The sequence below is a fragment of the Passer domesticus genome, chromosome Z, assembly GCF_036417665.1.
Source record: "Passer domesticus isolate bPasDom1 chromosome Z, bPasDom1.hap1, whole genome shotgun sequence".
Lineage (NCBI taxonomy): Eukaryota > Metazoa > Chordata > Aves > Passeriformes > Passeridae > Passer > Passer domesticus.
Window position 1 is genome coordinate 64,494,553 of NC_087512.1, and position 72,089 is coordinate 64,566,641.

Here is a 72,089-nt window from a genome sequence, read left to right on the forward strand (position 1 = left end):
CAAGTGGCCTGTAGTTAACATGATGAGTAACTTCTAGGGTAAATTCTATTTCAGGAACTATACAACACTATTTAAAATGTGACATTTTAATATTTTTTCTATCATTCTCTATCTTCCTTGAAGAAAGACAAACATTTAACTAAAATGCTGGATTGCTTGATTTGAAGTTCTTTGAATCAGTAAATATGACAGATGTGTAAGGGGACTAGAGCCAGAATGGCTTTAAATATTTTTTTATTTCATCATATAACATCTAGTTCTCCAATGTAGATGCTTTTCTTGCCTCATAGAGTTCTCAGTGCCTGTTGCAAAACTCTTAATCTGTACCTCACAAATAGTTTATCTGACCTTTTCTGTAGAAAGATTTTCCTGAAAGACTATTAAAATTCAATGGATAAATGTGTCCTCTGAAAGGTACGCTGGTGGTCATGCACATAGTCTAATATCCCTTAATGATAAATTATGATGAATGGAATGGCAATAATCCCAGAGGCTAATTTTAGCCCATCTGACTATTTCTGGCTCAGAACAATCTTCTGAAAGGTATTTCTTCTGCTGAGACGAAGGGGTGCTGTGGAGAATAACCATGATGGTAAGTACACATTTTGGTAAACACCTTCTTCTACCCCAGCTTGTGTAGCCAATGGCTCAGCAAATAGTTTTGCAGGAGCAATACCTTTCTTTTCAGAAGTCTTAATTATCTAAAGAGAAAGAAGAAATCTTGTTTTTACCCTCACACCTACAAGTTTCATGCTTTTTCCATATATTTAAGCTGTGACTTGTCTCTTGGACTCTGCCATAAGTTCATAGCTGTGAGTTCTCCATGTATTTGATGATTTGCAAGAGTTGTTTCCCAAAGTTTTTGTCTAGGTTGCATTGATATGGAGTTTAAGCTATGTAGTCTAAGGCTGGCAATGGAGTTAAGTCTCTGTCAACTATGCTGGTCCCAGAATAATTTAGAGGTCTGATTCATCATAGGTCTTATCTTTCATCTCAAAGCAGGAAATTGGACCATAACTATGACAAGAAAATTCTCACTTAGAAAGATATATTGTGTTAATTTTTAAAGTATAGTATTATCTCCAATACTCTATTCGATATGTAACCAGCAGTTTCCACTTCCCTCTTTCACTACCATTGCCCTTGTTAGTTTTTATGACCAAACCAAACATAAGTAAACCAGTAAATTTACACCAGGGACAAGAAACTTCCAGAAAGTGGGTAATATTGATGGACAAGCTTCAAATTCTTTCTGGTTGATCTTTACATGGTTGTGCATTCTGAACAATGTAAACATTTCAGGAAATATTTCTAAGACATCTTACTTCCACCTACTCCTTCAGTGTTTCCTTTCATCTGCTTTAACTCATCTTTTCTAATTCTAGGAAACAGGAGAAGTTGGAGAGGCTCACTCTCATAGGTGCTCAATTCCTGATCCTTCTTCTCCCTGCCCACTTTTTTACCATTTTCTACTTCATCGATTTATGGCCTTCTTTTTTCTCCCCTTTTTCTATCCCTCAGCTGTTGATGGCTCTGATGCCGCTCTACCCATTTCCTGATGGATTTTCCTGCTGTAGCTTTACCGGTTAGATTTATGTTTAGCAAAAGGGAAGAGTGAAAATTGGGGATTTCAACAATCCAAGCATTTCCAAAGGCTTTACATGGCACACAATGTCACTGCAGCAAGGTCTTCTGGGGACAAGTGAGGAGTGAACTAGGCATGGTGAAACACACGCTTGTGGCTGTCAGACCACGCTATACCTCTGCCTGGAACATTGTGTTAAAGTAAAACTACTGCTGGGATTTCAGGGCTTGTGAGCCATCAGGCTACCTTAAGCCAGGCTCAGGGCTTTGATCCAAGGTCTTGGGACAATTCTGCTGTGGAGCTCTCTGCAGAAAGTAGTCCTTGCTCCTTCTGTTCCCTCTCACTTTTCCTCTGTAGTTGATTGTGAAAACAATAGTGAAGTCAGGTATTTGAATTTTGAGGGTTTTAGAACTAAAATTTTGTGTGTTTTTGATGTAATTAGATGGTTTACAATTAAATAGTATTTTTAAATTCAAATTATTTATAGCACTGTTAATTAAAATTTTAATTTCTTCAGAGCAAAAACTCCTAAAATTTTTGCTGGATGCAAAACCTGTTGAACTCTGTAGAAAGACTAACAAACTTAAGCATCATTTAGAAAAAATAAAGTTTTTTTAGTTAGAATGACTGACAAAGTGTTATTAATTTCTTTATGTTCATGTTTCCTCTCTGTGAGTAAAGTAGTGAGCTTGATTTTTTAGCAAGAACAGTAAGATTTTAAGAAAATAGTGCATCATTTTAATGGAAAGATTATTTTCAATTACTGTTTTGAAGTATTCACAGTGGAAAAATGGGAAAAAAAATCCTCATATGGTTTAAGTTTATCCCAGCCTTTCCACAAACTTTAGCATAATTAAGGTTATGTTACAGATTCTTGAGAGGTTACATTTAATCTCTCAAGGTACAGTCATAGGAACACACTACCGGGTCTTAAAAAAAATTATAATTATTTTTCTTCAGTCACCTGCAGTGCAGCTTTTAGAAGATGTACAGACAGATGTTAGATAGTCTAAGGTAACTAAAAAACTTAGGATACAATAGAAATTTAATGATGAATTATAATATTAACGATACAGGAAAAATAATTACACAGAATGTACAGGGGAACAAGACCCCAGTTCACAGGAAATATCAATCCCTAACACTTGAACTCTGATTAAGCAGATAAAACAATGCATCGGTAGTATGGCATCTGAAGAAAATGACAATTTATAAAATTGTATTTTAATTTAAAAGAAAAAATCTTACCAGAGCTGCCATTTGTGCGTAGTGTGGAATTCCAGCCTCAAAGGAAAAAAAGAGTATTGTCTGGTTAGAGTCAGTGATGTGGTTGTGGGTTTCTAGATTTTCAGGTAAAATCTTTTCTGCTAGCACCCCTGGAATCTCCCTTTGACCTTTTTCTCCTTAATGGCTTGGTCTAGAATAAAACTACTAATCTTTTTTAAATAACAGAATTCTTGTTTTTCTGTCAGAATTTATGGAGGAAATTCAAGGGTCCTTTTATTCCAGACTGGATTGAAGCATATGAAAGGAAACAATTCAACTTTGTTATATAAGTTATAACATGGCTTAGTTATACGTCATGTCCTTGATCTGTTAAATGAAAAAAACTGACAGAACACAATCTTCAGCAAAATATGTCCTAGAGCTCCTCAGATAAACAAAGATCCCAGTTACTGCAGCATCCATGCACCTTCAGTACAATTTTCATCCCCATTCAAGAATTTAGACCTTTAAGCCTTCCTGCCTGGCAAAGTGCAAGGTTGTTTTGAAGCATTTTCAAAGCTTTGAACAAGCATTTACTGTGATACAGAGTTGGAACATGCAGACAAGTGCCTGGTGTCACATGCAAGTTTCCTACTTTATGGTCATAGATAACTTGTGCTATATTTCAGTATTTTCATATTAAAAGTGTGGCTATTATAAATGGACCTGGAGAGTCATGATGGGAAACAGAATATTAAAACATTATACTTCCCATCTAGATAATGCTTTTTTTTGAGATTTAACTTGTGTGAAAAGCACTTACTGCAGTACATGTACTGAAAGGAAGGCACAGCGACAGTTTTCAGCACCTTTCAGTCATCACTTTGATTCCAGGATTATGCTGATAAACAGAGAGAATTCTCCTTGACCTTGAGGCTCTCATGGGATTTTGGGGAAAATGAGGAAAAGGCAAAAGAGAGAATTCCCTTTTGTGTGCTAAAGTGAAGAGGTAGTGACACAAGCTACAACTGGCCTTTCAAAGGTGCATGCATCTAAACAGATTTAGAATTTCTGTATAGCTGTAAGCCTCATTAGAACAGCATTCATAATAGTGTTTTCCACTTTCTTAATACTAGCAGAATCAGGAATCTAGAGAGAATAGAGAGAAATCTTTTGATCCTTTTGTCCTTTAGGCTCAAGTGAAACCAGAAGTGTAAGGAACTAATAAAGGCAAAAGAAAGAAATGTCAGTTTCTTAACACTGGTTCAGTTATGGATTAGTTGCATCACATTCCCTGGCTGCTCCTTAAAAATTAAGTACACTAATTCCCTCTCATCTTCCTTCTTAATTTGAATGGTTCATTTAAAACTTTCAGTGAATGACACATTTCTGTTTACTGCTGTCAACACAGTTACTGCATTTTAGAACATCTCATTCTATTTGATACTATGCCATTTTTTGGTGAGGTTTTTATTTTTGGTAGCTATTTGAGCTCATAAATATCTCAAGTACAGCTTTTGTTCCACTTCACTCTTGTTCACCCTCTTTTCCCATTCCTTTATGGAATGCATTCATGTTTATCTTCCTTGTGTAGCCAGATCATAATTTCATCCCCATTTGCCTCAGTTTTCACCTGTGTGGAAAGCTGCATTAGGTTTGAGTACAAAGCAGTGCACTGAAGCAGCAGAGGACTGTAAATGGGAAGTTAGCAGAGCTGAGTAGGAGCAAGATGTCTGAGGAAACAAAGGAACAAAGTTCAAGGAAGTCAACTGGATTGGAAATCCTGAGGGAAGAAAATAATTACTAAGAAGCAGATGCTTGGAGAGAAGAGGGAAAGAGTGGGAAAATGTGAGGCCAGAGCAGCTGTCATCCTTCAAGCCCTTTTTTTCTGCCACAGTCAACCCAGCCAGAATTTTTCACCATCTCTCTGACCTCCTGGTGCTCCTGAGTCCCTTGCTCGGCTCTGTATGAATCTGCTTTGGGCAGAACCCTGGCTCATAAAACAGAGAAAATTGCAGAATCGTAAGGAAAGGCTGCCAGTAAATCTGTAGAACAGACACACACATGATAAGGAAAGTCAAATCACAGCACTGGGACTGTGTGGTAAAGAGCTTGTTAAATCAAGGGCTAAGGACAAACCAGCAGAATTGAAAGGTGCAAGGTTTTTATACACTATTGGGATGAAATTTTGGTGTGTAAGAAAACGAGGAGGAAGCCACAGTCGTGTCAAATGGTGCAGCATGAATAGAGTGATTGATGTTTTCTTTTTTAATTGGATTTCAAAATATGCAGATAACAACACGTGCAGTGAGAAAGGACAGGATACAGTAAGAACTGCGTACGGATCTCCCTCTCATTCAATATGTTGGAGTGATCAGGGTTATCAATGCCTCCTGAGCAGGGACAGAAGCAAACCTCATCAGTCTTTGAGGTCTTTGGGAAGGCTTGCCTCATGGAGGACAGTGCAAAGTCCCAAGGAACAGCTATCTGGAGCCAGATATCTTCTTTTAAGATAGAGTAGATGAAGTACGTAGCTCAACAAAAGGCAAACAACATATTTTGAACCTAAAGCAAGGAACAAGTAACTTTGAAGGAAGCAGAAAACAAATTTACTAATATCATATATCTCTGCAACATGCGTGGAAATACAATGGGAGGTCTTCTAGGAGTACTCTTTATCAAGAGATTTGTTCCATGAGCTGTGTATAAGGTAATCTTATAAGGTAATCTTGCAAAAATGAAACTGGATATATAAACTTTCATAAATCACATGAAATAAAGTTTTTCTTCTTCTCAGAATCATTATATTAGATATTAACTGGCCATAATCTGAATGATTCTTGTTCTTTTTCCAACCCCTAATAGTGTATGTGACAAGTACTGTTGCTCTTTTTAAAGAAATTTAGTATCAAAGTACAATCTTCTAAGGAGCAAAGCTCAAGACCTCTATTTGGCATGTCTTCAGAGTTCATCTGTAAATTTTACATTGAGATTGATTTCCCTTGGATACTACTGTGGCAGAATTCTGCATAAAATCATTCTAAATCTAAATAGAAAAAAATAAACCTTCTACAAGTACTAAGAATGGAACAGGAAGCATTCAAAATTTCAGTCTCAAAAAGGTTTTGTGTAGTCTGTGAATGGGGAATAAAATTGAGAGTGGGGAATAAAATGGTGCAATACCATAAAATGCCTAGTGTTTCTAGCAGCTGGAGGCAAATTCATTCATGAAAAATGAGCCCATTCCCAGGAAACTGAGTCAAGTAAGCTTCTTGGCTTCTTTTGAGAAGCGAAGTTGCTTACATCATAATTACTTCAAAGGTTTGAAGATAGAGGAAACTCTATGACAGAAGAAGGAAGTTAATAATTAAGGGAAAGTTGAAAATACTTGTACAAAAATACTTATTAAGAAAAGTTCCTTACTTCTTTAAGTGTCTTGGCAATAGTTCTAGCCTAAATACCCCTAATGGATGGGTTACCAATTAAGAGCTGCACATTAGGTTCAATCTGCTCCTTTGTCCTTTTGCTGCAGAATTTTTTGCTTGCTGTTCACTGCTGCCAGATCTAACCAGTGTTGCTCTCCCATTCCTGCCAGTGCTGTCTTCACAGATGCCATGAGGTGATGCCTACCTGGTGGACTTAGGATTGGACTCCTCAAGCCATTGCAGTGCTTAAAAACAGATTTAAGATTTCATTAGCTTCCTTGGAGCAGATGGCAATAGGTCTTCCTTTCTGGAGTCCCAACGATCTCAAGCATTACTTACCTCCTTTCTTCAACCACTTTCCACAGTAAACGTGTTCCCAAAGACTGTAAAGTACATTGATCTCAGGTTTAACAGAACTGAGAGTTTTCCAGGAGGAGAACAAAAAGGAAGAATTATATTGTGCTAGTAATAGGATTTTTAAATTTTGATCATGATAAATGTTTTAGATTTGGGAATATATGTGGTGTACAGGAAGAAAGCCCATAATTTGAATTGACAACACTTTCTAAGTAGCCCTCAGAGAAAGTGGCATTACTTATCCCCTGAGAAAAATAAAAGCATGATCACAGGATCAGAGAATTTTCTGAGCTGGAAGGGATACAGTAAGGTCATCAAAGTTTAACTCCTAGCCCTGAACAGGACAGCCCCAGGAATGATACCATGTTCCTGAGAGTTTTTTCCAAATTCTCCTCAGACTCTGTCAGGTTTAGGGCTGTGACCACCTCCCTGGGGAGCCTGTTTCAGTGTCCAGCCACCTCTGGGTGAAGAACGTTTTCCTGATGTACAATTTAAACTTCCACTGACACAACTTCAGGCCATTCCCTCTGTCCTGTCAGTGGTGACCAAGGAGGAGATCAGTGTCTGTCTTTCCTCTAGCCCTGATGAGGAAGTTGTCACTGTGGTGAGGTGTCCCCTCAGTCTCCTCTTCTCCAGGCTGAGCAGACCAAGTTACTGCAGCTCTTATCACTTTCCCTCCATGCCCTTCACCATATTCATTGCCTTCCTCTGGATGCTCTCCAATAGATTTATATCCCAACCCTGTGGCACACAAAACTGCTTCAAGTTGATGTGGCCCCAGAGCAGAGCAGATCAGGACAATCCCCTTCCTTGCCCAGCTGGTGATGCTGTCTCTGATGCTCCCCAGGACATGCTTGGCCCTCCTGGATGCCCGGGCACTGCTGGCTCACATTCAACATGTTATTAACCCCCACATCACTTTTCACAGAACTTTCATCCAGCATCTCATTCACCAGTCTGCCCGTACATCCAAGGTTGCCTCAATCCAGGTGCAGAACCCAGCACTTTCCCTCATGGAATTTCATAATGATGGTGACTGCCCAGCCCTCTCATTTGTCAAGGTCTCTCTGCAGGGCCTCTCTGCTTCTGAGGGAGCCAAGATCTCCTTCCAATTTAGAACCATTTGCCAGCTTTCGAAGTATCCCTTCCAGTCTTGTGCCCAGGCCATTTGTGGAGATCCTGAAGAGCACAGGGCTGAGGATGGAGCCCTGTAAGATCCCACCAGTGACAGGTCCCCTGTCCGATGCCACTCCATTCACTGATGTCATCTTTTGTTCCTCACCCATGAGCCAGCTGCTCACCCACCCCTAGCTGTGTGAGCTGGATGTTTTATCCAGGAGGATACTGGGATAGACAGTATTGGAAGCTTCACTGAAATCCAAAAAGATTGCACTTACTGCCTTCCCTTGATCAACTAGGTGGTTTGCCCTGTTGTAAGAGTAATTTAGGTTTGACAAGCAAGACCTTTCTCTCATGAAGCTGTGCTGGCTGTGACCAATGACTGCATTGTCCTTCAGATGGTTTTCAATGCCACCCACAATAACATTCTCCACAAGTATAAATAGCAGTATCATATGTGAATTGTATTAGCAGAATTAGCAGTTTACAGTATGAATAACATTCCTGTTGAATATCAAAAGCGTGGGTCTAAGGATTTTCATTACAAAAATGTGATAAAGGAACTTCAAGTCCTTGATTCTTACAAGCATCCACATTTTGAACTAGGTTTGAGGAAACCATTTAATTAACTTCAATGTACTGTACATATTAACAAAGTCAACCATAAGAATAAATATCTGCTGCATTAGTACTGTCTAAATATCCATGAGAAAATAAAAACTAATAAAAATCAAGTGTTCCTTTCATATCTGGAAGGCAGCAACTGTTTGGGAAAGACAAAGCTTAGGAACAATCAAATGACATAGTATTCTATAAAATCAATATTGTGCCCAGTGATATTTGACAGTAAAACTTTTCTGTTGGTATATTATACCAAGTGTGCTGAAACTTTCCAAAAGAATAAAAGTTCTATGATGAGACCAAACAATATCTTGCTGGGTTATTTCTATTTGTAATGTTGTCAGAGTCAGCTTTGAGAACATGAATAAATGTCAGCCACCAGCAGATTAATAAAAACAAAATGCACTCAAAACAAAGGAAGAATTAAAATATTATGCATAAATATTTAAAATGCAAAGGCAAAGGACAAGTAGATAAAATATTCTATTAGGAATCTGTTTTATTATAATTTACAAAAAATTTAATTACTCTTTCTTCTTCCAGATAACATTTACCCAGAAACATAAGGAACTCAGATTAAAAAAACAAAAACAAAACAAAAAAAACCCAAAAACAACAACAACAACAAAAACAAACAAAAACCCAAAAACAACAACAACAAAAAAAACAAACAAAAAACCCCAAACAAACAAACAAACAAAAAAAACCCCAAAAAACAAACAACAAAAAAACCCTATATAGCAATTTAGCTAGGAGCATACACCCAAAGACATCACTGGCTTCAAGGGGTCTTCTCATATCTTTAAAGTCAAGTTGATAGGCTTCCTTGCTCTTCTGAGGTATTCCATGAATTCTTCTGCTCGAGAAAAGAAAAGAAAAGAAAAGAAAAGAAAAGAAAAGAAAAGAAAAGAAAAGAAAAGAAAAGAAAAGAAAAGAAAAGAAAAGAAAAGAAAAGAAAAGAAAAGAAAAGAAAAGAAAAGAAAAGAAAAGAAAAGAAAAGAAGCTTAGATTTTTGTGTAATGGTGAAAGGAAAAATCACTTAAAATGTAAAACCTGTGTTTTGAATGGTGAATATGTGTTTCTGATGATATGAATTATCAGTTCCAAATGACAAAAAAAGACTAATTTTAATTTTCAGTCCTACAAAACACATATATCTCATAGGTTTTTCCCTTATATCTTCAGGGCAGATAGTGACAGTGACTTTAGGAACTTATTTTTTTCAAGGTCATACTTGAGATTCTTAAAAAGAGGCTCTATTTTAGAAAATATTTGACTCTCTTGTCTTTCTTGTGATTTATTGTTTTTAAAGTGGGTCAGGATGAAAGAGAAGCACAATTTAAAAAAAAATTTCTCCTTTCTCAAAGTACATTCCCAAATGTTGACATTGAACTGTTTGGTATTCTAGCTTTAGTCTATTCAAATGTGCTTTAGTCAGACCACCAGACTGCCCTCATGCTTTTATAAGACATTGCTCAAATATTAAAAATCAGCTCAAGTAATTTAAATGATTTTCAGTAAATCTAGGCAAACTACAGCATCTGGGCCAAAACCACCATGGATATTCTAACCTCTGTTAATGTGTGATAAGAGTCTGCAGATCCTTTTATTGATTAAAATGCATTGATTATGTTGTTTTGAGAGGAAAGCTCCACTAATGCTTCGTGGATGTTCTCATCACTTCTGCAGCTAGGATATGAATATGTAAATATTTTCTGGAAAGAAAATAAAAAGTAACAATAATTTGAAGTTATATTATGCAGAGTTTGAAGAAGCAAAATAAATAAAGTGAAGAAAGATTTTTCCATTAAAAAGGAAATCACAATATCTAATTCTTTTCCGCTGGTCTCATCTAATCTTGCTGGTCCTGTCCTGGTTCGCTACTAGCTTTACAAGGCACTAGAGTGCAAAAGTTTGCTCACTGTTATTTGGAGTAGCAAGAAAATAAATTGTAGCATTATTTGGTATTTTACATATAACTGGAGCCAAGTTTTACTTCCAGCAGAGAAGTATTAGGATCTGTGTCTAGCTCTCTGCTTTTGCCATTTGTGACAATTTAGAGCAAGTTTAATGCTGTTGTAATGGATGACATTATACATTTTCTTCTGAACTTGTATTACAAGACTTATGTTATAAAAGGATTTGATCTAGGCATTTATACAGCACCATCAGAGAGTTCCTTGTCTGCACTTCATTGTGGTTACAAGGAGGGAAGGAAAACAGTTATTAACACTGTACCATCACAGACAATCTCTGTAGACATAACATGTGATCAGATGTAAGATTGGAACACAAATTAGTGCTTTTCAAGCCATCACACAACATATCTCGAGCTCAGACGCTTAAAAGAAAACCAGACCAGATGGAGGCTTGTACATGTATCTTAAGACAGAGCAAGTTACCCTGTGGAAGTATGATCACTGCTTAAAGACCAAAAGTCACTAAATATGCTTCTTCATTAGAATATGCTGCATTCATGTTCTGTATTAATATAATGAGTCTCTACTTTCCCGTCTCTGTTCTTTGCACCTAAAATTGGGTGCAGACTCAGTCACTTTTCCACCATTCCCATCACCTACAGAGGAAAAATAAACTTTTCCCAAGTGCTCTCCAGAAGAATATTCTCTTGTATGCCTTTCAAATTTATTATCGTCAATCAGAAAAATCTGTCCTCTGGGTTCTAGTGGTTACAAAAGAAGTTTTTATTCCCCAGCTAATTCCAAACAGTCAGTTTCATAGATGTTTCCAAATAGGTGGAGGATCTCTATGATAACTAGGCTATTTATTTTAAGGACTGAAGACTGCTTCAACCAGAATTTCTGTATTGCTTTTCTTTCAATATTTTTTGAAAGAGCTGGTCCAAATTATATTGTTGATTCCCTGTATCTGGAGTGCACGAGCACCATAAAGAGGAATTTTGATAATACTGTATTTTTTTGCAAGCATTTATTCACAGTGTTCACAGGAAAGGAATTAACCCTCATGACAGGAAAACAAATGATAACATAAGCTTGAGTCAAACTGTTTGTTGGTACTGAACATGCCACAGCAATAACTTGTGTGGTTTAGGGTGTGAGTGCAGACTGTATCATGTACACTAGAAAAAACGATTTTAAGAGATCCTGAGAGGCAAATCAACTTTGATTTCATTTTTTTTCAGAACAGAGGAAAGAAAATGAAACAGAATACTAGTTTAAGAGGTTCCATCTTGAAAGATTCCCAAGGGTCAGATTTTATGCAAATGCAGGTTTTTCACTCTTCTGCTTCAGTGTCCAGAGGTTATCAAAATTTACACCCATGAGCTGGAATCAAATTATGATTCTGTATATTTCTGTAAGTGGTATTCAACATAATATCACCCAGGTTTGCTGGTAGTTCATAAAGAAGCATCTGCTATTTATTGTCATAAAGTCATGAAAGTTTGTGTAAGTGGAAAGGCTGGTAAGACCTTTTACTCCTAAAAGACACAGCAGTCTCTTTCAGGAAACACTTCAAAGAGCTTCACTCCTGTAATCAATATGTTTCTATATTAGTACACTTTATCAGAGCACATCTGCTTCTCAGTTGTTCAATAAGAGAGACATAGAATCAGTGTCACTAACTTTATTACATTGATTACTTTTATTTTGCATTTTACTCAGATTGCAAAATTAAATATTTTTACTTCAGTAACTAAAACTTGACACAAAATCATCCCTTTAGAAAACATTTTTCTCTCTCAAGACAACATCTTAAACTGCAGCCACTGCAATTCATCATTTTAGCTATGAGAATACAACGATTTTGTAGGTTTTTTTCCTAAGTGCTTTCCTCACTAAGCCTGACATCTGTTACCCCATATCTATACAGGAAAGCATGTTGCAGATGCTTGCTAACAAGATGTTGAAAGAATCTGATGATGTGGCATAGGATTCAATTTTTTCTCTCCCTAAAATAATACAGATTTATTGAAGTAGTAAAGTCTTGCAGAGTGAGTTGCACTGGACTTTCAGAAAGCATTCTAATCAAAGAAACAGTTCAAAGAAGTAAAGGATTTAAACAGTTTACTGTAGAATTTGCTGTGAATTACATAAAAAAGCCCCTTAAGACCAACCCTTTGGAGATCAACAGAAAGGCTTCAACCTGGCAGGTCTTCAGCCAAGAGCAGAGACAATGCACTTGTTGCTGCAGGATGTGGTTTCACCACAGGGCTGTTAAACCCATGCCAGGAGAAACACCACTTCTCCCCAGATTCAGTAACCATGGAGGGGCAACCACCTGCGCCTCTGCCCGGCAAACATAACAGGAATGAAAAACTCCAGCTGGACAAATGCAGCTTAGGCTTTGTCCAAGAGAGATTTTGGAAGCCAAAGATTCTGTCTGGAGTTGATGGGAAGCAAAGAAAGTCTTGTGCCCCAACATCTGGTGTCCAGTGGGATACTGCCTACCTTCCCAGGTTGTTGAGAGGATATCTAAAGCTAAGATATCTGATTAAACTATCATTGATCTGCTAGCTGCTCTCTTCCACAAATTAATTGTTTTCATCTTTGCACCCCTAAGAAAGTTTTTTTGGTGCTCAGTTCTAAATTTCTCTCTAAATTAAAGATTTGCCCCAGCAAGAGCCTTTCATAAGGTGATTTGTTTGGGGAATGAGCCAATATTTATGAACTGTTTGAAGGGGCCCACAGGCAGATTGACTTGTCTCTTTTTGCTGCCAGTACCTGGCAGAAGGTTGAACAAGAATGAACAAACTTTCTGTAATGAAACTTAAATAGTGAGGTTATTTTCAGGTTTTTCTCTCAGCCCAGTTCTTGCATTAATAATGCCATTTAAATTTCAGTGGAAGGAAAATCTGAGTAAAAGTCTTCCCATCATATCTGAGTTCTTAGTTCAAAAACCTGATTTTTGATTATAGATAAAAAAACCCTGTTTTATAATCTCAAGTGAAGAAATAAAATAGTGCGTATTTGAAGGTTTAAGATTAAAAAAAAAAAAATCACCTTTTTTTCTCCCATGATTACTGATTTTTCCAGAGTGTTGCACAGCTGATGAGTAATAATACCACAAAATAGATTGTAATAGAGCTATCTAGAATATATTGGTTTTTTTCTTACATTTTGTTCAGCACAGAAGGTGTAACCTTCTGCCAAAAAGTGTTTTCAAAAGTGTATTCATTCTGGTGGATGCTTTGATCACATTATTTGAGAGATATTGTCCCTGGCCAAAGGGAGTTTTTCCAATGTGGAGAACTCCAAATGGCCACGGAATTTCATGGAATCATAGAAACGTTGACTGGATCTCTGTCATCTAGTCCAACCCCTGTCTTGAAGCAGGATGGTAGCCAAAACTAAACCAGGTGTGGTGTAGCCTGGCCTCACTGTATCAGTGGAAATCTTCCAGAGATGGTGAGTCTGCAATCATTCTGCGCAACCTGTTCCAGAGATGGACACTCTGCCATGAAGGATCCTTTGGCATGAGCTGATAGGAAGGGGATCAATAGGTTTTGGAAGGGAGAAGTGTTACCAGTGAAAAGCAGGCCAAGGTAAGGGAACAGAACGTTCAATGAGGGAAGCACACAGGAATGTCCCAAGGAATGATGGCAATCTGTTTGCCTTTACATTTCCTTGTTCGTCTGGTACTCAAGATGTAAGTGTAGCTTAACAGTTACAAGTTCTTTTATTTTTTTAAACCAATGTTTTTAAGGGATATTTCTTGTGCTTGAATTAGCAATACCCCTATTGTATTAAACACATTTCTGCTGTTATTTAAAATCCCAATAGTGTACTGGCTTACAGAGTATTATGTGAAATCATACACACTTCTTTAGAGAAAATGAAATTGAAAACAAAAACATTTCCCAGCAAAATTGCTGAGGTCCTTCAAATGGCTTGAGAGCCTAAAACATTTTCTGTCTTTCCCAAATATGTTACTCATCCTTTCAGAGATTACTTTCTTTCCTTAGGAGACAGAGAATGCTTTCTCTGATGCAATCTCATTAACTGGTGCAACAAATATGGGGAACATATTCAGTGATGGATGAAGAAATGGAGCTATGATTAGTAACATCAAATTTAGGTGCTTTCCTATTGTGTAGTGACAATAGGATGGGATGGAAAGGATTAAAGAAATTCTAGAACTGACCTAGACTACATCCTACACATCAGTTTCTGTGCTTATGCTTTACTTGTTTTCTGCATATTCCTGTTCCTAAAGGCAAATAACAGTACTCCTCTGTAGACATTTCACCAACATTTCTCTTTCCCTGCCTTCCACCTCTGTACCAACATGGAGATTTCTTTGGAAATGTCACTATTACAATATATTATCCAAATATGAGGAATCATTGGAAATTTCAGAAAAGAGAAGGAAAGCTTATAAAGTCAAAAATCTTTCTCCCAGTATTTAGTTATTTTTTCTAACATTGATAGGAAACATTTGCAGAAATCTTAAATAAACCTTAAAACAATGGTCTTCCTAAGAAGTACAATAAATCTTAAGAAGGATTTGAGCCACACTTGGCATCCTGCAGTCCTGATCTTCCCCCAGGCATGACTGACAGTTTTGCTGGTAGGAATCTGTGTTGACTTCAATATTTGAATTTTTTTTTGGGTCCAGTCACTTCAACGGCTGATGAAGTTTTCTCTATATACAGCCTGGAGCTTAATGCCTTTGGGTGTTTAATATGTACTCCTTACTCCAGAGAAACTCTGAGGGGTATAAACAATAGTTTATTGTCAGAATAAAAGTCTTTGAATTTCTTGCACCCACCCATAGGATATGACATCTCAGAGGAAGTTACTTAAAAGGCTGATAAAGTAGTTTGTAGTAGACAGTGAGTATCACTTCCTGCTTGGGAAGTGAAATGAAGAAATGTGTTTCCTGGGTTGTTGGGGTGCACTCCATCTAGCCATAGACCCTTGCCCACACGATACTTCATAGACGATGGTAAAAGATTGAGAAGCACTCTCCTCCATGTGGGAAACGTTGTCCCTTATTCCAAGACACACATCAGGTGGACTAACCCATGGGAGAGAAGAGAGCGTTCCCAGGCACCAGGGAGGCCCGGGATGGGGACAGAGAGAGAGGTTCACAGCCAATGGGACACCAGTGAGGAGTGGCGAGGGGAGGGGTAACCCAGAGGAGAGACCACCAGGTGGTACCAGGATAGGTGAGGGAAAGACCATGTGATGGGGAAATGGGGTAATAAACCACATGATATAACATAAACTACACAGTGCAATGTAAAAACTACTCTGTGCAAATTCCCAATCACCCAGTGCAAGAGAACTAAACTGGTGCACCACAACAGTGAAAGATAAATCTAAATGTAAATTTTCTTTCAGACAATTTAGTTTTTAACATCAGACATGCTAACTGGTTTTGGCTACTCTATCCTCTGCTTCTGTGTATTGATAGAATATAGATACAACATGAATCCTCCATATATGTCACAGTAACAGAGAAGACCCTGCTGTGTTTTCCTCACTGACAAAGATCTTTGCATTGAAATCCTGTGTACCTGATATGCACAGCTGCTGTAATCTCTCCTCAATATATATCTGTGGCTTTGCCCTGGGAAAACTGGGCAAGGTTGTTTTGGTCAGAGTGAATGGCCATGCTGTGCTGATGGGGATTTTCTCTCTTGCTTCTCTCATTTTATCCCTTCTCATGTTTCCTTTTCTTGGCATGCATGTGGGCTTGTATGCAGGCCTGCAAGCAGAACAGTGGCAGTTGTGTTGATGAATGCTAACTAAGCAAAAGCTGGTGCAGCTCCAAGCAATCATTTTGCAAGTAATTCATTTGGATACTGAATACCCAGCCTGCAGTTTTTATGTATCTACCCAAGGGATAGTTCTTCACATTAATTTAACACTCCTTCCAGCAGGACATTATAATCCCTTTCTACACTTTCTTTTCCTTGCTTTCTTTCCTATTTGTATGATGCAGTAAGGCTGGGTCTGTACCTAAAAACAATCTCTAGCATGATTCCTTCTAAACACATAAGTCTGCAGGCTCACATGTCATGTTGGCCAGGCTGTTATTCATAAGAGAAGTCCCACTGTCAGCATGTACCCCTGCACTCACATGTGTTTTAAACTGCTGTAGTTTAAGAATCTTCTAGTTCAGGAAGCAGGAAGTGAATGCAGCAATTTTTTTTCTTAGGAAAAGATATCCGTCTTTAAAAAGATAAAAGGATCTGGTAGCCCTGTTAGAAGGTGTTTTCTTCTGCTTTTGTGAATTAGGTCATGCTGTCTCTCTCCTCTCTCTGTAGAAAAGATGATAGATAGATAGATAGATAGATAGATAGATAGATAGATAGATAGACAGGCATATATACAGAATGTTTATGTATTAATTGTTTGGGCAATTGACCTGACTGTCAGGAGGCTGACACCTTATGGAGAGAGTGATGTGGAGCCTTTCATGGGCCAAGATGAGGACAGAAATCAATGTGATCTGTCTCTAGACAGCCAGAAAGATAAGACAAGCCCAAAACCTTCCTGAAATAAGATCACATTACTTAAATAGCTGTCTAAGTAGGATACTTATGACCATGTAAGGTAACTCTGTTATCTGGAGACCCTCATCTTGGATAGTGTTTTACCTTGAAGACAGCATCTGTCAGATATCAGCTTCCCAGGAAATACTGTGAGGCGTGCACCTTAGCATCCAGTGGGTATAGATGGTCCCAAACAAGAAATTGTGGGGCAGGAGCCTAAAATAGATAGTAGAAACTGTTGTGTCCAGAAAACTATCTTATCAACCTATGGGGAATCTGGTTCAAGTATACAAAATCCTTGCCTCTAAAATCTGGTCATTGATATGCGTCCCTAACAATTTACTTTTCAGGTGTACTTACTAAGGACAAAGCCAATACAGCACAGGAAAACTGTAATTTCTAGGAAATGTTTCTCTGGGATAGAACACAATGTCATGGGACCCAGGCTTTATGTGAATACCATAGCTATTGCTCACGTCTGTGTCCATTACTGTTTTGGTACTTGTTTTACAGACACAGTATGATCACTGCAATTGTTCTTAAAAGTCTGTATCGAATGGAATGCTTCAAGAGTTAGAACAAAGCAGTACACAAAGTTGCTCATGTAATTTTAATTATGCAATTTCGATTACCATATTTAATATGTCTCTCAATATCTATTAGTTTTCTAACTATTAAAAATACCCACACCATTTTCTGGACATTGAGAAAATGTGAACAGATGCAAATACTTTCCAGAATACTTATTTTAGTGTTTAGAGATTAAAGTCTAGTTTCTGCGGGAACGTAGATTCCCTGTACATTTAAACAGTTGTATTCATGAATGTTTTGTAGCTGCCGTACATATTAGTAGCAGTTCTTGTATTTCACATAATTTAGCTTCAAGATCCAACATTTCTTTCAGATATGTGTCCTACTGAAAAAAATCATCTTTCTCCATGCTATTTTTCACACAAGCATCATATTTTGTTTGGGATTACCCATCCCATGGTGACACAAAATTTGAAGAGCTCTTTCTAAATCTTTCCACACTCAAGACCAAGTAAGAAAATAAGAATAGAATGAGATGGTGTGGATCACCTCCTTCTCTTGTCCCAACAGAAATGTCACTAAGGGTTTTAGACCATGTGCATTGGTCTGTAACTGAAGATGCTTCTCAATTTTTAGTTGCAAACAAGGTTCAAGGACAAAATATCAATTTCTTGCACACAGGGTTTTTTTCTTATCTTGGAATTGTAACAGCAGTAATCAAAACAAGTAATGCAAAATATTTTATATTACATATATAAACTAATAAACTATAAATTAATACTGTAAAGTTAAGTCTTTGACTTCAACAGTTAATACAATTTCACCACTGATTCAGCAGCTGATCAGGATCTCACCTTATTTTTATTACAAATCACAGAGTCATAGGATAACCAGAGTTTGAAAGGACCCAGTAGGATCAGTGAAATTCTGCACAGGACAGATCAAGGAGTCACACTATGTGCCTGAGAGCTTTGCTCCAATGCTTCTTGAACTCTGTCAGGCTTGGTCCTGAGACAGCTTCTCTGGGGAGCCTCTTCCAGTCCCTGAACACCCTCTGAGGGAAGAACTTTGTTCTAATATCCAACCTAAACCTCCCCTGACACAATTTCATGCCATTCCCTTGGGTCCTGTCACTGGTCACCTGACAAAAGAGATCACTGTCCCTTTGGTTCCCCTCATTAAGAAGTTGTCACTGCAATGAAGTCTCACCTCAGCCTCCTCTCCAGGCTGAACAGACCGACTGACCTCAGCTGCAGCTCATATCACATTCCCCCAAGGCCCTTCACCATCTTCATTGCTCTCCTTTGGACACTTGCTTACAGTTTAGTGTCTTTTTTGTGTTTTGACACTCAACACTGCCCCCAGCACTCGAGGTGAGGCTGTCCCAGAGCAGGTCAGGACAATCCCCTCCCTTGCCCGGCTGTTGATGCTGTGCCTGATGCCCCCAGGACACGCTTGGCCCTCCTGGTTGCCAGGGCACTGCTGGCTCATGTCCAACCCACCAAGACTTCCAGATCCCTTTCCATAGTGCTGCTCCTTAGCATCTTGTTCCCCAAGAACAAGATAAATATGCAAATAGTTAATTCTCTAATAATACATTCTTTAAAATATTTATCTGTGTATAGGTTAATTCCATTATAGTGCCATTCTTCTGCTCTATTTCTATTTGTCCTTTCAGAGATTTCTGGTCATCCAAGAGATGCTGTGCTGCCTCCTGTGTCAGTGTAGCCATGCTGCATTGTGAAGCCCCCAGAATGATAATGCCTGAGGTGTGGCTCAGGTTTTTGAGCCACACAGAAGCCTGTGCTTTGCTACATCCTATCACCATTCACCTGTTGCTAAAGGATGATGTGATATGAATTTTCTAGACAGTGCAGTCTTAATAAAACTGAAAAAGTAAAAACAGAGGATAAAGTGATAAAACACATAAAAACACACACACAACCTAATTACATTTCATTTTCTTCTTAATTTCAATCAGTTTCATGAGAGTTTCTTTGTAAACAGAAGAGAATATTAAGAACAGCAAGGATTTTCTTTCCACTCAGTCACTGTGATTTTCTTCTATCTATCTATCTATCTATCTATCTATCTATCTATCTATCTATCTATCTATCTATCTATCTATCTATCCGTCCATCCACCCATCCATCCATTTCACCTTCCAGTCTTCACTCATGGCTTATAAAATATTTATTTCATCTACTGTCTTGCTTCTTGTTCCTTGCCCCAGAAGCCTCAGTTGCTTTTCTTGATTTACCTGCCATTTGTCACAGTCTCTCCATTTTCAAAACATAATTACCACATTAGAAAACATTCAGTACCACAAAAATATCTAGCAGAGATACCTGCACGTGAGAGAAAAGCAAGATGGGACAAAGAAAAAACTAAGGGAAAACACAACCTTTTCTTTACAGACATGTGAAAGTGTTGGTTGTGGTTGTGTTAAATATTTTCCATCCCAACTTACCCTGAGTAGGAAAATCCCAGAAAATACCCAGATCTTTAATTTTACACTTTTCCCTCCCCTTTTCTTTTTTTTTTTTCCTTTTTTTTTTTAGCACACTTAAAGCATCCCAATCACCTCTATTTTCACTGAAGGGAACACATCCTGTTTTATATAAACCTCAGGCCTCTTCTGTTCTTGAGAACCTTTTTAAACTTATAGTATTGCAGTTTATAAAGAAGATGCCTTAGGAAAGTTCTCTTAGGCTTAAAAAAGATTATCTGGTATTCTACTGACAAAGAATACCAGTCTTCCGCTCAGTAAAAGGTGCTGAGAACAAACAAAAGCTGCAAGAAATAGAACAGATGGCTGATTGTTAAAAAAAAAGACTGTCGACTATATTTTGGAGAGCAGGGGGTATATGATAAAGTCAGAATAACCAAGAAAATCAAACCACATTAAGCCTTGCTAAGGAAAATCAAAAATGTACACACAGTAGAGAAAGAGATTTTCTTGTTGCAGAAATAGAAAAAAAGGACAGGAAAAACATTCATGGTCCAGGATCTGGTGTAGAAGAGATTCAGATATGGGACAAACATGATGCGATATTTGTTTCATTTTCTAGTAAGAAGGATGTTGCAAAATCGCCATCAGAATTATATTTAAGACTAGAAATAGACATGTCTACCTGTCAAAAGCCAGCATACACAGATTGAAGTGGCAGATTAAGTCTCTGGAATATGTTCTGGTCTATAGAGTCAGGTCCAGTAGAAAGATTTTATGGTTGATCTGCTTGAAGTGATGCTGACTTGACTGTAGAACAGTAAAGGTATTCAAGACCAAACATAATACAGTCTGTCCAACACAAACCTTGTGAATAAATTTTAGAAGAATGACACAGGAATATAAAAAAATATAGTTTGCATTAAACACATTGGCAAAAATCATAATAAAAATAAAAGGATTTCCAAGGATGATTTTAGTCATATTAAATAGCCCCTTTGATAACTTGTATTTTTTGAACAAATAGTGAACGATGGACTTATTTCACTTGATTTCAAGAAAACACACCATAGAATGGTAGCTCATAGCCTGGCTAAGATGATGGAAATGATCATTACTACAGAAATCATTAGAAAGGAAGAAATTGTGAAAGGAAATGGTAATAGACACTACTAACAGGACTGGGCAGAAGCCACTGGTGGAATCCTCAGAGGCTTGACAGATTTATCTTAGACAGTAATGACTTGGGAACAAGAAATGAGAATGTAATAATTAAATTTACTGATAGAGCAGATTTGAGAGGCATCATCAATACACAGGACAATCAGAGTAACGTACAGGAAGAGCTAAATGACCTGGTCAAGGGAACTAACTGAGAAGGGACAAAATTTAATCATGCAAAGTGGCATCTCATACATTTGGCAAGATCCACTAATATAAACAGAGAACTCATCAACTGAAAGTGACAGAGAAAAAGAAAGATTTAGTATTTTAATCAATCACAGGATGTCTGTGACCCTCAAATGTTGCTGTTGTAATTAAAATAAAGTATCAAGTGAGGTATTCCCTCTCAAGACGGGGAACTTATAAGTCCCTCTGAATAAAGCTCTTGATAAGCTTCTGCATGGTCACACACACGCAAGAAACATTACTTCAGGCTGCAGAAAGTGGCAATTAGTACTACTAAGATGATCAGAGGAATGCCAAACCTATCTTACACAAGAGTAAAGGCACTTGGCTTGTTTAGTCTTGCCACACAAGGGAAGAAAACAGGGTATAATTGCCCTCTCTAAAAAATACCAGGGAAAAGAAGAGCTGTTAAAGCCAAAGGATGGTGCTGGCACAAGAACAAATGAGTGTAAGCAGTCATGAGTAAGTATGGGCTAAAATTAAATGAAGGTTTGTGTGAAAGGAATGAGGTACTGGGACTGCAGCTACTGGATTGAATCAGAGGGGCAAAATTTAATTAGGTTTGAAATGAAAGCTTTACACATCTCTGAATGAGATTATGTGGTGTGTTTTTTGGTGTTAAAAATGGACCAGACTCAGAAGCTCTCTTCCATTGCTGCTATTTTCAACAATAAGAACATATGGCGGATGCTACAGTCATTCAAGTTTTTAAGGGCCTCTTTACATGTAATAGGAGTGCACAGAAGATTTTTATATACTGTAGATTTCTTGAATGTGTTCATGGAGAAACAGAAAAAGCTTATGAGGGAAATTAACATGGTCCACCTGTTCAGTTCATCTCATCACCACTGCCATATCCTTAAATCTTCTTCAGAGTTATAGTTACATATTTAAGGCTTCAGTCACTTTTCTTGAGAGACTTTTTAAGGGTCCAGTTGATCCTTCTTCAATTCTTCAATTCTAAAATTACACTTTCCTGAGAACAATTTGAAATTTACACTTTCCTTTGAAGTCATTGCCCTATTCTTAAATATTTGCTGAAGATGTAAAACATTTTGGCTGCTTCATGTTGAATGAGCATTTAGTACATTTCCCTCATAATTTGTCTTTAATCCATCATTACAACAGCTCTTGCTATAGTTTTTTGTAATTCTGTTGTCAAAGAAATTAATTATGTTCTTCTCAATAGTCCTCACAGGGTAGGAGAATATATTTGTCTAACATTTCACTTTGAAAATTTTATACTATTTTAAAAAATTTAATAGTGGGACTTTTGCTTTTTCCACTCAAAGAAAAACCCTGGTGAGTTCTGAGAGCAACACCCGCACCATTAATGAGAATTTTCTTCCACAATGACCTATGTGACTTCACTGATGGAAGCCCTCGTCCGATATTGCCAGCATCATTTTCCTGAAATAGCTGGTGTTGACCTGAAAGCACACCTTTCTCACAGACACTATGCTGGAACAAGTCAAAAAACTGTTTCTTCTTATGATAACACTCTGAAAGAAAAAAGAAAAAAAGAGAGACTGTTATATGTTTTGAGTTCTTATATTTTTACCCATTTTTAAAAAATATATCAACACTGAACATGGCCATTCAAGGGCACTGGGAAAAGGGAAGAGGAGCAATTCTTTCTCCCTTTATCTGGGCCATTGCAGAAGCCAGCACTGGGCTCACCTTCCACTTTAAGGGACTGAAGCAGCAATGGCAGCAGCCACCAAAACCAAGACACCCTCAAAAGGATCTCAAGTGTATCTGCTAATTTTTTTTCCCAGAAAACAGCTTTAGATGCTGTTTTACGAAGTGGATATTAATGAGTAAGAATGCAAGGACATTTTTTTACATCATCATCTGAGTTTTATAAAGCACAATAGCTAACTTTTTTTTTAGCATTCTCCTTAGAACTGTTTAAAATAGCTACAAAAATTTATTTTCTCAGTGTATTCAAGAGTATCAGATAAATTTGTTTTACATGAAAAAAACATATGCTATCTCATCTTCATTTGCTACACAGAATGCAGGCTTTTATGTTTATATTTTCCTTCCTAGCTCCCTAGTAGGAACTTACTGCAAGCAAACATGTAAACGACACTTTTTCAGAAAAAATTTGCTGTACTTTCAGGTACAAGTCAATGAATGATAGTTCCACCTATAAGAAAATAGATTTTGCAACATCTGTTTATTTTTTCTAACCCCAAACCTGAAAAAACCATGTTGTGTATAGAATGATGGTAAAGTATCAACATTATCAATTAAGTTGCAAAATATAGAACTAGAGAAATATGAACTATGTTTATTTTTTGTTTAGACAACAGTTGATCTTCACATAAGACTGATAATGAGTTTTGTGCCATCTTTGAGGGATTAGCAGTGTTTACATTTTCTGCTAAATTTGTTGCTTTTTTGTTTATTGATAGCACAATGGGAGAGGTGTCTCTGACAATCAGTGAGTCTCTAAGTTTTATGTATTAAGCACATAAACCTGACTGCATGTTTTATTTTTCTGGAAATAAATAGATGTGCAATGAATCAAGCCAGGAGTGTTGTGACCTAATTTTTTCAAAGGAGTATGTTAGACCTAGATTTTCAGTCTAGAGAACATCTTGGAAAAAACTGCTTTACAGCAAGCCATCTTGATTGCTTCAGTAAGGAGAAATTATTTATGCATATGTAGATCAGAAAGTAACTGCTTAATGGTTTTTGTTTCTGCACTGTTGGTTGAGATCCAACAAGCCATCCATGAGATTTAAACATCACTAATTTTTGCTGAGGTTTGTGGTGGCTTCCTGGATTCTGATACCAAAAACCTGAAGTGTGTCATTGCTGTTCTATCCTAAGCAAAAGATAGCTGGTCTGCAGTAGTCTGATAACATACAGTATCCAGAGGAACAGCAGACTTCAAAAGATGTATATCTCCAAGTTAGAGACTACATTTCCTCTTAAGAAGTCCAGGAATTCATTTAAGGTAGTTTAGTGCTTTATTGGGTGCCTATGCATACACTTCAATCACTCCTAATTATTCATTCAGAAAAATAATAAGGAACTACTCTTAAAAATTCAGTAAAACAACTGAAGTTATATAGTGTAAGAACAACATGTACATGGATAATGCAGAAAATATACCAGTAAATATAGATATTTGTATCTCTATTTAGATATATCTATATCTAAATATATAGATTTAGATGTAATAGTGCTTATTCAATGATATGTTGTTGGCTGGTAGACACCTTCTCTTTTTTAGATTTATTAAATCAGTTATCCTTGTGACTGTCCTTAGTTACCCAAAATCATCCTAAATTAAAATAAAGATCTTGATTATCATTCCTTACCAGAAAACAAGATTATCATTCTACCTTTGGAACTTTACCATGTAGTTAATTGTTGACAACACTACGTTAGTTTCTTCCAAAAAGAAATATAATGACATCATGGAAGATTTAAAAATACCATTAAAACATAAGAGGAGATTGGAAATACACAGACACAATACTCCTTAGTAAAAGAGTGGATTGTCAAAGACACCACTTGCACACTGCAAAGCTCATTGCTGACAGAAGTTGGCCTATGGCAATGCTGCCACCAGCACCTCTTCTATGTTTATCAGAAAGAGCCAAGTTTTGCTGTGAAAAATTCATTTTTGGTAGATACAGCTGCTTAACACTGTCAAGAGGAGGTCTGTCAGCCTTGGACGCAGCTGTACCTGCAAATTAATCACTCTGGTTTTATCAACAGCAAATGCATCTCTCTAGAACAACTTATTTTCTTTTTAAAGGAAAAAAGTCTCTCACTTTTTTAGTCCACCTCACTAGACATAGGCACACAGATGAACTGGCTGCAGCTGAATTGTGCTGGAGATATTTTTCCACCACTTGGTTTCAGAAAGGCTAAGAGCAACAGGACAAAAAGGTGTCTTTCTTTAGGGGAGAAAGTAAAGCTGGTATGCAATTTTTTGTCTCCTCTTGTGATTGTCTTGCCAGCAAGTCTTTTCTTCAAATTGAATCAGATTGACTGAGTTCCTGTTGCTAATCCAAGCAAAGATTCTGGGACAAAACATCTTCTCCAGAATTAGATCTGAAATTTCCTTTTTTTAGGAACTTTAAAAATTAGTACTGAGAAGTAGTGGTTGCTACTGAGTCAAAAAACTGAACAAAACAAAACAAGTTTTGAAATATTCAATTCTACTCTTGTCAGTAATGATACTGTGCCAAAAGAAGAACCTACACAAGTGAACATGCTCATTGTCTTCCTTTGAAACTTAAAATAATTCCTAGTCCTAGATGATTTTATGCCTCTAGAACCATGGAGAAGTCTTTACGGTAGCTCATCCTATACAATAGACTGTGTGGAAGCTGCATCTTTGCTGTGTGGATACCGCTAAAATCACACTGATTTCAGCAGAAGGAAGAAAGAAGGATCTTAAGGCAATGGCACAAGGTCTTCGTATCCTTTCTTCCCATCAGCAGCCTCTAGTCAATGGAAAAGTGAAAAGGGAAACTGGGTGACACTTCCCAGTCATGTCATAGAGGAGGGTTTACTGGATCACTTCAGTTTCTTGCTAGAATCTTCATGTAAACAGCTTCTAATGAAGTGACTGCTGCTCAGGCGCTGCATTTAGTGGGTTGAATTTGTTTGTGTTTTTTGTTTGGGGAATTTTTGTACAACAAGGCAAGCAGGTGCTTGTGGTACACAAGGTTGTACCACACCACTTTTGCTAGGCAGAAACGAGCTCTTTGGTCACAGATGATTCAAAAAAGTGAATTGTGAAAGCCTATGGGTTTACTCTTCTTACAGATCACACAATTTTTCATTCTTTTCCTTTTCCTAGTTTTGAAATTTGTCTTTGTACATTCATCCACTGCTCAGTCACTGGAGGCTGTTCAAGAGACTCCTTTGTATTTTCACTGGACACCATAGTCATTGTGTCTTTATCTACTGGATTTGAAGTTATCTTGTCAAGTATTGATTTCTGGCATCACAGCCTGGGTGGTAACTTTAACAGTTCAATTGCCCTTAATAGCCAATTCTACAATTTTCTCTGCTGTCTCTCTCTATTGCTGACTGCAGAATAACCATAATATTGCTAGCTCTCCTCTCTGGATTTACACAGCTTGTAGTGAAGCAATATAAATTCCTCAAATGCAGATTGCCATAATTTATCAGAAGTGAAAAATGGGAAACAGTAAGGAAAGAAAGAACTTTCAGATATCTCAGGTATAATGAAGAGCGTGATATAATTCCTAGTAATTATTGAAGTAATCAGAGGCCAAAGTTCCCAAGGACATAACATGATTTTCTAAAATGCATTCATTCTCTAAAATGCTCTTTATACATCAAACTGAATTGCACATGCAAAGAGACACCAAGGTTTATAGCAGCATTGCAGTTCCTAGGAATCTGATATCTTATTCTTATATTTTTATACAAATATAAACCAGAATTCTTTATCTAAGGGCTTGTGGTCGAGTGGCCAGCCGACAGTCAGTGGTACAATACCTGTGTGCACAGCTGGGCATTCCTGGAAGGAAAATTCATGGAGGAAAGTTGTCTGCAGTTTGCAGTCTGTCGTGGTTTGGCCCGGAAATGTGTTTTTGGAAAGGTCTAAGTCGGGCCAATCAGGGGCCAAATTCAAAATTGGCATTTAAGGTAGCCATTAAGGGTTTGGGTACGCCTCTGAGAACACACGGGGGTTAAAAGCAGGAGATTCCCAGAGAACTTCCTCTTTGGGAATCCGGCGTTGGTGAGTAGAGTCTGGCCTCTCCCCTGCCCAGCTGCGTCTGGGTGGGGGAGGGGGAGGCCATGATGGGGAGGAGGCCGGGAGCCCCAAAAGGTGCAGAGGTGGAGGAGAACATGCAGGGGTTGATGAGAATTGAGATGTCTGGGCAGCCCCCCCGGAGAGAGAGACAGAAATTGCGCTGGCAACTCAGCCGGCCAGAAGCGGGGGATGCGTCGAGAGAAGGTGCCCGGCAGATGTGGGAGTCCTTGGGCAGGCAGAGTTGAAGATTTTAACCCCTTTGTAGACTAATAGAAACCTTACAAATACTGAATCCTCCTGAATCAGGATGAGGTGAGAGAGAGATGAGAGATGGGCAAGCGTGAGGAAAGCTGGAAGAGAGAAGAATCCTGAGTGGAAGAGATGATGGAGTGGCCTTGGGCTGGACTCTTTCTTGTATAGCCATGGACAGACCCGTGTTTTTTCCCTGTGACCCAGAGACTGTATTTAGGGGGAGGCAACACCCGGGAGTCAAGAGTGAAGCAGCGGCGTGAACAGAGACGGCTGAAGGGGGTGTGGGATGCCCTCTGTCTCCACGGAGAGAAAGATCTCTGTTCATGAGGCCCCTCGGCCCCAGGGGGTGAAATTTGGGGGGGACTGGTGTCCCAAGAGTTGAGAGACTGCTGCTTCTGGAAGTGGGGTGGAGCATCTTTAAACGGGGAGCCCTAAAAGCAGTCCTGGCCCGTGTCCAGTGGTGAGAGCACTGGACATGGGGGGGAGAAGTCACAAGGGCCGATGTTCTTTGGGTGGGGCCATGGATGACGCGGAAGCACAGGAGGTTTTAATTGTGCTTCCAGGGGAGGCCCATGAGGCAAGGGAGGACTCCTCTCTCCCTGATGGATTTGAGGGTTGATAATTTGAGGGGTGGTGGATCTCTGGAGAAAAGGGAGGGGGAGGAGGAAGGTATCTGGAAGGTTTTCATTCTTAGTTTAGTATGTGTTCCTTTTTAAATTTGTAATAAATAAAGTGTTATGTTTCTTTCCCTCCATCCCCGAATGAGAGCCTGCTTTGTTCTGTTCCCGGGTCACATCTCACAGCCACCATTTTGAAAATATACCCTTCATGGGGGCCCTGGCATTGTGCCAGGGTCAAACCATGACACAGTCCCAGGACTTACAGATTGCCAGGTGAGCTGGATTCCTGTAAGACACTTGGAGAAGGAGCCCTAAGATGGGTACAGGATTTGCATTCCCCTCACAGACAGCATTACACCAATTTGCTGTCCAGCACTGGGGGACAAGACACCTCTAGAGGCATTTGTGATCAAGATAAAAGACTGAGGCAGCTCCTGTTTCCAATAAGGAAATATTGTCCACCAGTTTTATATGGCCTTACAAGTTCTCTTGCTGAGAAAAGACACATCAATTCTCCCAGCAGAAAAAGTTCTTTTTCAACCCTTATGTGCTGTTGCTTCCCTGTTACCTTCCCTCATGAACAAAGTCTGTGTATGTTGTCTTTATTTGGGTTTTTAGTATAAACAAATTTTCCTTTTATTTTAGCAAACAGTTTTTTAATTTAACATATACCATAATATGACCAAAAAATATTTGAGATCCATGGGTGAATTCAAGGCAGAGGGAAATCTGACAAGAGGGAGATCTATCAGCAAGGGTCCACAAGCACCTTGTTATAGCACCACTCTTGAAATAGAGAAACTATTGAGTTGCAACACAGATCATCACTATCCACCTAATAACAGAGACAGATTACCTGGGATCTAATCTCATTTTCTATGGGAGTGTGTGTGGGCATTACAGACAACTTTAACAACACCTGCAAAGTCAGCCATTCACTCCTTACAATGTACAATATCACTTGTTTTCCGTTACAGCAAACAGCAAGAACAAACTGGCTTCTTACCCTAGATTGGCACAGCCTGGTATTTCCCTAGTTGGTATCAGACAAAACAGAGACAGCCTCAACCAATGCACTTTCAGATTGACAATTAAGCATAAAAAACTTTTTATCAGGATTCTAAAAAACCTAGAAAAGTAATTTTTGAAGTATATAAATGTCCTTTCTCTATGCTTATATTCTCTGAAAAGACTCTTTCTTTCAGCCTTCCTTGTTTCTCTAGATACTGTTATACAATCCTCCCCTCCATCTTTCTGGGGTCTATGGAGCCACCCAAGGACTGAAGATTAGACTAATCCTGGTGTTCTATGTACTCTTATGGAAATGCTCCTTACATATATATTGATTAATGCCAAACTTTAACTGATGCCTACTGATTTCTAACACTTATAGTGGGAGTCCTGTCAAATTTTCAATGGACACATTATCTTCACTTTATATGTTGTTCAGGCACCACTAAATAAATTGGCAAAACTTCTGAATTATTGTGGTATACAAGATTGAGAGACAAACTCTTTAAAAACATGCAAGCAGTGTCAACCTGAGTATTTTTCAATGACCATTGAAGTTTAAGGAGCAATAGTTAAGTTCTGGATCAAATCCAGTGAGGCAGAAAATGATAACTCCTTAAAAGCAAAAGCAGAGAATGAAAAAAATCAATGATAATCTAAGCCAAAGAGTGACAGAATCCAGGAAGTAATTCCTTTGAGCTTTTAAACAAAAAAGCCAATTTAATGTCACTATGGCACAGTACAAGCCTTGCTGCTCTTTCCAGTAGTTTTTTGTTTACATAGTTTTAGTTTTAATTTTATTTTTGTTTGTTTTGTTTTTTAAACCTTAGTGATTAATGATGGCTGCTGTCAGGAGAGGAGAACTTTAATGCAAACCTGGGATAGTCCAATTGTAAATCAGAGCTGAAATGACCAAGTGATCTCGTCAACAGCTCAAAGTTCTTCAACATCCAAATGTCCCTCCTATGGACACTCTCTAATGTATTTTTTATATTGTGACATCCAAAATTGCCTCATATTCTTCACACTTTTGTCTCAAGGCATAATACATCTCCTTGTATAATACAAAACAAAATACTCTTAAATGTGAAAATCATCAAGTAAGCACACAAGCTTTCTCTGTGTGCTTGGAGGTTACTGCTCTGTTATTACTGCAGTAGGGCTGCAAAGTGCTTAGACTACTTTGATTTAATTAAAATGGGTAAGTTAGGACATTACTTATGAAAACTCCTAAAAACATTCCTAGACACCACCTTCATATTTAGACTGCATCTCAGATGCATGTGAGACCTAATCCTAGTGCTTGTGAGAAGCTTTTTGTGGCCATAGAGCATTTTGTCTGCTAAATAATACATATATACAATCCCCTGTGCCCAACACATTTCCGGGTAACTGAAAGATTACATCAGCCTAATACACAAATATTTGGAGCAGTATTGTTAATGTCTCCAGTGGGGGAAAGTGTCAGCTATTTCACTAAAACAGATTCAATGTTTTCTGTCAGTTATTAATATATGACTTTGAAGAAAATTCTGGGATCCCTACTAAACTAATTTTTCTTTTTTTTTTCTTTTTTTTTTTTTTTTTTTTTTTTTTTAAGGAGTATTTTGAATGAACTCTTGTGCTTTCAGAGAGATCTTAACATAATCTTAGAATATTTGACCTGCTGTGTTTGGAACATCTGAAAAGTATTTAGCTGCAAAGTAAGTTTAGCTTGAAAAGCTTTAGCTTTCTTTTTTTCTTGCATCATATGCAAAAATTACATATCTTTTTTGTGCCTTGACAACATACAAGATAAACCCGAGACACGGAAATAATAGAGTAAATTTTCCTAGGATCACAAAGGTTGTGCAGTTTTCTTGCTTTTAGTTTTAGATCCAACACAGCTCAAAGAACTAATGTTCTGGACTAGAAAACAGTAAGGAATGTTAATCAAATGTGAAAAGGTTGCTGGAAAAAGAACAGCCTCAGAAAATGTTTTTAAAGATCACTTGTCAAGAACACCATTATTTTTTTGGCCTACTTTATGACTATTTTTTAAACAAATGGATAGTAAATTTCAGTTCCAGAGTATACTATATTCATGTGTACTGTAAGGCTGCTTACTGGTTAAAGAGAATTCCTTAATATTTGCATCATAAAAAGATCTTCAATTCTCCAAGTACTGGAAGTGTTCTGTGATTTTTTTTTTGCTCTCACTCAAGCCAAAGGGCTACTTCCATCTCTTTACTGAGGACGATGATTGATAGAGCTGGGTTTCTGATGAGCATTTTTTAAATTAGTTGGAGGTTGCTATTAAATTTCTGAGTAATTGTTGGCCTCAGAAGACGTCATAGTGTGGTGTGACTTCAGGACCCATGCAAGTCCCACCCCTGAAACCTGCCAGCATAAGCCACTCCCTGTGCCCTCAGATGCCACTTCCTGAGGCATCTGAGGGCCACCAAGTCCCATTCCTCACACAACAGTAGCCCAGGGAGAAGCTTTAAGGCACAGAATGAGTGTGAAACTTCCATCTGATAGAGAGAGAGAAATTGGTCTTGCACTTCTTATACAAGTTGTTTCACCAAAGAAAGAAAGCTGGTAAGCCTCGTGCTTATAACTAGTCGATGATTTAGTTAACAACAAAAGTAGAAAAAGTGTGGTTCTACAGGCGTGGGATTTAGAAAGTAAAATTTGTGGCATACACTCAGGCTTCAGTAAAATATAGGGCAAGAGCATCACTGCATTCAGACTATTTTAAGCTGATGAGGCATCTTATGGTTACCCAGCACAACTAGAGTATTTCTGACACCTGCCAGGAGACAAAGAAATACCTCTTTTGGTGAGACCCTGGTGGACAATAGCCTCATTTCTTCATTTTTGTCTTACATAATACCTTCCTTCCTCCTCTATGCACTTAAAGCTTTTTCTACAACAAATAACTAAGCATTTACTAAAGAAAACAAGCAAAGACAGTGTATTGAGTCCGGAATAGCATATCTAACATTCCATATCACATGTTGACAAATCTGTTTTTTTCACATTTATAGACCTCTTAAGTCGCTTCACAATCAGCAGAAATATGTGCTTTTCTCATATACCTAATAATTAGTTATGGTTTTATAGGATTAATGATTTCAAAGAGTAGCTTGTAGGATCAGTTAACTTATTCAGAAATGTAGAGAGTAAAGTAAAAATGAAAACTGGACCAAGGTTTTCTACAACTCTGTCAGGTACCAGTTTTTGAAAACCCAGATTTAGTACAGCTATTCTTCTTAAATTTCTTATATGGAGTTATATTTTTTAAATTATACACAAATTATGCACCAAAAAAGATGCAAATTTTTACATTAGACTTAGAAAATTAATCCTGGGTGCTCAGAATTCTGAATTTGAGATAGAGTTATTTAGACAGAAACATTTTATGTATTTTGGCTTGACTGCACAACCATAATTCTTCCCATAAAAATCCTTGTCTAAAGGTTTGCAAATTAACTTATATTTAATTTTTAACTTACAGTCCCCAAAATCTCTTGTGATTTGCTGCATCAGTGAATCAAAATTCCAAAACAGTTACTCATGGAAAGGGAAAACTGTAAGGAAAAAGGGATGTTGCTGATTTTGCAAGTATTTTACAGTTTGGTCACTTTTCCAAAACATCTAGAAAATGAAAAATATTTCAAAGTAAAGAAGAGATTCCAAAAAAAAAAAAAAATCCACCTTTTTTATCCCCTGTTGCTAATGTAAATATATTTTTCATAATAATTATATATACACCTTTTTGAAACATATGTGCTTGCTTTAGAAGAATCTATCCTTTGTTTTACAAAGGTCCTTTCCTTCAAAGAAGCCAATTTACTTTACTGGTATTATCAAGGTATTTACTGGAATTATTTGGTACTTGTAGATAGCATATTCAAAACTTCTCTGGACTGAGGTTTTATTTACCGATGCATTTCCCACCTCAACAATGTTGCCCAAGATGTGGAATGTGAAATTCAGACCAGTTCTCATTTTCCTTGTCTTGTTTTGGCATCCCCACCATCCATGGCTATGGCTCGGCTATTACCCTCAGGGCAGAAGCCCAGCGGGAGAATGCCGGCCGGCCAGGATAGCTCAGCGGGGGGGCTCAGGCAACCTAGGCAAGCCATAGTGATTTGCAGTCATCTCTTTAGTGATTTCAGCTCTTTCAGCCTGCCAGGTGCCCTAGGTACCGCCTCCGCAGCAGACGCAGAGAGAGAGGGAGCAGCGCTGTATGGGTTCCGCAGGGTTCTTTTATTCGGGTCTCCGCGAAGGGTCCAGTGACAGCTCTCCTCTGCCGAACCGGGCAGAGTTAGGGGTTTTTATACCCTACAGGGGTTTTGAAAACTGTCCAATAGTAAGGGTCAGGGGAAAGTGACCTATGGATTTGCAGGGAGATAGCAGGGTCCGAAAGACAGAAGAGAGGGGCTTCTAAAGCCTTAGTCATGCTGACTTTGGCATTTCCTAGCTCAGGCTTCTGACCGCCAAGGCCTTGCAGGCCTTGTGCCTGCTACACATGGCTATACATCATCCACCAGCTGACAGCTTCCTGGGGAAAGCCCCAACGCATGCCTTGAACTCTGCTGTGCCCCTGCCTGCAGCTCAGCCAAGTTCCTGCCTGGGCTGTCTTGACAGTGGATGGAGCGTCTGCACGTGGAGTGATGGCAGGCTGCACTCTCAAGTTACACACTGGATTTAATGACACTCAAAGAGATCTTAATGACTTTTCCAGCTGCAATACAACCTGTCTTTCTTGCAGTCAGTAGCACCTAAAGTTGCTGTCTTCTCTACAGCTTTTTGTCTTAGATTTTATGTGTTTTGGCACCTGTGTGTCAACAGGTGTAAGTGAAGGTAGTGCTTGTGATTTGGCACTGCCACAGAGCAAAACCTTTCTGACAAAGGGGTAATTCCTTGAGGGAAACACACGGAGCATCCGGATCAGATGTCCATTGGTCTTTCCCCTGTTTCTCAGAAAAATATGAAAAGCCTGTTCCTATCATCCCAAACTAGGGTGGACATATCCTAGCAAGAATTAATGCATTGAGTATAGATTGATCTGCATATTTAGATAAACATATTTATCTGTAATATTGAGATCTTTGTGGATACCCTCTGCTATCAAATTTTTAACTGAGGTGAGTTAATTTTATGGATAAGATAATATGCTCGGTCAATATATAAAAGGACTGGTACTTGCAGGACCCCACACCCATCCTATTTCAAGGCAAACATACTGCCAAATTTCAATGGATGAGTTGGCAGGCTGGGAGAAATTTATACACATCCTTCCCTGGGGCTCTGAAAACAGAAGGACTGGGGAACCCAGGGGCACATCCTCCTTCCAAATATCACATTTCTTCAGTGTAGTTCTCAATTTTGTAACATGTATGTTCAGGCTTCCATGTGTTTTCCAAAGATATGTCTGTATAGAATATCAGTCTTTTTCCACGAGGTCTTTGTGTGTGTCTACTTACAAGGATTAGTTATGCACTGAATGGTTTGGGCTGCTTCCAGACTGTGGGGAGCACTGCATGTCCAGTTGCCATGGCTTAGTGCAAGCCATTTATTAAACTGTCAAAACTGGCTGAGCACCAAATGCTGACTCAAGTGCTAGATATTTTTGTAAGGTGTTTATAAGCATTTGTCATTGAGAACTGGGGATATTTGAGAATGTGAATACAATGAAGGATGCTGCTATTTAGACAGAAACAGACATGACTTCAGTAATCAGCAAAACCCATACATAATATTGTAAATAGCAGCACTAGGCAATTTGAGAGAAACTTCACTGAAAATGTGTAGGGTTTGGTAAATATTTGCTGGAGGAAACCTCAATTTTTTTACTGGTAGTCAAGGATCTGAGATAAAACTTTCAGCTTTATCATTAATATTTTATCAGGAGCAGTATCCCCCACTTCCATACCTTTGAATTTCAGAATTCCAACATCTCCAAACACAGTTCTGAATTAAGTGGATGGCCACTGCTAAGTAGGCTACTGGACCAGAACTGCAATACATTAATATCTTACAGCCTTGTAAAGGTCCTTGTCTTTGGCAAATCTTCACTGAGCAATTGAACTGGCAGAAAAAAACACAAACAATTTATTCAGCAAATTATAAGTATGGCTTATAAAATTCATCAGGAAATTCATATGAACCAAGCACTTGAAGTGTATGAGGTAGAGCTTTCAAACTTGTGCACTTTGCTGCAGAAATATTGTGTATTGTATTTTTGCTCAACAATCTCTTGTCACCTTAAAACTCCTAGGTAAAAAATTGTAAAAACTTCGGTTTTTCATAACTTTGAAAGTATATATAAGAATAAATTGCTTTTAAATTTCCCATTGATATGTGAGAAATCAGCATTTTGGACAATCTACCAGCCAGTAGCCAATCTGTAAACATTGTAACTGCAATGGATATTTCCTATTTTGATTGCATACTAAGAGTATATATTTCTGCTTGGTGAAGAGAGCTTAACCAATGAATTTTCTAGGTAAAATTTCCTTCTCACCTGAAATGTCATAAGAAGAGAAAAATTGGGTCAGGATATGATTTTTAAAAAATTTTTTAACCTTCTGTAATATTGAGATATTGCTGGTATCTCAATAAAGTAATATATTAGTGCTGTGTAGGGATTTGAAATCAGTAGATAGCTGCTGCTTAAGGAGACTGATTGAATTGTGTTTCTTTTAAATTTGCATGATATGCGAACATAAGTCTTCACATTTCTTCTCTTTGTAAAAATATAAATGAATTAATGTCTTGAAAAGCTATAGAAGAAAGCTTAAATGCCAGATGAAGGAAAACTTCTTTTAATTTGCTGGCAGTTTTCCTCCACTTTTTTGTAGCTCAGATGTAAATCCATTACATGAGTGAAAGCTGCATACATTCAAATTGCTTGAACTATATTTAGGTTAATTAAAAGGGCAGATGCATTTACTGAGACATTATGAATGAAAGTTTATAGCCATATGGGAAAAACAAAATATAATAATGGAGACCAAATCCTTTATTCATGACAAGTATTTAATTGTTGGTGTTAACTGCTGAAAAACAAACGTAAGCAACAAAGATGAGAAATGCCTTGAATTTATTAGATAGGAAAACAAGAAGATTCTAGAGGACAATGACAGGAACCTAAGATGTGGGTTTTACTTCAACAACCAAAGTCATATTTAAGACAGGAAAGTATAATGAAAGCACAATCTTGCTTTTATTATAACAATCTTGCTCTTTGATATCTTGGACAGTACAAGAATGACTCATAGAAGAAATAAATGCAGTAAAATTCTACCCCACTTGCCCTCCCATAATAAAGATAGTATAAAAATGTCATTCAGGTATTGTACCTGATGCACATGAAGAGGAGTGAAAGATAAATAGTACAGAAATGAATACAAAGTCACCCTAGACTGTTGGGTCTGCAACTTCTGGAGTAAAATTTAACTATGGGTGGTTTTCTATGTATTTTTTTCCAGAGAAGTTGAACTAGAGAAATTTGAGCAAACATTTAGTTATTAAGTGATCTTGTACATCTGTTAGGATAGGTTTTCTAAATAGCAGATGTGGTTCATAAACATTAATAGAGACTCCAGCATACAACGGAGACAGAAAAGTTATGTCTGATTCTGAACTCCGTCCAGTATACGTAAGATCAGCTACTCGGAATGGAGTATATCAATTCCAGTGTGAAATCACAGCAAGAGCAAACTCATTCCCAGAAACATCTGGATAAATATTGATCAAGACAAATTTCTAAGGAAGGTTGTGATGTTGTCCCTCTGCCCTTTAGACCTTCTCTTGTTGACCAGATGTAAAACAGGCATAGAGATTATGCATGGATCCTCTAGCAAAACCACTCAGTTCTCAAACACAGTACAAAATTTTCTCCATGAATAAAACCAAAGGCACTGAAGTGATACAAAAACTCTCACAATGAATTCATCCTTAAGAGGAAGATGCAGAGATTTAAGTGTCAAGAAGACTGTTTACCACTGTGATTTCCATTACTGAAAACTCTGAAGAGAGCCTGTAACAGTAAGTACTTCTCTCAGTATTTCCAGGGACTGCTTATGACCTAACATTGTTCTGTTAAGACAACACCACTTTAAGTGCTTTCCTAACTTAGTTCTAATGCATAATTTATATTGAAGTTAACCAGCCCACAGTGAGTTCTTTAGTTGTGAAAAATATCATTACAGCTACAGCTAAAGCTATAAGTTAAAATGGTCAGACTACCAAATTTATTTCCCTGCAACAACAGAACATTTGTATATTTTTTAATACTGCATAAATAGAGACTAGACCTGTTCTGTTCAAATGCTTTCCTGTTAGACACACTCCTATTTTCCATTTGTGCCTCCTGCATTAAAGAGATGCTTGAAAGCTTTGGAAGTGCTATATTATTGCAATACTATATTTCAAATTTTAATTGGACAAAAAAATACCGTATTTGTAAAAAAAAAATAAAGAAAATTAATTTTTAGCTATTGTCTTTGCAGATCACCAATTAAATTTTTCACTTTTAGTCGCAACAGATGAAAATTATGACATCTGGCACATTAATTTTCTTTTAAATTTATTTTGTTTTTCTTGGTCTGTTTTCCAGTTGGTGGCATAATAATGTGAATCTTTCCAAACCTTTTGTGTTACTGCAATGTCCCATACAGTGGCAGCACAGCCTAATGGTACTTGATAATTCATACTCTCTCATTTGGTTACAAAATATCAATCACTCTTTTTATTACAAAATATCCACCTCTTATCTTGAGATGACAGGAGACAATAGATGCCAGAAAACTCATCATATGAGATGTGGTTTTATCAGCTGTCCTCAAAGCATTTAAATAGAGATATTCCCACTGTGTTGCCCCTGGTAGATCCTTTCTGTGACAGCTTGGGGACCCCAAGATATTTTTAGCCTTAAAAGAATCCTGGTGTCTGATCAGCATTGCTACACGAGCTCTGGAATTTGTCTCAGATAGGAGACAATCTCTGCCTGTGAAACCTCTGGACAAACTTCCTCTCCTCTCACACCCTCAAAAAAGTCAAAACTAGTGCTCTCCTGTTTTTCCATTTTCCCTTTCTGGGTGAGGACACCTGAAACACTTCTGAACCAACCATAGAAATGGAAAAAGGAATGTCACAGGGCAATTAGTTGTCCCAAGGTGCTGAAAAAGCACTAAGCAGCAACGCCAAGAAAAAATAAGATTAAATGAGCATAATCAGTGGTCAGTTAGTAGATCACAAAATCATAGAATTTTTGGGGTTGGAAGGAACCTAGAAAGACCTTCTAAGTCCGACACTGCTTTGCATGACATCATTCACAAGACAAGGTTGCTAAAAGCCCTAATCAACCTGACCTAAATTAACCTGACTTTTAGGGAAGGGACACCCATAATTTCTCTGGGCAACCTCATCCCCAAAAACCCCAATTCTTCTTTATATCTAAGGTCAACCTGCCCTATTTTAGTTTTAAACCATTAGTCTTTGTCCTGTCACTACACACTCCAGTCCGCAGTCCCTCTCTAGCTTTCTTGTTCGCTTCTTTTGGTACCAAAATCTTGCTGTGAGGTCTTCCTGAACCCTTCTTGTCTTCAGGCTGAACAGCCACAACTTGTTGTTTTTTTTCCACAGGAGAGATGTTCTTGCCTGCCAACCATTTGTTTGGATAATTTCATAGAAGATAGTACTCAAAATATCCTTTTTTGTTGTACAGGAATGCAAGCTACAGCTGGAGCCAGTGTTTGTGTGGGTGTATAATCAGCAGCTGTGGCTTGCATCATCCTGCCTCTGCTGGAACTGGTCCTGGAGGTGTCTCCATCTACACCTGCACCATTGTAACATTTATCAAGGACTTTCAAGTCACCCTCATACTCTTCATGCATTCATGGTATGAATCTATTAATGTGAGTGTGCTTGGGAAGGTTTAAATCTTATGCTCTTCACAGAAAAATGAGATATCTCCCAGAAGTGTACCAATCTTTGTATCCTACCATGGAGTACTAATACAATGAATTAGAAAGTACAGTATGCCCTGTAACTCACATATAATTCATAAACTGAGCTGCTAAGTGAAGTGCTGTCAAATCTGACGAAGAACTTTTTTATTCCCATTTTCCCATATTCTAAAACATCTCCCTGCAAAGAGCCAGTTTTCTCTCATACGCTCTGCAATATTTTCCACTATGTAGGACAGTGTACTTTGTGAATAGCAGAAAAACTTCTGTGACTAGCACATTAAGGACAAAAATATTGCATAAATTAAAAAATTACTAGATAATTTAGATGGATGAGAAGCATATTTACAGGTGTAGGAAGGACTAAAATCTATCAAACAAATATTCATTAACTAGTTTTTTTCACATTTCAAGTGATAGTACTTTGTTGAATCTATCCAATGATAACTATGCAGTAATGTTTTTTATTATCAAAATGAGACATTTTAACAAATATTTTAAAAAATCTTGTCTCTCAAAAAAATAGGTATGTAATATGGGAAAATTTTGGGGGAATTCAACATTCTTCATTGTCGTTGCCTAGTAATAGACTGGACACAAACAGGACACAACTGCTATTGTGCTGCAAATAACAGACCAAGAGGGCTCAGTCTGGAGGTGTAGCTTATGTGCTCTGAGCACACAACTCAAAAAATGGTGTCTCATGGAGTTTTGTGTCAACACAAATTCTGTGATCAAGTGAATGAAAATAAAACCAGAAAAGAGTATTGCTAAATACTTAAAGATATAATGTTTTTGTGAAGGAATTTAAAATGTGAAACCCAGATACTTTTTATTCCAAATTCTTCTTATTCACTGTAGGTATTTCTATCTGGTCTAGGAAAAAATAAAGCATGGAAAATAGAATTTGCCCATTAATCTTTACACTAATAGCCCTAATCAACTGAAGTTTATACACAAAGGCTTTTTATATCAGTTTTGTACTATCGATCCTTCCCAAATTAAGGCTCTCCTACTGTGGTACAGTTCGATAGCAGAGGCATTTGCACTATTTTGAGCAGTACCTAACAGAAATGAAAGCACAGAAATACACAGACATTGCCTACAAGGGGATGTACATCTGGATAAGAGCTACAGCAATACCCTGGATGATGGGGTGAAAGACTATGCTGTGGACAAGCCTTTTGCAGGGAAAACTCTGAAAACAGATTCCCTAAAAGGCTGCTATTGTTTTCTTAGCCTTCAGAATTGATCACCTAAGAGAATGAACTGAGATCTCAAAGTAAGAGAAAGATCAAGATATCTTTTATCCTCTGTTTGTTTGACTGAAGCATGAAGAATGGAAGGGTTTTCCTGTCCCAAACCCCTGAACCGGAAGGAGATAGAAAGAGGATTCTCTCTTAAGGGTGTTTCTTTTGGAAGCCAAGGTGATTGGCACACCACAGCGAGGTCTGTGCAGAGGCACTGCTTCTGGCAGAGGTGACTGAGACACCATAAGCTGATCCCTGGGAGCTAGCATACATTTAAACATGTCAGAAGAGGCAGTTGCCTTCATGTTTGAGAACTGACACCTGATTTTGCACGTGACAGCTCAGTTATTTGGCACTCTCATCAGGCAGTCCCTGGCTGCTGTTGAAGTTCTGCTTGTTTATTATTGAAGAGAGAAAGAGAAGACTTCAGTTAACTTCTGGGAACAGGTTATAGACAGCATTATGCATACAGACATGCATGCATATGCTGGCTTTAAAACTTTTAACTCCTAAAATAAACATCAGTAAAACGCTCAATTTCTGTAAATATGTACACTGTAGTTATGTGTGTGCCTTACTAAAACAAAAAAAACCCAAACAACAAAAAACCTAAAAAAAACCAAAACAAAACAAACAAAAAAACCAAAAAAGCCAAAACAAAAAACAAACAAAAAAAACCCAAAAACCCCCAAAAAACCCCAAAATCTAAAAAATACAGGAAAAACAAAAAAACAAAAAAACCAAAAAACACCCAACCAGACCAAACCCCAAGTTTTCTAAATTGAAGAATCATATTGAAAATTAACAAGAAAATTTTGTAGTGCTGCTGGTAATTTTCCAGAGAAATTATGAAAAAGCTAGCTCACTGACAACTTTTGGAAGCTGGCAGGAAGAAAAAAAGCAGTGAAGGTCAAGTCAAGTAATTATTCAACTAAGATAAACTTTTTGTGACTATGTTTGAAATTTTAGCAACAAATATTTTACTGTATTTAAATGCAAATAAAAGTATAGTTATATTAATTAAGTTTGAAGAAATTCTCAGCTGCAGAACCAAATCAAATAAATATTAGTATTAACCTTTCTTTTCCTTCCTACTTTAAATATTAGTATTGTTTCTTTTCCCTCCTGCTTTTTAGCAGGATGTCATAAAGTAGCACAAGGCGCCTATTCCTCTCTGATTTTAAGGCTTCTTATGTATAAAAGGACAAATAGAGTACCTATCAAGAAATGCAAGCCTTGCATAAGAAATTCTGATTTCCATAATTAGGCAAATAGAAGCTGCAGTTTTAATTGTCCTTATAATATTGCATGACTTGAAAGGAAAATCTTATTTTAAATGGTATGCTTAAGAAAGTACTTAATTATAAGTGGGTCTTCAGTACCCCCTGATCTCCAGAAGAGCATGAATATATGTTTCTATACTCTCCTGAATGAGTTGATTTCTGAACAGAGTTTTTTTCTTCTCTCCCTCCTTAATTCTGCCTGCTATTTAGCACCATGGTTTTTGTACTACTAATTGTGTCCATGCTAAATGATATTCATCGACCAAACAGAGAAGTCGGAGCTGAGGATCTAGCATGCCTCATCTCTGCGTAGATGGGTTCTTTTTATGTCCAGAAAGTGAGGGTGGCATTGACACCACCCTGTACCCTAGGCTATCTCTCACAGCATGCAGAGGCATTGGCTCAGAGGTTACTAGACAGCTGGGAGAGCCTCACAAAGGAAATGAGATGGGGTTCAATAGCATTCCTCAGTTCTAGGTCATGCAAACCTCATGAAACAAGAACTATAAGATCTTGGGACAATCCTAATCACAAGAAAGGTCTGTGCAGAGATCCAAAGGATGAAGCCCCTCTGCTGTGAAAGCAGATTGAGGAAGCTGAGGAAGTGGTTCAGCCTGGAGAAAAGAAGGCTATGGATGCCTTTCAGTACTTGAAGAGGGCCTACAAGAAAGCTAGGTAGCAACTTTTGGCAAGGATATATAGGACAAGAGGAAATAGCTTTAAAGTAAATTAGAATATATTTATATTAGATATAAAAAAGAATTTGTGGTGAGACACTAATAGGTTTTGTTCAGAGAAATTGTGAATGCCTCATCTCTGTAAATATTCAAGGCTGGGTTGCATGGGGCTCTGAGTAAATTGTTCTTGTGAAAGATGTCTGCTTATGGTGGGGGGAGGGCATTTATTATAAGGTCTTTGAAAGTTCCGTCCAACCCAAACAATTCTGTTTCTCTGAAAATATATTTTTTCTCTGCCCAGGACAGAGGCTGTATTAAATCTTATCCATGTGACTATTAGAAGATGAACACTGCTAAGCTAAACAACCTCACAGCTGGCCTGCTGCAGTTTCCTCTACAATAATAAATTTTCTGTAGTTAACAATAATGACAATCTGCTGGAAGTGAAAAGTTGATTGAAAAATACATCCTGTATTCATGTGAGATACAAAAAAGCCCACCCTTTTCCACAAGTCCGTTTTGGATTGCTAGAACGAAAACAAAATTTCAGATTGTTTGTGTATGTTTTTCCCTCCACACTTTTTTGGCCATGTTTGCCTCCCTCCATCACCAGTAAAATGCTCTCCCCAGAGAGAAAGGATTTCACTGAAAGCAGCTGGGCTGCATACGGAAACAGCCATCCCTAGTGCATTGCCTGCTTGGACAAAAAAATGCCACCCTGTCAATGCCTTTATTTATTCCAATATTTATGGATATTAGGGATATATTTATAGATAAACATAGGCAAACACTTAAAGATTGTTTCGCCTTCTTGACACAGCTCTGAAAGCACCAGTCCCTCTCTAATAACCCACAAATGCAAAACCAGTAGGATAACTTATATACAAAGCTAGATTAGGCTGAAAAAATTGATAATTGTATCTGAAAAAATGAGCTCTTGGCACTCCATCCCTACACCAAGAATAGAGGAAAAAAATGCTATTTATGGGTAGCAGTTTCCAAGGTTATTTAATATTCAGTGAGGATCTTCTTAACGTTAGCTCACATTTTAAGAATTTCACAGCACATCTTTCATCATTGCGAGGTTTATGGGTTTTCTCGGACACCATAATTTTTTTCCTAAAACTCTTACTTGAGAAAACAAATTCAAGGTATTAATTGTTCTTCTTCCACAATCCTCAAAGATGCATTTTTAATTACACAGAATTGCAGCTTATCCAACTTTTTTACATTGTACATTCATACGATGTACTCTTGTCTGCTACTCAGAAAGGTGTTCAGAAATAAGACAACGTAACATTTGATCCTCCTTTTCTTCCTTCAGCAGTTTATCGTGACAGTATGATTTATTTATGAAGTATACTACTTTTATATTGCAAGTGTCTTTCAGTAAATACTTGGGATTGCTGCGATGCTGCGTCAAAGCAATGGTAAAATTCTGTGTCTTGTATAACAAAATGGTTAAGTGAAACCTGAAAATAACAACATTTATTTTTTTTGTAGGTCTAAAACATATGACAACACACCTGCCCTATTTGTATAATAATCTTCTAACAAAGCACTGGACCCCAGCACATAAACAAAACTGTCCCCACACTAATTATCATGGCACATTTCAGCCCAAAGGGAGTTTGTCTGATTTATAAGCCTTTGGGAAAGGGGTATGAAAATATAATTGAAATATGACAGACTCCTAATTATAGAAGCAACTGTACCAGTCAAATATTCTCAAAACAATAGCATGTGTAACTAACTTTGACAAAGTAATGGTGTTGTGAATTAATGTTGCTGACATTCATATCCAGCTTACAGGGAATTCAAGATATTCTGTGATGTTCCTTGTCTGTGCCCCTGTTAAGATCCAACATGATGATACAATGATGAGTGACAATCATAACTTAGACCTTTCCGCACTAAGACAATCTTCCTTATGGTCAGAATATTTGAATATATATTCATGTAAACTATTCTCTAATAAGAAAATTTTATCATAAAAATAAAACTTGCTTCATATTTTCCAAGGACAAAAACTTTCTTCCTCTGTGTCCTTATAGCAGTAACCTCAACATGTACCAGAGAAATAAGGTAGTCATAGCAACTCAGGTAGTGAAAAACTCTTGGCAGTATGCGACATGTTTCAGGAAAAAGCTAAATTGCAAATATGAACACAAATTCATCCAATCTGACTTCCCACAATTTCAGTTAAAAAGCTCTTAACAAACTTTTCTATAACCCAGCAGCACATTCCAACCAGTTGGGAGCTATTTTCTCAGATGAAGGAATCTGAGATCTGTATAAACATACAGTCAAAAGAGCTGGAATAAAGCAAGTAAGGGAAGAGGGGCACAGAATAACTGCACAATTTCTGGCAATAGTCCCTCATTGAGCATGGGAACAAGTGGGTCCCTCTTCAGCTTGGAGCACACCGTACTCTCATGGTGATATGAGCTCTCAGAGTTCAAATGTACTCTCAGAAAATTAGATGAGTCTGACATTCCAATTTTTTATGTCATGTGGCTGAGAATGCACTAACTCTTAGAATGTGTACCTATATCAAGAAGTGATCAATGGCATCCATTTCTTTTTGCCACCTGAGTACAGGCCATGACCCAGCCACTGAAGAAGCTTGTTCTGCAGCTTCTCAGGTGTGAGAGATGATTTGGCTCCAGTGTAGAAGTAACAACCTCTGCCCTACAATTCAACAAGTTTGAGGGACGAGAGATAAAGCCACTGAGAAGTGAGAGCAGATGTAAGTAGCCAGTACCCAGGATTCCACTAGCCAGGTATACAGAAGTCAAGCTGTTTCTAAGTACCTTCTTTTATTGCATCTGGTCCCAGCAGACAAGTGCAGATGATCTTGGAGGTGATGCTCTTCATCCCATGGAGTAGCTGGGAAAGGGCACAAAGCCATATTGACTATTCAAAATAGGTGCTGAGCAGGTGTTTTCATCTGTTTTTCACTTTTTCTTAAACACATTGCCTTGTCTTAACCTATGAGTTGTTCTCTGTAGGAGTTTCTCCCTCCTGTACAGCTGAGAAAGGGGTCAGATAGAATGATTTGGTGGACACCTAACATCCAGCCAAGGCAATCCACCACAGAGGTGAAGCCAGAGGATGTCCTAGGGAATGGGATTCTGTTGTGGATGGATTGGAAGTTTTAAAGGGCAAATATCCAGGAAGATTACAGATGGCTTAATCCACAGCATGAGTGGACAAGCAGGATGGATGTTCTGAGTTTCAAACAAAGGCAAGGAACACACACTGGAATTAACTCAGGGCTGCTTAGCTGGCTGAAACACAGACAACAATGCTAGTGCTCTACAAGTGTGTGTTTTAGATCTCTTCAATTTGATTAGTGTCTCCTAACTCTTCAACTACAGTTAACACTTTACTGATGGCTTGAGTATCTTCAAGACTGCATTGTAGATGTGTAGTTACAACAATGTAATTAATAATGAATTAGAAAGTAGAATCTGCAGGGAAGAAAAAAACCTCTTGGTAGCAAATGCAGTATCTGAAACTTTCCTCCTAGGAATGTAAGGAGATAGGTCTCTGGTAGAATCATCATGGCAGCAGCTGCCATTATTGCCTTTAAGTTTTTATATCAACAAAATCTTCCTCCTGAAGAGCGAGACAGAGAGGATGAGATAAAGTGTGTACCCTTTCATCACAGGGCAATGTGTAGTTCAGATCACGCATTGTAGTGTGCCACTGAGGATGAAAAAATGAAAGAGAATTCCATTTTGGCATCACTGTCCTATACAAACCCATGAACTTCTGGTCAGTTTTACTCCTGGCATTGTTCCCAGGCTTCTGCATTCACTTCCCCAATACAATTCTGCTGAGGGCCAAGTTCTTCCAATTTCTGTCCATTTACAGCCCCACTACCCCTGTCTCCCTCTTCTTTTTTGGCAAATTTGGATGATCCAGCTAGATAACTACTCTGCCAGCTAAAATGAAGATACCTTTTTTTTAGTGATCTTAATTGGAATGAAACATTATATAACCTAGTGTCTTGGATTCCCAAGAAAATTGTATTCTATTTGCCATCTCTATGGCAGCTGTCTTCTGTTAAGTGGGAAGTTTTCCTTATCTCTTCCACAACCACTCCTCCCTCCAGGGAGACATCTGCTGATAACAGGCTATGGAACGTCACTGCATGACTGATAAGAACTACAGCATCCCATTGGGAGATGCTCCACCCAGAGGGAGGAGCCAAGCATTCCTACCTGGACATAATCTTGAGTCCTGGAACACCAGCATGGCGTCTCCACTGGATTTCCCAGAGGAACAGCTGCCTCTTCCACTGGATCTTCAGAGGAAGACTACACCCTTTTACAGGATCCCTGCTCCAACACAACCACACCTGACACTCCAGGAGGGCTGCAGCCACAATTCCAACTGGACTGCTACCCTGACCAGCTGGGTGGCAGGTTAAGTTCTGACTTGGTCAGTTTTGTTTTGGTTTACTGCACTGTTTATTTTATCTTTTTATTTTCTTCCCTGATAAAGAACTGTTATTTCTGCTCCCATATTTTTTCCTGAGAGTCCCTTAATTTAAAATTTATAGCAATTTGGAGGGAGGGGGTTTGCGTTTTCCATTTCAGGGGAGGCTCCTGCCTTCCTTAGCAGACACCTGTCTTTCCAAACCTAGACACCTGTGCACCAGCAGTGAATATCCCTCCCTTATTTCCAAATTCTGACAGTAAAATGGCCCTAAGAACTCTGTGTGAAAGCATTCCTATTCTACAGAAACCAGTCTAAAGGCAGCAGAAGAATGATTGAAAACAGAATAATAGAATCCTATAACCTTCTGAGTAGGAAAGAACCCACAAGGATCACTGAAGTCCAGCTCCTCCTGCTGAAGAGAACAGCTCCAAGTCACCCCATGTGCCCAAGAGAACTGTCCAAAAACTTCTTGAGCTCTGTCAGGCTGTTGCTGTGACCACTGTCCTGGGGAGCCTGTTCAGTGCCCAATAACCCTTTGGGGGAAGAATCTTTTCCTGAAATCCAACCTAAATCTTCCCCTACACAACTTCATGCTATGTTGAAAAGTACTAACCTAGTGAAACCTCACCCTCAAGAGGAAAGTGCAGATAGTGGGGAAGTTGGAAGAAAATTCTGCATGTTTTATTTTAGCCATCCTGGAACTGGTTTGCAGTTGATATATTTTTCACTCTAAACTAGTGTTTATTGAAAAAAAAAAAAATTCTGCTTCCTCAGAAATTCCCCTCCTGGCAATTCAATTTCAGTTAAAAATTGTCTTGCCGTACAGCCAAATTTTTCCAGTATTCTATAATTCCTGATTATCAATCAACATAGCGTTTAATGAACTCTATGAGGCAGACTAAAATGGAAGTTGCTTTTTTATTAAAAATATATATTTTTGTTGAGTAAGTGAAATTATCATTATTCTACTTGTTACATTGTGTCAGATAATTTTAAATCTTCATTCAACAGTAATGATCAACAGTTTTATTGATATTACATGCCTTTATTCCTAACTGTGTGAACAAAAAGAATTAGTTACTTGAAGTATTTTTAGCAGTTGTGACCAGAAATTCAGAAGCTGTAAAATGAATACCACTTTTTCAGAACTTTAAACATTCTTGTAATGAAATGAAGTATTTTCAAAATCTATGGGGAAAAAAATACATTTACTCATGTGAACAAGGATCTGAGTCTTGGCATTTTTTAGACTGCGGACATCTTGTTTCAGCATTCACTGAAACATATGATGAGCCCTCTTAAAGTGTTCCAAACTGATTGTGTCTTTGACAACTCATTCCAGTAAAGAACAAAGTACTTGATTTTTCCACATAGAATATTTTAAATTAAATTCCTCTATTTATATTTATGTTGTAAAAATACCTGGCTTTTCTGGAAGTATTTTAAAATTAAGATAAAATGTTTATTGAATTCATTGAGATGGATGAGACTGGGTAAATAGTATTAACTATGGCCTAGTTCAAAACACCAGTGAATTTGAGGGGAAAAAAAAGGTTATTAGAAAGAGAGAAGATTACACAAGGTGGTATTGACAACAGCTTTAGCAGAATATATTCACCACAGTAGACTTGGTCATGCCTTTTTTAGTGAAGCTGTCATTCCTTTTACAGACAGGAAGTCCAAGCCCAGAGAAAACAAAATCTGTTTTGCATGTACATGATTAATTTTATAGGCATGAGTAGTACCAGCAAACTTAACTGCACTGCTTGGATGATGAATATATTGGCACAGTGTGAAAAACTGGTGGTACTCATCTTTGGTGCTTATAATTGCATTTCAAAATTTGTATGTACTGGAAAGGTCCTACTTCAATTGCATGAGTACCCATGGCATACCACACCTTTTTATTTCAATTTAGATAAAATGTATTAATCCCAGAGAGTAGAAACCAGAACTGACACTGATAATTTTAGTGTTCTTAAAATCTACTGACCTGAAGTCCTGATTTTGCAAAAGATCCTTCTGTACGTGCACAATAACATTGATACCACGGCCACCTTTACATATGCAACTCCATCCTTCCCTACCTGCAGGATGAAATTAACATTCATCAGTGACTCTCAACACTTATTGTTCCTTGCATATAATTTTTATAATAAGTATTTATTATTGTGAACTTCAATTCTATGTTTATTTTCTAACAAAGTAATTACATGAACAGTTTAACTGCAGCATTTATATTTATTTTATACAATATCATAAAAATGTTATACATAGCACCATCTGTTGGCTAAGATAGCTATAACAAATGAAAAATAGTTTATGCAGATTAGGAAAAGTAAACCAACAAAAAAAAACCAGAAAAAGGGACATAAAAATTTAGATGACTAAACTGCATATGAAACTGATCTTACATGCACATTTTTCTGTGAGTAAGGGTATATATTTCCAAAGAACAAATTTAAGGCTGCTCTAGTCAAGAATTTTGGACACTTTTTGGAACAAAAAAGATGGCTATGAAAAACCTATAAACACTAGTAAGATAATGTGATAAATTAATTCACCTGCAGCATCATAGCTTACTCTGTGCCCTAGCATCATGCTTTTCTGAATCCTTGGTGCTCTTAATGGCTGTAGAAACACAATTAATGAGGAAATTTATGGTGTTTTCTGCAGCCAGACATCTACCTGGAGAATTTCTGAGGCAGAAGGGTGTACTTCTCCCACACAGCCTCCCTGAGAGCCTCTAAGGCAGACTGATCCCCAGGGTGCTGTAGTTTCTGAGGTCCATGTTGTGCGTGTGTGGCATGCAAGCAATCTCCTCTGCTGGTGGTCTGTGTCTGTATAAAGGCCAGCCACAGCTGCAGTCTGACATCCCTGAGAACATCTCAGAATAAAAATTCTGTGAGGAGGAAGTCTCAGTATGTTAGCACTATGAAAGTCCCTTTCCCACACTTTATGCCTACCACACCTACTTGGTGGGCTGACCTGGATGGGAAGCTAGGCAGGGCCTGGGCCAGCATTTCCATGTCCAGAAAATCTCCATTTGGCTGGAAATTACCGCTTTAAGCAAAGACTTCATAAAGGTGTCTGTCAACCCCTTGTGTTCTGTACCTGTACGCAGTTGGTTTTGCTGAGCAACCAAAAAACATTGTGACTTTTGTCTAGCCGTTCTATAAGACAGGCCAGCACTATTATCTAAAAAAACGCCCATAATTAGAAACTTATATGCCCAGCTTTTTGCTGTTCCAAGTTCAGGCAAGGAGAAGAGAGGACAAACTTGATTTTCCAGACAAGAAATTACAGTATTCTGTTTCTCTGAATTTAGACCAATGGATCTTGAGATAATGAAATAAAAAATATTTTTACACAGCACTTAATGAGGTAACTGAATTAGAACTTAAATCTAAGATCTGTCTCTCTATACAAAAAAAAGGCAGAAAAATTTCTTGTGAATTAAGTACTTCTGTCAGGAATAGCCATTCTTAGGTTCCCTGATATCAAACCAAGAAGCTGGTATCTGCCTCACACAAAACATCTATCTGATACAAACCCACCCAATTTAAATTTGGTTAAAACATTTTGACATGTTAGTTTTGTGCAGGCAGGCTCCTTTGTGCCTGATGAGCTCCATATCTTGCTTTGCCTAATTCCACAGAAGGGCACCCACACATTTGATCTGGAGGGGTTCAGAAGAGCTGGTGACCCAGTGACACGGGGAGGAGGCTCTAATGACGTGGGCACCTTACCTTCAAGTAGGTTCTGGGATTAACTTAGGCAGAAAGCCAGGACTGCTTCGCAATGTGCATGTTTCACTCCAAGCCTGCTGCTCTTGCAGCAAGAAGGAATCTGACAGTCTTTTGAGACTGACAACATATTTTATCTCCTATGGTTGCCTTTTTACAGGACAGAGGAAGTAATAATTTCTTCCACCTGCCACTGTGAAGGAAACGTATCCACACAGCTCATCATTCAGGGAGCACAAGCCTCAGCATATCTAGTACTCTGTAAATAGTCTTGGTGCAGACATAGCAATAAATATAACTTTTAAAGTTGTAAAAGGCACCAGTGTTTCTAATGATATATTTTTTCTCCAAAAGATAGTAAAAAGAGTAAGGACATAATTCAGCCTAGGACTATCGTGTTCACCGTGCAAGGCTAAAGTCAGATGTCTTAATATGGTCATTTATATAATGAAGAAAAAAGGATTAATAAAATATGTTCATTACATTCTTTTGTCCATTTTTGAAATTTCAAAGATTAGTGGGGAAGTTTCTGACAGCAGGTGGGACTCTAATGTTTGTCTTTTTAAGGATCTCATAAAGAAGCAGGAACTCATGAAATTTTGGGATTTAAAAATTTGTTTCTAACAAATTTTGAAATTATAATTTAAAAACTAACCAAGATTATTATGCTGGGAACGGATAACTGACAATAGAAACAGCAAAAAAGACAAACTACAGTGCACTGAAGTTTAGTTTGTTTTCGTAGTAACACTTTTCATATTTGAAAATAGATTGAAAAGTTACAGTGCATATCTATACCATATCATGGAAATTGATCAGTATGTGCTAGGGAACAGTTACAGCCCAAAAAAACCTTTTAATTCCTACACATTAGTTCACACAGTTTGGGCAAAACCACCATACTTCATTCTCCCGCTGTTCTGCTCGGCTCACCCACTACAACAAATGGATTTCTGGATTTATCCGCCTGAGGAAAATACATGGAAACATGAATCATTTAAGTTAACATGTCCTGGCACAAATGAAACTGTGAATATCTTGCTTCCCTGAAGTCCTAAATGTGAAACAATGAAGAATAAGAGCAGGTCAGCCAGGGAGAAGATCTCTAGTGGTCTTGCTCAGTGAATATTTGGTGGATAATTTGCACTGCTATGTAATTTGTATGAATATGGGGACACAAAACCTTCCCTGTGTATCCTTGTGATGCCTAACATGCAGTCTTTTCTCCTGTTTGTCGGAGATCAGTACAACCTCTACTGCATTTTGATTTCACTTCTTAAGGCAAAGACAGGATGTGTTTTGAGTCAATGTCATGTAATCTGACTTTTCTTAAGTTTTCTGGATAGTTTATATGTTGAGCCATTTTTAAATAAATTGACATATACATGAAGGAAAATACAGAAATCAGGAATAATCAATAAGTATCTGTCAATACAAAATTATACTTGACCAGCCTGGGACAGTAGCAAACAACAGGTATCTTGAATTTAGTAACACTTCTGATGCTGTCTCCAGTGTCATATTAATCTGGAATAAATAGCATATTCTAATGTTAATAGCCAAATGTTCAATATCTGACAACTAGTAACAAGAGAGTTTGTGCAGCCTGATAGGGAAGGAGCTCAGGGTGATCTCATAGTATACTTCTTTGGAGGACTTACAGATATTACAAAGCCAAACTCCTCAGTATTGGTGGATATCATAACAAGGGCTAAATTTCATCTAGGGAGGTTCAGACTAAACATTGGGAAAACTTTTATTTGGAAGGATACTGCAGCAATTTCTGCCCTGAGACACTGTGAAGTCTCCATCCTATTCAAGACATAATAAGATAGAAGCACAGTGTTGACAATAGTCTTGCTTTCAGAAGTTTGGAATTCCAGCCAGTGTTTCTGTGGTTCTGTGATTTCCTGTGAGCTACAAAATTGGCATGATCATATGACAGCAGTGCAGGACTATAAAAAGTGACCCAAATTCACCGATGAATTTCAATAATGTTATGGTAAATCTACGGATACACTGTAGCCACTATTATGGTATTCTCAACAGAAGTAAAAGGCAAACAAAAGAGGAGTTATGTTTTTCTTGCTCTTTCAAACACTTAGATTCAGCACCAACAGCGTAATAGAGAATGACATGCTAAAATTAGGAGGTCATCAACACTGGCAGTTGCACTGGAAAGTGGACAGCTTTAGTAGCTTATATGCTGTCGAAACAAATCAAGAACAAACTGTCCAGATTCAGTGCACAATGCAATGAACAGTAATAGGTGGAATAGATTAAATAAACTGTGTTGTATATCTTGCTTTCTTATCTCACTTAAAGATCAAAAGAACTGATATAATCCAAATCAACTGACAGCAATAATGATGTTTGTTTTCAAATCTCCAGTATTGTTTGCGCTACACTCCACCCATTTGCAGACCCTGAGTGAAAGAGTGGATGTAAATTGAGCAAAACTTTATTGTTTGGCAAGGTGGAAAATCCATTATTAGTTTCTTTTGCTTCTGCGCAGGGCGGTTCTGCTCCACTTTTGCTGTTTAATGCAGTGTGACTAAAAATCTGTACCCTGCAGAAAGCTTTCAAGCAGTAGCTGAGCTTGATGCATTTGTGATGCTCTGAAGCAGTGAAGAGCAGTGAGCAGAAAAAGTGGCAGGGAACAGAGAACTGCTGAGCACACAATACTCTTTACCTTCTCCCTTGATATTTTCTGTCCGTCCCTAAACTTAAGTTCTTGGCCATTCATCCATACCCGAGATGAGCAAAGGTTCTTCAGCTGCTGTCTTTAAAAGCAACATATTTGTAATTAGGGACAGAGTGACCAGACAGACATCTATGAAGTCTATATTTCATTCCCTTTGTTAAGGTAAATATAATATGGAAACTGCTATGAGTATCTGGAGGACAAGATAGTGGCCCTAGAGACCAATTAGGATACAACCTTTTTCTCCCTAGATGTCATTAAGATTTTTTGCACTCAGATTTCCTTTCTCCTCTCTCTTGACTAAGAGCTGTGCTAAGTGCTAGTGTAGGTATACTATCTTAGGATCTTACTATGATGGCTGAAAAAATAAGTTAGCTTTGAAGTTAATCAATATTGCAGAAAAAGACACAGGTATCTTCCTTTCATAGCAGCAGACACATATATACACGAGTAGAAACACAGGCTAGAGGAGAGGAGATCATGATGGACATGGGACACCTGCCTGACCCTGCTCCTCGCTGGGAACGGTGCTGACAGCAACTCCTCCTTTCCTTTTTCCTTCACAGTGACCTGGAGCTGTGTGCTCAGACTCCTCTCCTGTGAGGCAGACAGCTGGAAGAGGTGGGGGAGTACCTTACAGCAAAAGAGATTCCCAATAGAGGTCGTTTTGCTTTTATTTATTTGCATTTTCTTCTCATCTATTTCTTTATCTAGAAGGCTGAAGGGTGTTGTGTTGTGTATCTTGTCTAAGAATAAAAAGGAGCTAGATAGCAAATACACTAAGGAATGCCTTCCATTTGTTCCACTAGGTGTGTCAGTATATGTAGATGATTTATACTTAACTTCCCAGGCCAAAACCATTAGTTTTCTCTGAACATCTGGCTGGCATCTGCAAAATCTACAGTATGCATCATTAATCAGAATATCGTTGTGAGGTTTGGTAATGAAAGATATATTGGGTAAATTCACTATATTAATATAATAACGCTTACTAGAATACCACAAAGATACAGATTCTAGTGTGCACTTGAAAAAAGTAATTGTTTTAATAACAGCCTAGAGTAAAGCATGGTATTTGTATTTAACAAAATAATCTAATGAACATCTGTCTTTATTCCTACAAGTTTGCTCTGTACAAAGTAGATATTGCATTTTTCATTTCTCATCATAAGCTGTTGCTTGCTAGTAACTTTACGTGGATATGAGCTACTTGTGCAAGTGTTTATATATGTGTACATATATGTGTGTATGTGTGTTCATGTATGTACATAGAGAGAGACAGAGGGGCACATCAATACCTTTTTCTTTCTTCTGACCCCTCTTGTTTCTCTGTTAGGAAAGTAATGATAAGTAAGGGATCGTTTGTCCTTAAATTTCCATTGGAAACAATTTTGAGTTGCATGCAGTGCTTCCTCTGTTAATACCACCTACAGATCCTTATGGGATTTTTCTGTTATATGACTGTATAAGGAGAGATAGTCACTTCTTTCCAAACGTATAATATGGTGACTGAAAATGGATTTTGCTCTACATAAAGTTGAAAAATGTGCTTTTGGTGAAATCAGAGCAAGAGGTTACTTGCCATATGTTTCACACATGAAAAATCAGTTCATTTTCTGCCATTTAACAAAGCTGTGGGAAAGGTATTTTAAGCATTCTTCAAATAAGTAACAATGTAAACTGTGCTACATATAATTGGTCCATTTCACACATTTCACCTGGCAGAACAGTGGCTTATATATTTCTTCTTGTCTTAGCAAGATTTTAAAGATCACTGTTTTCCACAATTAATGTTGCCATTTTAAACATAAAATACCTCCTTCTCAGACACTGGCATGCTTATTATCAGCTAAGAATCCACCCAGAAACTAAAGAATTAGAGGTAAAGTGGTGGTAGAATTGTATTTATATTGAATTTGAAATTGTTTTATAATGCCAAGAAAAATTAGTTCATTTATAATTTTCTTTAACTGGCATTCACACAGGATGGAGCTTTTTGTCTTTACCTGAAGCCAAGTAGCTCTCAGACAAAGGAGTTTCTTTTCAGCATTTGAAAACATCCAAGAAAATCTAATCTACACCATGCCGGGCAATCTTTGATGAGGAGAAAATAGTTGGTGGTTGGAAGATAAATAGAAAAAGGACCTCATCTTTTATCCCCAGAAGTAGTGTCCATGCTGCTCTTACATTTGAACCAGTTTTTTTTGGTAAAGAACTGTTTTTTCACAAAGAGTTTTTAGTACTAAAGCTGACTAGTTCAGGGATCACAATGGCAGGGGATATTAGTCTCCTGTAAGTACACAAGAGACTCTAAAAGCCTGAAAATACCTTACTTCATAAAATCACTAGTCCTTCTTTGAAGGTGAGCAAAAGTATCTCTGGTGCTATGTAGGAATCTGATAATGCCATTCCTTCAAAGGAAATATGAAGAGACTGAGCAAAATGCTTGATAGGGCCTCCATATTTCTGTGACTGAAGGCAAGAAGCCTAGTGACTGACTGAGTTGTTGTTTTAACATATATGTCAGAAGGTAAATTTAGCCAGGAACTATCAAAAGCAGAGAAAAGATGCAACAACAAAATGACCACATAAATGAAAATTACTGTCATTAGCCTGGATAGTCCCATACATCCAGAGTGAAAAGTTGCCAAATTAATGTTGCATGTTCTTTCAAAGGCTTGGTCTGGTTTTCTGATTTATACTGACAATTGTATTAGGGTATTGGATGCAGGAATTACTCCTTTCTTGGACAAGGAATCAAGGGGCAATGGAATGAGGTTAGTGCCTGATTTCAATAAAACAGAGATTTCTAAAAAGAGATGTGTAACTCTATGCCAAGAAATTCCTCTTCAATAAAGTAAGCATTGGTCTTTTTAATCTTTCCTATCCTCATATTAAATACCTTTTGTTCCACATTTTCTTTGCAAGCTAGTGGTAAAATACACATGTTCTCTACCATAAACTACTATTTTGAAAAGTGAATTTTAAAGATATTACATTGGCACTAGCCTTCCCAAAGTTATATCTTTAAATTTTGTATGTGTAACATAAGTAATAGCAGAATCAGAATCTGCCACTGCAGAGTTATAGCACTTTACAAAGACAAAAATTTAGCACAGAAGGTTCTTAGCGTACAAAGCATATAAATGATATAAAAAATTATAATTAGTAATCTTAATTGATACTTGCACCTCGAAAGTTGTCTAATCCAAAAAATCTCTAAATCCAAAACCAAATGTGAGGTGATATAATAAATCAAATAATAGGTATTACCATCGTGATAAAGACTGCCAACAGAAGAGTGTCATGATTGTTATTAAAATATGGAGCAGTGGAAACATCAGGTAACAGTCATGTGCCCCCCACCTCTGGAAGTGAAAGGGCTTGAGATGAATCACTCACCCACAACTTCATGGCACCATTAGTGCTAAAGATCAAACCTAGGCTTTTCTTGAAGCAGATTACAAAAGCTTATGATCCAGACTTTGCAGTCTGAGATGGAAAAGATGACATTTGCTGGTTCTAAAAGGCTGATCATCCTGTATAATGTTCTTTCATACAGTTTTGCCTGCAACTACAGTATTTATACTGCATTTTGCACTGCTGTCACTCAAATATTGCTGTGAATGCTCAAAGTTTTGTTTCAAAATAAAAGTGCTGTATGGCCTTGTTAACCTAGCTTCTGCTTAGAATTAATATTTGCATGATGACTTGAATGATCTCCTCAGATAATCACAATATGGCATGCAATTTTGAATGTCATGTTTGTTTCACTCCTGAGAAATGAGAATAAAAAATTGCCTAGAGCATAGTGAATGCAAATAAGTTACCTTTTGGCAATGGTCACCTTATATTGTATTATTACTATTTTATTAAAAGCACATCTAAACTGATTAAATATTTCAGTAGAATTCCACAATCTTTTACATATCCTGCTATTTAAAATGGACATTTTACATAGGGTTGTTGATAGACATTTTCTGGAATGAGTAGAACAGAGAAAACTAGTTAAACTTTGTACAAACACTCTTCAATCACTTATTAGGTGAGAAAGTAGTGCTGAAATTAATTATGAATTCACAACCATGTGTACCCTTTTGACTAAAAGCAAATATTCTCAGACAAATTCTGCTATACCTTGAAACCTCATTTATTTGTGAAATTATAGTCATTTAATGAGAGTTCTAAAGACTAAAATAATATTTTCAAAATGGATGGGTATACTTTTATGTTATACTAAATAGATTAAATTGATGGAAGATATGATGATAGATTTAAATGATTTAAAATTACAACATTTGTGTATCATATTTGCACTAGCTCTTGTTCAAATTCTATCTTAACATTTAAAAATTTCACTTTTTTCACCTGTACAATGCTAGATTAGTGTATAATATTTCTGATCACAGGTAGCCAATCTTGCTGCCAAATGCTGTGGTAAGCTGGTTTAGGCTTTTGTGTAAAACATCTGAATCGTTAAAATAGTATTTATTTTGTGGTGGCCACTGAGATTGTTCTGAAATCTTGCTAGTAGATAGTGGTGTAGTACAGTCAGATCAAAATCTAGGCAGTTATTAAAATCTTTATGGAATTACTAAGCTCTGCACTGATATTTCTGACTTTATCATCAAAATATGTAGTAATAAAATGTTTGCTGTAGTAGTACTGTTGGCTATATGACTGTTCTGAGAGTATAGACAGTTTCCACAGAGCATGGTATGGGAAAGGACATAATCACAGACGTGGTGCTGAGAGGAATGTGAAGAGCAGAACAGGACAACAGGACACCATCCACTTTTATGTGCATAACCCATTGCACAGATTCATCAAACTTTCTGTTAAAATTTTTCAGTGGAAGACATCCACAACTTCTGGGTATGCTGTGACTGTTCCACCTTTTAAGACCTGGGTATTCGTAAAGCCTAAGCTCAGTCTCTTCTGTAAATCAAAACTGTATCTTCTATATATCTTCTCAGAAAAAAACTCTGGACTCTGGAACCATTTTTTCTGTATTGGAATATTGTCACAACAGATTACATCATGGGCTTCTCTCTTAGGTTTTATTTTCAGTAAATGATAAAGAGAATACATCAACAGCTCCTCAAAGGATATATTTCCTAAACCTCTATCAATATTACATTTTCTGTCTGACTGCAGTGCTGGAGTTTTCAAGATCCCAGGGTGGCAGATAACCTCACTAGGCTTCCTTCCCCATGAAACTTTTACCTGATCATCTGAAGTCCCTTTCAGGCTGGGCTGTTCTATGATTCCTATCACCTACTGTCTCTATTCTTGCTAATGTGTGTGGTTGGTCTTCATCATTTTAAGAGTCTCTTATGATTCATATCCAACTTACACTCAAAAAGTCCTTTTTAGGGGACTAGAACTCTGTTTCATATCAAAGGTCAATATTTCAAAATAAATGTCCCACAGTTACTTACTAGTGAGAGGAATAAAATAAAGAATATAGAATTCGTTGGCATGAGTGGTTGACGCAGGTTTCAAGGATTTTTAAAAAAAAGCAATCATGTGGGCAGTCAGAGTTATAGACCTTCAAGAGGTCATTGACTTTGATCACTTCTTTTCACCAACAATCTCAAACTGGAAGATGATTCTGGTTAAACAATAAAAAAAAAACCAGCTACAGGCTTTAGATATGGGATTTCTCTTAATCTCTAGTATACATAGACATTTAGATACAGGGTGAATGCCACTGACTGGTGTAAATAATCTGTGCTTCATCAGTTTCAACAAAGTGATGCCCTTTGTTGAAACTAGCAGAGAACACTGTGCATGGATGGATGAGTAAGCTTATTTCAGTCAGTATTTTTTTTGTATGAAGTCATACTTAGTGTGCTGTGGTACACTGGTACCTGGTACACAGAGGTTGTATCTCTGTCTTTCATTGCTACAAGATAGCTAAAAATCTTGAACAAACAGAAACAAACAAACAAACCCAAACCAAATCACAAAACCATAACAACCCACAAGCAAACAAACAAAAACTGAAGAAAAAAGAAATCATGATGATTATCTCTGAAATCTGTGAAATAATGCTGATTTACAGCTCAGGAATACGGAACCATCTGGAATCTTCAAACACTTTCTAAGAACTTAAAGCCTGTAACTATAGACAAAATTATTCTAGACAAAATTATTCTAGACAAAGCACAATATTATTCTGAGACCCCTCCAAGCCTAGATTCAAGAAGTCTAGATGCAAAGACATCCTGATGATTTGAGGTTCGAGGAAAGACTTTTCTGAGAGCTGAGGAACTGGAAAGAGCAATAGATAAACCAAAAATCAGAATCTTAATGGTAGTGAAAAGTTTCTTACTCTTTTTTTGAATCACAATTTTTAAATGATTTTTATTTTGTTCTCTGTTTTGCTACAGGTATTTTATTTTTATCTAAAAATAAATACACATAAAAGCAATTTATGTGAAAATCCAATTTCAGAGTTAGTACTAGACAGGGGTCAAATTATCTCTTAGTTTAAATGGAGTGCCCATGCTCAAGATTTTTCCTTCTGCTTTACCATGAATAATCTTAGCAAGACCTTTCTTCTTCAAGTGTCATGGTCATGGACCCTGTGCTGACCAAAAGAACATCCGTTCACACTGTTTTTCCATCCACAAATCTAGTTCTAAAAGCAGTAGCCACTGAAAAAAAAAAAATAGAGTCATAGAATCACAGAACAATTTAAGTTGGAAAAGGCCTTTAATCATCAAGTCCACACTGTAACCCAGCATTAGCAGCAGTAAGCCATGTCCCTCAGCGCCACGTCTTCGTGTATTTAAACACAACCAGGGATGGTGGCTCCCACCACTTTCCTGAGCAGACTCTTACAATGCTGTTACAGGCCTTTCACTGAAGAAATTTATACTAAAAGCCAATCTAAACCTCCCAGGTGTAATTTGAAGCCATTTCCTCTTTTTCTATACTTGTAATCTGGGTGTGAGGACCAACCTCCACTTGGCTAGAATATCCTTTCAGGTAGTTGCAGAGAGTGATAAGATTCTCCCTGAGCTTCCTTTCCTTCCTCCAGACTAAACAACTCCAGTTCCCTATATCTGTCCTTGATAGATCCATTTTGAGTTACTCAGACACTTCATTTGCCATTTGAAATTGTGTTAATGCAATCTGTATCGTATTTTCAAGAAATGTGTTACTATGCTTCATTTATTCTAAGAATTCATGGTAATTGTGAAGTACAGCACTGACTTCACTTGTTGAAACAAGAGTAAATTAGACAGGAAAAATAATGTTTAGATCCTAAAATTATTTTTAGAATTATTAGTTATGACTCACTAGGAGCTGATGGCTACCAGAATAATTGTTCATAGTTTTTTATACAACCAAATGCAATTCTTGTTTGACGTTTGAACCACTTCTTTCATTATTCATTCTGAACTTGAACAGGTGCCAGAAGTATAACACTATATCTGAAAAGCTGAAACAGTTATTATTTTACTTTTTTGTCTTGAATTGATATGGTTATAATACTGATTCAGACAGTTAAGTCTTAGCAAATCTTACCATTATTAAAAAAGGGGGGAAAAGTCTTTACAAGAAAAAGAACATTTACTATAGGCCTAAGGAAATGCTTTAATAAAATATTTTAAAGGAGTGGGATTTTACCCTTCATAACTGTTCATCTCTAGTCATTGTATCAAAGAATTAGGAAATGAAATGTCATCAACACACACAAAAAAGAGGACAGTTATATCCCAAAAAGTACCAAGAAATATAGTTTTATTATCTCATAATATGGTGAATTAAGACCAAATGTAACTCTAGGCAAACACATATACTTTTCATATATATACATAAGCTTACTGCAGATACATTATCATTCGGAATCTTCAAAAAGATTCCACATTAGTATTTCCTTACTTGATTTATTACACTCTTATGTCTAAGTATTTAGTATCTTTCGAGGACTACAAATAATGGAGTGGCCAGTAACCCTTCAAGGAGACCCACAAAAATGACCCCACCTAATCTGCCAGTCCAGTAAGTAGTTGTTACCACAGCATTTCAATAAAAAAATAAAGTCTCCATATTCAGTTACCGAATACAAGCTTTTTGCCTAGTCTCAGATGGGGACTTCATTCTAACTAATACAAGATTGGTAGAGGTAAAAGACTCCATCACAAATCCAGGAAATTTAACGTCCGCCTTACAAAATCTCATGCCAATGTAGAGAGGATTTCCACTCATGATTAAGTGGTCTGCAAAGAGGAAACAATATCTAGCAAGCAAAAATAAAACAATTAATTCTGGATGGTTGTAACAAGTTGATGTATGAGAAGAGCTTTTTCCCTTAGAAAAGGTTTTAGTATTGAAACAAAATGATCTCATCTCCAACTGCTGGTAGTAGAGCTCAACCCTCTGCCAAACTGAGGTAAACCCCTGCAAATTTCTAAAGTGTGTCCTACCTGTCATAATGTTACCAAATATTAGGTTTTTTGAGAATTAATTAAAAGTCTGGATCCTGTTATTTGGCATTCAAACTGAATACAACTTAAAAGACAACAACTAGGGAAAAGCAGCTGGATGCAATTTGATAGGGTTAGCTACAGAAGTACTGCTTCTGACTCCCAAATAAAGGAAAAAGGTGCTCCTGAATATTTTTCAAAATATGCACAGTGTATTTGTTGACTCCTTTGCTATCCTTCTTCTATAACACAAAATTTCTCCTCAGTGTCCACAAAAATAATAAAAATAATTTATTCAGAAGGATTGCTAAAGTCTACTCTCTATTTTCAAATCTGCCCTTCTTTGCCCTAATTTTATGAACTTCCCCATGGCCTATTAAAAGGTGTACTCTTGGCTGTAACTCTTGCCCCAGTTTGTAAGTTATCACTTCATCCTGACTACAGCCTTCTAATTGCAAAGCTATTTTTAAAATTATACCTGATCATCATCTAAAATGATGAAGAGATTGAAAGTTTCCCTTTGCTTAAATGAAAGAATATTCTTATAACCTGTGTGTGCATAGAACATTTTTCTGGAAAAAGTTATTTTGGTATCTAGTGGTAGAGGTTTATAGAAGTGTGGCATAATTCCACATGTAAATCTCTCCAACACTTCAGAGGCTGCAACCCAAGTGTCAGTGGAGAGCAAAACTAGTGCAAATTTTTAGTGGTGAATGTGGAACTGTCCAAAATGATTCTAGCTACTAAGTCTATCTCTGATTTTCTGTTTTCCTAACACACTTGAAAGACCAACAATAAGCACATCCAGGATTTTGCTTTCTACTTGCCTTGAGGCCTTTGAGAAAATTGAATGCTTTACTACTCTTGAGATTGCAAACTTCACCAAGGTAGAAGGAGAACTGCTAAGTGCAATGGGGATCAATATTATCAATCCCTTTACTGTTCCAAAAGCTTGAAATTAGGACCTCATAAAATCTTCTTGCTCTTCTCCAGCATGAATGACTTCTAGTTTCTCAGTGTTTTGTGAATCAAGGAATCAAGGAAGATGTGATGATATGACAGATAACTGCACTCTTGTGAGAAGAACTGTATGCCCTTTGTAGGATTTATTATGTGAAACTTTCCTCCAACAAATATTCCTGGCTGTTTTCTTCATTGAAGCTGACAGCCTGATATTTTTTAGTACAGCTTTTTCCTATACTTTCCTTGAAATCTATATCTTTGTTGCTTTATTATTTTTTTCATTTCTTATACGCCTTTATTCTAGAATTTACCAGTTTATGTGAGTCTGCAGTGAAGTCCATTTGCAATCTATTATGCAGGTATATAAATGACTCTAGTAATTTTGAATCTGATTGCATTTTACATTGTCCTTTATTATTTAATGAGACTTCCAGTTCAGTACCATTGGCCTTGGCTATGACATTAGCTGCTGGATCTTTGCTCTGTTCTGCATTTTCTGAGCAAATTGCTCAGACTAAGTGTCTTGACAGATTCAAGATCCACTTGTCTTGCCAGAAATACTTTTCAGAAAAGCAAAGGCAAAGCAAGTAAAATCCAACCCTAAACATATGGAAAGTGAAAGAAGATAAGTTTGCCTATTCCAAGTTTGGGGATTGCTGGAAATAACCTAAATTGCAAAATCTTTGGGCTTTATTATGTGTAATGTGTTCTGGAAATGAGCAAATTGAGTTATGATAAATGGGACTGGGTCATGAATTTACTAAAAAAAACTGTGAATATACTCTGCTTTGCACAGATGTGTTTAGACCTAGGATTAAGCGTCAAAGGATTGTTCCTTCTTTCAGAGGTTTGATGCTGCTTTCTTATTTCTCTCTTGGCACATTATGCATAGAGCTAACTGTCTTCAGTTAAATTTTCCAGTAGCAATTGTTAAGAAGGAGAATGTGAGTGACAAGGGGGAGATAGAGAGGGAGGGAGGAAAGCTTTGTAGAACTACATGCTTTATTCCTAAGGTAACAGATGAATTTCTGTGAAATTTGAATTTTTGCTATGTGTCAAAAATTTATGCCAATTAAATGTTATCAAATACAAAGCAAAACTGTTCCTATGTTACTTAGATAAATCACAGTTTTGTAGTTTTCCCTTAGCAAGGTTGCTGAGTACCTGAATTGCTGACAAATGGCCTATCTTATTTCTCACAATGATTGACAAACAAAAATTTTCTGATCTGATTCTCAAATTTCCTCCCCCAGTTCTAAAAAGAACCAGAAGTCATCAGAACTGGTGTGAGAGAGAGTGTCCCTCCTCTCTCTGCCAAAGGCAGCAGGAGCCCACCTGTATAAACAGTGGGTGTATTTATTGGATTGTGCCAACTTTTTCTGAGAAACATTGTTCTTGTAAGATTTCAGAGACAAATACCCTTTTTGACATTTTCTTTTTTAATGTGAGATTTCAGTGGAGCTACCATGAGGGCTTTATGTTTTTTGGATTTTTTTTTTTCCCCCAAGATTTCCTGTCTAGATGAGACATCCTGGAGAGGGGAGAGTATTTGCACCTCTAATGGGAAAGGAGTTATGCTGGCTTCATGCCCTCATTGCCTTGAATTTTTTTCTGAGAACTGGAATTGCCTCAACTGTAGGAGCAAACACAAAATATGGCAGATTTTCTCTTATTTCCTTTGTACTCCTTGAGGAGTACAAGCAACTCAACAGTCCCCCTTGAGTTGCTAATTCATCTGTGTAAATTGTAATATTTTTTAATCCCAAATGTATTCATGTATTGAAAACTTGCTGTTAGTTCTTATGTAAGGCAAATAGATCACTTTAATTATAGTTTAATCAGCTGCAAAACAGCACTTCCTATTAAAAACCCTGTGCAAGACAAAGTCAATGCTTTACTAGTGTAAGGTTGTTCAGTCATGCAAGTCTTCCCCCTTCTAGACATTTAAGCTGCATTGATTGAAAGTACCAAAAATTAACGGTCTTGGGAACCTTAGAGGCAGCTTTTATTTTTCTTTCCTTCTCTCCTTACTAACAAACTGTTAGATGACAGTGTCAAATGACTTAAACGAGTAATATTAACTAAGGAAACAAAATGCTTGCTTACACCCTATGGGCCATAGTGGAATTTAGTAGCATGATTTAAGGTAAATATACATGTTTTTTATAAATATCCATGGAATTAAAGATATTATAATAAATATGCACACTTTTAAGAGAAAAATATTCATGGCTCAGATGAAAAACTCTATGCTGGATTTAAACTCTTCTAACACTAGTTTTATTCTGGTGGCTGTAGAAGTCCTTAGCCCCTTCTTGGTGTAGATTGATGGGCCTGACAATATTGTAGTTTAGACACAGATGCTATTTCATTACTTGTACTCCTCAATGACACAGTAATTGCATTCATAATTATACTGCTGAATACATATATTTTACAGATGAAACTAACATATGATTGACTTTTTATACTTAAAAAGTTATATCAATTATATTTAAGAATATATATTTGAAAAACTAATATATGATTAACTTTTTCTACTTAAATAATAAGTAAAATTATATCAATTATATTTAAGAATATATATTTGAAAAAACCTAATATGAATACTGAATATTAGTTATATAATTTAAAAGAGGAACTACAATGTTATATTTGAAAATTAATTTTGACAGCTTAGAAAGCTTAAACAATAAAGTTTATTAAGCTTTTTCATCAAAAGTGTGCAACAGCACAGTCCATGAGTCCTATGGAATATTCACTTCCCCTCATTCTCTTCAAGCAAGTGGTGACATTTAGTCAACAGAAATATCTCAGTATCATCTTATCAGGTAAAAAAAAAAGTAATTATTGTGGCTTGTTCACACCTTCTTTTCTGTTCTGGTGGCAAAATGACCTGTGGGGAAAAGACACACTGATATGCTAATCTCTTGCTTAATCTGTCTTCATTCATGGGAGCAACACTTTCTCTTTCAGCTGTGTAATAGAAATTATTCTCTTTGTAGAGATTATACTTATCAATGAAATTTGAGATTTTGAACTTGTAAGTAGGAAGCATGACCAAAATGCATCATGGATATGAAAGGCTGCTTTCAAAATATCTTGAAAATGTAAAAGATATTTTTAGGCTCCAAAAATTGGCAATGCTTTTATTTTCTGCTGACAAATGAAAGGAATTAGAAAACACTGATTTTTCAATTTCTTGAAAATCGTTGAATTTCTTGAAACAGAAAAAGTGAAAAGGAGATCTAAAAAAGAGAGTATTTTCAAAAGAAAAAAAAAAAAACATTTCAAAACTGAGAATACTGGTAATGGTGTTTCTTTGGAAAACAAATGCTGACAATTTACGTTGATTATTCTGGGTTCATTTTTCAGCCTGCTATTTTAACCAGCTGTGTTTGGAAAGAACCTCAGACACCCAGCTCTTTCAGCCAGCTCGTGAGCCAATAGCATTGCCAAGGATGATCCAGCTTTTAGAAAGGAGGAATTCCCTGCATGTTCACTGAGGAAGCAGAGGCCAAGCAGCCCAACACACCTCCACCACCAAGGAGCCCCAGTGTTGCCAGTCTCCTCTGCTCCACAGCAAACCCTGGCAGACGACAGCAGCTCCCTGTGAATCTGGTGGTCCCAGGGCTGCCGGGGGGCTCTCCTTACCCCCCCAGTGCAGGAAGGAGCCACAACTCGGGCAGGGTGTTTGGGAGGCTGCGGCTCATGCCACAGTGCTGGCAGCTAGCCTGGAGGCTTGAGGTCTAGCAAAGGGGCTCCTGATCCCACAGGATGAAAAGGGCTTTGAGTTCCAATTTCTACCAGCTGCAGAGAATGTATTGGGAAACTGAGAAAAGTAGCAGAGTCTTGCAAATATGAGTCAGACTTCCCAAATTGACAAAGCAGCAGTGAGTGATATTCCTTTGTATAGTTTTTCTAGTCCCATTGCTTTTATTATTTTATTTTTCCTCATATTGAAAGGATATCCATACCAAGCTTAAAAAGCAAATAAATTAAAATATAATAATCTGTAACAGTATAATTCTCAGATGTGTTAATTCCAAAATTAAGCTACAAAGTGATTTATGTATATTTTTTCCTGCTTTACCACTTTTTTTTTCAAACATCCACTCTATTTTTTCAGGAAGAATGTTCAGAGCCTTGGAACACTCACAATGAAATTTCATGAAAACTGTCCCCTAAGTTTTTTGCCGCGAGTGGCTGCAAAACCATGACAACAGCTCCTGCAACAAGAGCACAGGGAGAGATGGAACCCTGTGACTCCTTATAGAGGAATCTACTTATCTGGTCTACTTAAACATGCTAAAAAAGCTCCACATAATGCTTATATCTTGACTTCAAAATATTTTTAAAACTTTGGCCTTAATTTATAGTATCAAGGTTTTAGTGGAGGTCTTCATGCTATTTAGAAATAGATATAATTCCTTCTTGTAGGAAAGTAAATTAAGTTATCAAATCCAGGGGTCAAACTTTGGTGACATTTCAAATGACAAAAAACCACTATGTTCCCCCATGGCTAAATGGCTCAAAAGGAACTCCATAAAATGACCATGACAACTGTCTTCATGAGGAGAGGATAATACTGAAAAAAATCAACAGCTCTTTTAAGTATGAGAAATTTGTGCTAAACAGTGTTATGAACTAATATATGATATATTTTGATGGTGAGCCTGTTACCAAGCCTTCTGTTATTTTGATTTCCTTTTATTGACATGCTTATGTGACAATAGTAGACATTTTTCCCCATCATAACTATGGCTGCTTAGAAAAGGTGGCTGTCATTGTCCCATTTCAGCAGACACTTAGACATCTTAGCAATTATACAAATACCTCTTCCTAGAATTTGGATCAGCTCCTGTTGGCACGTTTGACCATCTCTTAAGCATTTTAATGGTTAAGTTTAGAGGGGTAGATAAAGTGATTGTAAAAGATTCATCTTATTTTATAAAGATGGTCCCAAAGGACATATATGAATGGAAAACACTGCTTTCTCTTGACCATGTTTTCATATTTTGCCAGATTTATCTTAGTTGTGCAATGTCTTAAGCAGATCCATGCTTCAAGGGAAGTTTGGCTTTGATTTCATTAGTAACCTGAAGTCACCCACTACCACTACAGCCAATTCCCTTATAGTTAAATCAATTGAATGAGATCATAGCTCAACAACAACTGCAAGTAGACTGAGACTAAAATCAGACAATGTTGTAGCTTTTATCAGTGCTATTAGTTTAAGGAAAAATCCTCTACAGTAGCAGATGAGCACTTTTCACATTGGAGGATTAGTACTAACGGTTTGCATTTTGTTTTAGTTAGTGTGTTTTCTCTGCAAACTTCTCTATAGCATATTAAAGGGTAAGATTGTCATATTGTCAGTTCCCTGTTTTTCACGCAATATTTTGAAATAATGAATAGACTCTTACAGTCCCCCTGTTCCTGACTTTTGGGTTGAACATATGTCAGTCATTTCTGGCAGAGTTTAACAATGGAGAAGTCTAACAAAAATCTCAATTGCTTTTGAGTGGTCTAACTGGATTTTGTGGTCAGTATAGTTTGCCATATGCCCATGGTGAAAAGAACATGCACATTCTTCCCATGTGCAGTCCTTCTTATTTGTGTTCTGGAGCTCAAATATGAAGGCAATGGAAGTATCGATGTCTCAGGCCTGAGACAGTGCAAATTGTTAAGCTGATGTTGATTCCTTAGCCCACCTCCCATCCCATTTTTTACATGTGGTGTTCTGTGGGCCATTGGAAATACCTGACTAGCATTTAGAAGCAGCACCTTTACCATGTGAGCTGAAACTAATAACAGACTGGGGATATTAAACACAGCCTCAGAGAGTTCATTCTGCTGCTGAACATGTGAGACTGCTACTGCTGTACAACTTGTCCTGCGTCATTTGCAATCACAGAAACAAGAAATTGCTTCTCATTAAAATTATAAGGGAAATAATAAAATCACATTCAGAAAAAGAGCACATATATGATGAAATCTTACTTGTGGGGTTGAATAACACACAACAGATTCAAATCTCCTTGTATATATGAAAGTACATTAATTTAAATGCTCTTCAATCTACTCAAGCTGTGGTGTTCTTAGTGCACACAACTGAAAATAATAAACTGTCCTAGATAATATTTTCTTTTCAAAAGATGCCTCAAACTTGTTCCTTGAAAAGATAATCATATATTCATTGCTACTACATATTCATAATAGTAACTGTCAAAAGGGTACATAAAAAGGAGTAAACCTATCTTTTCAGACATGGAAAAAGATGATGTGGCCTAAGACTAACAAGAGTTAATATTTCAATAATCTTTGACTCAAAAGTAAAGACCAGCTGTTGTCTGTCATGTAGTTAATTACATATACAAAAGCATTACCTGAGATTTTGAAAGTTTCTAAAAACTTTGCATGCATTTGTTTGTAGAGACACCATTTTTTTAATGTTACAACCAGCTATGGATGATAAATATAAAAATATTTGGAAGCCAACATATGATATTTTTCTTAGTGCAGTAAAAAAACACCAGAGAAAAAGTTAATGGAAGAAGAAAAGTAAAAATGTTGAGACTCTTAAGAATGCCACTGTTTTCTCTGGTTTAATAAAGCCTATGATTCAAATTTTGAATTATCTCTTTTTGATTCTTTTCCTTTGTCTCAGTGCAGAGTTCTACAAGGATATGGGGAGCAATTATTTTGTGCACACACAGTATAGGAATAATATTTTCTTGTCAAATATATCTTTTGATTATATAAATCTATTTTTGCTTGTTCTTCTGTTTATAGACTTGGTGATTAATACCCCTCGCCCAGTGGTCATTTAGGCACTACAGTTAGCAGCAGTGGTAGATACCCAGATTGAGGGATTTAATTTATCTGTGTGAACAAGGTTTATATCAATTCTCCAAAAAACATTTCCAGTTTCTTGGAAATAAGATGGGGGAATAAGAGAAGAAACATCTGCTGCATTTAAATGCCTCAATGAAGCCAGCCCCGCAGTTAATCAGCTCTGCCCTCACCAACAGATGTCACTGCAAGCAAAAGGAATTAATTTGTGAGGTTATTGGGCTCAAGGAGTAACAAAACTCTCTGAAATACAAATGTGAAAGAACCTCTCTTTCAGAGCATATGTTCATGTCTCTCTTCCTCTGCCACAAGCTGAGAATTAGCAGCAGGCAGACTGGTAAAAATAACAAAAAAGAGGAAAGGAAAAAAAAAGTTAAAAAGTGTTCAAACTTACAGCCATGTGAAACCACTGAAACACACCAAAAGAAAATTCAGTACGCTGATTTTAATTTTATGAATGATTTAACTGAGAAAACAAAATCTGTCAATTCATTGTGTATATTTCTACAAGGTACGCTCAGAAAATTAGACATTCCTGTCACTTGATTCTGTGGGTAAAGATGAGAAAAGGAATATGTCCATGTAGCGATTAAAGCAGTTCTACAAATTTTTCTGATTAAAAAATAATACATGTACCAGTCACTAAAAATATTAAAGCTACAAAGTAGAGACATTAAAAGTTGAAGACTGTTACCATTAGGATTATTCACATGCGATCTTAATTTCATATTTTTGCATGCATGCTCTGGTACAACTTTTAATTGCACAGTCATTGCTGTTTTGTGTTTCTGAAGACAACCTTAGATTAGAGGGAAATATTAGAATTCCACAAAAAGTAATTTTGCCTCGTATATGAGCAGGCATTAAAACAAATGCAAATCACAGCTCTCTCTTATGTGTCCTCCATCAACACTGGCAGCAAGTGCAACTGATATCTGAGAAGGCCTGATACATATTTTCCATACCTACTTGAGAGCCATAAAGGAATAAAGAAATCCATGGATTTTGGGATGTTACCCAAAGCTTTGAGGGTCTAAAGAAACACTTTGTCACAGGACAAATTCTGCACTGGCTCCTCACAGCCTGCCACATTTGCGGCGTCCTCACCTCTCTGGAATGCTTCCTTCCAGTTCCTCTGTTTCTTCCTCAGAATACTTTAGTGTCAGTCGCTTTTGTTTGTGTTTCTCTCTCTGCTCTGATTTGTTTTCCTGCTCCATGCTCCTACTTGTTAGCTGGGAAGACTGTGAAGGTTGAGGTTTCTTTCCTATTCACAATTAATCTATCTTGGGTGCCAGTAGGAAGAATTGCAAAGTTGTCTTGCTAAGCCCCAGTGCTCTTCTCTCTCTCACTTAGCTTTGTTAAGCAGGAATCTCTGGCAAATTTAGCTGCAAACCCTTGACAAACCTCTGCTAAGCGCTTGGAATTTGAGGTCTGTTACTTGCAAAGCCTTGCAACTCAGCTGATATTTAGCTTACTTTGTTATTAGTATTAGCAGTAGTAGTATTATTACTGTTATTATTATTTTCGCAGGGAAAACCAGATACAAAATGTCAGTCTTTGCTTGAAAATAGAGGAATACTACAGGTTTTTCATAAAAGCAACAAAGTAATTAAGGTTCACAGGCAAAATTTTTTTTCTCTCTTTCCTCTGATCTGAGATTATCTTGTTAATGGTGTGAGCTTTCAGGAGAGGGACATAGTCATTATGGAACACATCCATCTATGTGGAGATAACACAGTGTTCTCTATGGCATATAAACAATCTCACTACATGTGCTAAAAAGATATGCTAAAAGGAACATGCCAAAAAGCTAATTTTCAAAACTAGAAATCAAAATTGACTACTTAGAGAGCCACTGTCTTTGAAAAGCATCATTAATTCTGACTGGCTTAGTGAGTCTTTTCAAACTATTTTATGCTTTTGAAAATACTATCACTACTCACAAATTATTAAAAGAGAAAACCCTTTTGGTTTAAGGAGATTACATGCAGCATAGTTGTGCAAGTCTTGTGTTAGGTTTGTCTACACCAAACCCTGATGTCTGCCTTCTCACGCACTCTTTCTGCTTTGTTCAAGAGACAGCAAAGGATTGGCTTCTTACTAAACAGCTGCTTTGTGTCTTGTGATATGACAAAATAATTCAATGAGGGTGTGGGGGCATGGGTTGGTGTGTGATCTCCATTTCATAATCCTACATATTTCCCAGACTACAGTCAGTGGGCTTTGGCAGGAAGCTGGACAATTCTTTGCATCTTTGATTTTCTTGTTTCTTTATTTTTCTTTCTCTCTCATTCTTCCTTCCCATTGCATTTTTCCTCCCACATGTCAGCTCAAAGACAGTCTGAAATAGGGTAGCACAAAGGCTTTTTCTTTCTCCTTTCTGTCTTGTTTTTGTCTTCCAAGCTACATAGAAAAAAAACTGTAAACACATCAGCTAGACCTCAAAAATATATTCAGTTAGAGTTACCTTTTAGCAAGATACTCTTTCCTCATATCTGCAAATAGAAAGAGGTAGTTCAGTAAAAGAAAACCATATTATTATTGTAGCCAGTATAAAGGAATTTAAATACAGGTCTGTACCCATTAACAAAAGAATGGGAGTTTCTGTCACATAAGAAAATCTCTTCTCCCTTGTGTACAGTGTGAGGAAATGCAGCAGAAGTAGTAGATGGAAATCAGCAGTACAAACAAGACTGCAGTGTTTCTAGAGTTCAAAGGAAATCATAACACATCAAAGATTCCAGCCACTTTGAAAGATTCATGAAAATATAAGCAATTGGCCACCAGCAGAGCTGTACTCCAACCTTTGTTCTCCCATGGAGGTGGGGAAATGCTGCATTTATTTCAGCATATTTGCCTTCTACTTAACTTGGGAAATCTGGCTGCACTCCATGGAGGCCGGCTCTTTCAAAAGTTCCGCGTTGACATTAGCAGTG